Source organism: Panicum virgatum, chromosome 8K, assembly GCF_016808335.1.
Source record: "Panicum virgatum strain AP13 chromosome 8K, P.virgatum_v5, whole genome shotgun sequence".
Taxonomy (NCBI): domain Eukaryota; kingdom Viridiplantae; phylum Streptophyta; class Magnoliopsida; order Poales; family Poaceae; genus Panicum; species Panicum virgatum.
Window position 1 is genome coordinate 12349083 of NC_053143.1, and position 60948 is coordinate 12410030.

The following is a 60948-nucleotide window of genomic DNA, read 5'->3' on the forward strand; positions in this document are numbered from 1 at the left end:
ATCTTTGTCAATCAAATCCTGCTCCATCTTCTCCCATTTTGGTTTTGCCATCTTGTACCCACCTTGCCCTAAAGTGTGATGATATACTTTCTTCGAGGCATTTTCCTTGGCCTTTTCCACGTTTCGAATTCCAAGCTCTGAAGACTTGTATGCCACAAAGGCATTCCAGTGGTCCTTCTGCTTTGCAAGGTCTCCAGTGAACTCTGGCGTTTTCCCTTTCTTGATATAATTCTTCGTCAGATTCTTCTTAAATGTCTGAAGTTGTTCGGCCATCTTGCTCAGGGTCTAGTGCTTAGCTGCTTCTTCTGATTCAGCCGAAACCGTGAAGTTCTTCTTCAGCTCCCGCCAGAGCCACTCCTTTTCTCTTTCAGGCACCGCATCCCTTTGCTCGCTTGGATTGTTAGCTTTCCATAACCTAAAGCTGATAGGGATGTGGTCCCGGACAAGACAACCACATTGCCTAACGTATTTCTTTGCGGCTGCTTCTGGAGCGATTGGTTCGCCATCTGGAGCCACTTTTGTTATGATAAATCACCCTTCCAATTTGTTGGTTGGGCCTCGCTTCGTTTTTTTGGTATGCTGACTTGATGATCTAGATGTCTTCAAAAAAAATATATATATTCATGGTTATGACTCATTGTAAGTACGACTTAGAACACAAGAATCGATGTTCAGGTATATACATTTGCTTCCTGGCAGCAGCAGCAGCAGCAGTATTTTGATCAATTTCCTCGCCACCGGACATATTGAGGTATATGTTGGTATTGGCGGTGTCATCGGCATGAGGAGCCGCGACCGCACTACCTGATGCAATCACGTCCATTAAGAATTGCTCATCATCCATCTCGTCACGTCGCAAGTCCATCTCAACTAACTATTGAATATACAAATTGTTTTGATCAAGTTAAAGTAAGTATTCAACTAAATTTCCATCTAAATTTAAACTAAAATTCCAATACATTTCAAACTAAATTATAAACTAAATTTCAATCTAAATTTCTGAAGTAAATTTGTATACTAATTTCCAAGGATAAAAAATTCCAAGGATCAAAATTTCCTTCTAAATTTCCATCTAAATTTTGAATTAATTTTCCAAACTAAATTTCCATCTAAATTTCCAAAGTAAATTTGCATACTAATTTCTAAGGATCCAAAATTCCTAGGATAAAAAATTCCATGTAAATTTCTATCTAAATTTCCAACTAATTTTCCAAACTAAATTTCCGGCTAAATTTGCAAAGTAAATTTCCATTCTAATTTGTAAGGATTGTTGACGCTCACGAATAACCATTTCCAGGCGTCAACTTGATCAGAAAATCAAGAGAGTTTGCATTTCTTACAGGATCCTTATCCAATAAAGTCCATAAACCACACTTTACCTTTTAGAATATGCAAGTTGTGTTTTCAAGCTAATATACAGGTTACAAGCACACTTTGGCCCGACATAAAATAACAAAAATTATCAGAGCACCGATTCAGGCTCAATTGGACCAAGTGTAGCCCAAGAATCACACCAAAAAACGTCAAGACCAAGCAAACCCCAGCATTCAGACAAGAGGAGGCCCAAGACAGCCCGTTGGAAGAAGATGGTGGCGGTTGGTGGCCCGGGTAGGCCGACCGACCTACCTGGTCGGCCGACCTGGCCCATGGGCCCTACCACCTCAACTTCGCCACGTGTCATCTCCTCACTGGCTGCTGATGGCGGTTCTGCAAGCTTCACCCCGTGGCTCACTGCTATAAATACAAGGGCGGGTTGGAGAATAGGACACACACACCACACACCTCTCACCTCTCCTCTATTGCATTTCTTGCATAGTCTTTAGGCTTAGTGGAGTTTAGGAGAAGTCTAGGAGTCATCGAGTCGCTGGTGTTGCTCGAGAGTCTGGTATGGGTTCATCTCTAGCTCTCTCTTGTAATATTTAGTTGTTTGTAATAGAATTAGACTATGGTTACCGATATCTACTTGAAGTATGTTCTGAGTTATCGGATATATGCTTCTTGATATGGTTGCGTTATCATTCCGTGCTTGCATTGTATGATCGCCTTGTGCTGGAGATGGTTAGTCTTTTATTCTTAGAACTCTATCAACTGCTCCAGTATTCGTATGATTGCTCTAGTGTGATGTCTGTCCATCCGAAGGGTGGGGGCTCCGCGCGGGACACTAGAGTATCCCTTACTAGTGTAGACATGGTGTCTAGATTAGTTAAGTGTTGCTGGATGTCAACTATACCCACGGTTTGTAGAGGTAGCCGGCAGGTGGTGACAGCCCTGTCCGAGCCTTTTACTAATCCTCCACATTCGGTATGGGGGGTACACTAGTACAAATGTGATTTTCTATGACGATTTGATAGTGATGTTTCTGCAATTCGTCATTGAACATTATTTTTAATGATGAAATTTATTACTTCGTCACAGATGACGAGTGACGCAGCCAACCCGCTTGAAAATAATGACGAAATGAAGACGAGCGTCATAGAAGGCACAAACGATTCGTCATAGATGCACCGTGGTCCCGCCTGACAGAATCGGCGGGTCCCATCTTGTCCACGTGGCGACGTGGGTCCCACTTGACAGAACCGGTGGGTCCCGTGTCCATGCAGGCCCTCTACTCCGGCACGGTCCCACGACCAGGTGGCTCTCCACGTCAACGTCGGCCCCTACGATCCCTCTGGGCCTTTGCGTATCTATTGGGCCGGCTGTCTTCGGATCTCCGGCAATCATCTTTTTTTCCTTCGCGGCCCAGCAACAACAGCGGGCCATGGAACAGTCCCAAGTTTAATCGGCAAAAAACCTGCACCTGCGTTTCCCAGGATTCGAACCGCATACCGGACGGAAGCCAAGAGAAAGTGTTACCATTGCGCCATTGAACGTTCTTGTGAAAGGAGACTTATATTTTTTATTTGTTTAATTAGCGAATGGTTTCCATATGTTCTCCACTGCGCCATCGAACCCTACAGACACAAATCGAATCTTGCGGCGCCGGCGTGTCAAGTCGGGCGTACAGCGGCGGCGTCCACGGCGCACGGTGACGGATCCGCGGCGTTTTCCCCGGCGCACGTGCGTTGTCCCCAGCGAACAGCGGCGGGACCGCGGTAGTGCCGCCGGCGCACGGCGGATGGAGCATAGCGGCATCCCCGGCGGGCGCACATCGGCGGCAGCGCGGCAGTGTCCCCGCGGCGGCTTCCCCGGTTGACGGCGGCGGCAAGGTGACTTCATTGACCAAATATCTCCAGCTTTTTCCTTTTCTCGTTGTGCTGGTAGTGTATGCTGTTACTGTGCTGTTTCAAGATTCTAGGGTTCGGTAGATTGGACTAGTGTCACTTCTGGTAATGATTTGCATTCATGCAGTAAGGATTTAGGGGCCCAAATGATATGACCAGTTACTACTTTTTCAGTATGTTAATTAATAAATCATTTTTCTGTTAAGTTGTATTTGAGGTTCCATTATAGTATTTTGCCTCTGATTTTGCACATGTATGCTAAAACAGATGGATTGAAGTTGGATTCATGGGAGACATTTCACACCTGCCTACATGGACGGAGTGGAACAGTTCATGGAATTTGTTAGAGGGCAGTTCCCTACAGACAGCGAGATACATTGTCCCTGCCGCAGATGTCTTAATCAAACTTTACGGCCTCAGCATGAAGTGAATGACCATATACACATCTTTGGAATGTCACTTTTGTACACTCATTGGGTTCATCATGGAGAGTCTCCAGATGGCCAGGTTGCTGAGTTCAGAGAGGAGGAGGTGCAGCCTGATGAATATGATGATGGTGGAGGGATACATTTGGGTGAGGATGACCAAGATCATGACCAAGCTGATGACCAAGATGATGATCACGGAGTCACGGAGATGATATTAGATTTGTACACAGCAGTAGAGGAAGATGGAGGGACTCCAAGTTTTGCCAAAGTTCTTGCCAATGGCAAGCGGTCACTTTGCCCGGGATCAGCGCATTCTAGATTCTCCTTTCTAGTGAGACTTCTCTATATGAAGTCTCGCTATCGACTTGGCAATAACTTTTTTACTGCATTCTTGAAGTTATTGTCCGATGCATTCCCTCAGTGTCAGTTTCCAAAGTCGTATGATGAGGCGAAGAAGTATCTTCGTGAATTGGGCATTGCATATGAATCAATCCATGTGTGCAAGAACAATTGTGTTTTGTTTCGTAAGTCTGAGGTGTTTGACACGGATTATGTCAACCTAGAAGCATGCCCAGTTTGTGATGAATCTAGATGGGAAGGTGGTGAGAGTGGCAGGCGGGTTCGTCATAAGGTCTTGAGGCACTTTCCACTTATACCAAGGCTGAAGAGGATGTTTGCCATGAAACGAACTGCTGAGGAGGCCCAGTGGCACAAGGTGGGTAGGAAGCCAGTCGCCAATGAAATGAGCCATCCAGCTGATGGGGAGGCATGGAAGGACTTTGATAGGAAGTATCAATCTTTTGCAGTGGATGCAAGGAACTTGAGGCTTTCCCTAGCTACAGATGGTTTCAACCCTTTTGGCAACATGAGCACTCAATATAGCATGTGGCTAGTGCTTGTGACACCTCTGAACCTACCACCATGGGAATGTGTCAATTCAGCCAACTGTTTTATGTCTTTGCTCATCCCGGGTCCATCATCTCCTGGAAAGATTTTGACTTGTTTCTCGAGCCTCTAATTGAAGAATTGCATGCTCTTTGGAAAGGAGTGTCCACTTATGATGCTGTTAGCGGTAAAAAGTTTGATCTTCGTGCCGCTGTGTTGTGGTGCATACATGATTATCCAGCCTTGAGCACCTTGTCGGGGCGAACCACAAAAGGTTATTATGCATGTATCCACTGTGACAAAAATACTTTGTCACGGGCACTGAGGGGTAAGATTGCTTACATTGGCCATCGTCGTTTTCTTCCAAAGGATCATAAGTGGCGGAAAAGCTTGGCTTTTGATGGCTGCCGTGAAACCAGGGATGCGCCGGGCAAATTTAGTAGTAAAGAGGTTCAAGCGGAACTAGAGAAGGTGAAAGATGTGAGGCTAGGAAAGCATCCCGCACCCGCACCCAGGAAAAGGAAGCATGGGGAGAAAAGCAGCCCCAAAATTTGGAGTCGCAAAGTTGGGTTGTGGAAGCTACCATATTGGAAGGACTTGTTGCTGCCACACAATCTCGATGTTATGCACATAGAGAAGAACATTTGTGATGCCCTCCTAGGCATATTACTCAAAATTGAGGGCAAGAACAAGGACACCGAAAATGCAAGGTTGGATTTGTATGATATGGGCATTAGACACGAATTTCACTTGCGAGAGGATGGAGATGGTTGTAGGATGCCAGAGGCTTTCTATGTATTGAACAAGGAAAATAGAACTAGATTCTGCAAGTTCCTCAAAGGTGTGAAGTTTCCACATGGTTATGCCGCCAACCTAGGCAGATTCATAAGTGCAGATGGTACCAAGTTGCAGGGGCGGCTGAAAAACTCATTGTTGCCATGTACTACTGCAAAAGATCATGCCTGCTGGATTAAGAGGATTGGTGAGGCAAGATGTGTATGAAGCAATTGCGGAGCTTGGGGACTTTTTCAGAGAATTGTGTAGTAGAAATCTGAAGATAGATGTTGTGAAAGGACTAAAGGAGAAAATCCCAGTTATCCTTTGCAAGCTTGAGAAAATTTTCCCTCCAGCCTTTTTTGATGTCATGGTGCACCTAGCTGTGCATCTACCTGATGAGGCATTGCTTAGAGGCCCTGTTCAGTATGGAAGGATGTACCCAATAGAGAGGAGATTGGGTACTTTGAAGAATTTTGTGAGTAACAGGGCGAGGCCTGAAGGATCAATTGCGGAGGCCTATGGCGCAAGTGACACCTTGACATTTTGTTCGAGGTATATGGCGGATGTCGACACCAAATTCAACAGTAATGATGCCATCAATGTAGATGAACCATTAGATAGTGACCCTGAAATTTTTAAGCATGGTGTCAAACTCGTAGGAGCCGACAGGAGGACATACATCGATGATAAGATGTATTTCAGACTAGTTTGGTATGTTCTAAACAATTGTACAGAAGCTGAGCCATATGTGGAGTAAGTATCGTTTTTATTTATTTGCAAAATTGTCTTATCCTGAATTGCAAGTGAAGCTTTGCTGATGGTTATACTTTTTCAGACAGCATCTACAGGGCAGAGTTATTGCAAGAAGGGCCACATGATGTTGAAAAAAGGCTTGAAAATGGTTTTCCTAAATGGTTTAGGAGCCATGTAAGTGTCCTGCAGTACTAGTATTCTTTGTTTCAGCATCTCACTGCTAGTATTCTTTGTTTGAGCATCAATTTCCACATCTCACTCTTGTATTCTTTGTTTGAACCCAGATCGCCAAGAAGCGTACAGATCGTCCAGAAGAGGTTACTGATGGATTGTATGCTTTGTCTTGTTTTCCTGATCTTCGAGTGGGGTTTTGGTCTGCTTGCATTGTCAATGGAGTCAGGTATAACACAGTGCACCGTGAGAAATACTTGCAGACTCAGAACAGTGGTGTAATGACTCCAGGTACTCATGGTGATGCTGAAATTGATTTTTATGGTGTCCTTAATGAGATTATTGAGCTGCAGTATAACGCCACTGCACCAGCCACTCGGTCTGTGGTTCTCTTTGGATGTGATTGGTACAATCAAGTAGTAGGCAAGACAACAGGCATCAGAGATGATGGACATTTCAAATCCATTAACATTCAGTCATTGTGGTACAAGTCTGACCCTTACATTTTGGCAACTCAATCCAAAAAGGTATTCTACATGGAAGACACAGCTTTGGGAAAGAATTGGCGAGTAGTGCAGAAATTTGAGCATAGGGACGTGTATAATGTGGCTGAAAAAAGTGACCTCGTTTACCAAGAAGACTGCTGTTCTCATACAGTGCAGCAAGGTGAGGGTGATGGCGAAGTGCAACAAGGTGATGGTGATGAGGTTGAAGTCAATAATCAAGATGGCAAATATACTAGAATTGATGGTCGTTTACATGAACTTATAAGAAACAAGAAGCGAGCCAACATTTCTGTAGATGCAGAGGAGGAGGAAGATGACACTGTGATGGAATATTTTAGTGATAATGGCAATGAAAACGCTGAAGATGAAGATGAGGAGGTAGATGGAGATGATCCCTGAAATTGCTAGAACTAACAAAAGGTGAGGAACACTTCACAGCTGTGTTGTGCCTAGCTGTTTAGTATGTAAATGTTTGCACTGAACATGCTATTTCTATGTAAATGCTGTGATCTGATTTTTTCCCATACAGTTCAAGCACTTGCCATAACTTTAGGTATAATTACCGATTCACAATCCTATCGTTGTTTTGGAATATGTGCAGTTTGCTAGTTATAAGCATATTTACTTACATCTGCACTGCTGATTTAGTTACATCAGATTTTGACCATGATTTAGTTAGCAGTGGCTTTTCCATTCTTGATGCATTGATCTACTTTTGCCACCAGTTCCAGAGGTTCTTGTTTCAGTCTCAAGCTGAAACAAAGAGCATGGAGGAACCAACTCCCAAGCTGCTGATGATTATGCTGTTGGGAGTGCACTTGCAGAGGAATCAACTGCTGCTGGTGATTACGCTATTGGTTGTGCACCGGAAGAGGAACCAACTGCTGCAGCTGATTGTAATGAGGTAACATCAGCTGCTGGCTCATACTATTTGCCAGAAGATTCATCAAATATTATAGTAAAAATTGTAGAATCTGCCAAGGCTCATTTGGTGCCAGTAAAAGATCAAATCTGACGGCGGTGTAACTTAGTCTTCAATGATAGAATAGTATTGCACGTCAAAATATGCTTTACTTCTAGTAGGTTTGGCCAATTGTATCAGTTGGGTTTACTGAAAGAAATGCTTGAATAACTTAGTATCTGAATAGATACAAAAAACTGTAGACTTGGATAGGGCATCGTCCTAGATGTTCATTAACACAAGTTTAAGGATCCGAGATTTTTGGAATTTCAAACTCAAGTATGCATCTTGTTTTTTTTTAAAATCAGATATTTAATCCTTACATATTAACAGTACAACTGAAAACCATCAATATATAAAGGTTTTAACTATTTGACTCATGTTTAGGTTGAGAAGCCTGAAGTGTGCTCTGCTAAGCCTGTGACCGCTACTGAGATAGAGGGGCAACAACCATATGGTGTGCGTGCTGAAAATGCTGTGTACACAATCTCAGCAGCTGAAAGGAAGCTTGATCGCAGCAAAACAAGGGTAGTCACCCCTGAAGATGTTGTTGTTGGCCGATCAACAGAAAAACAAAAAGTTATTGATTTAGTTGGTCACCCAAACGACAGCCACAGCTTCAAGGTGATATCTGTTTGGGGGATGGGTGGTATTGGGAAAACTACGCTTGTCAGAAGCGTCTACTGAAGCCAACAGCTTGGTGGCTGGAAGCGTGCTTGGGCCACTGCCCTGCGCCCGTTCAACCGGGAGGCACTTCTTCGAAATCTGGCCTTGCAGCTTCAAATAAATAGTCAAGAAGATTCAGGTGGTGCTGGAGACACACAAAATATTGAACAGAGGAAGTAGAATATTGGAGGAATGAAATATGATGAGGTGGCTAGTGAATTATCTAGATATGCATCTGGGGTTCAATACTGGAAGGTGGAAGAGTCACCAGACCTGGAGGAGGGAGAGCTGAGTGATAGCTGCTAATGTGCCTCGGTTTGTCTTAGGTGTGAGCTAGTTTGGTAGAGTGAGTTCTGACGCTGTCATTGTCGCATTGCATTTTTTTAAACTGTGGCCTTCATGTCCTGATTTTTCTTTGGACAGTTTCATGTCCTGGTTGCTTGAGCTAGCGAGTGGTAACTGTGTCTGAGAAAACATTTTACCATGGACATGATTGCTGTGAACCCGAGACAGCAAAAATGAGAAAATCAGTTCTTTTGGACAGTTTTATCTTTACTGAGAATCCCTGATGGCTGGTTCCATGTGATTAGTAGTATAATAATGCATTTTTGGTTCCCTGCTAACTGCTAGTCAAATGAGGAAGAATAGGAGCCACCATCAGCCTGTAACAAAAACATTTTACTGCAACAACCTTTATTTGGTAATAATTAACCATGCCCCAAACCTGCATGCCACAAAACGACAAGACCTTTGTTTGAAGCTATCTAGCTCTAATTTCAAAATTGGGGCCACCTGCCAGTGAGCCATCTCCCTCTCGGCGGCAAGCCAAATATCCTCCCACCCTCTCCCGCTGCTAACCTCCCGCTCTAATTTCATTTTTTTTATCTCTCCCGCTCTAATTTCATTACTAGGGCCACCTGCCAGTCGCACGACGCCCACTATGAGAATCTAACGGTCACTGATTGGCACTGTCTTCTTAAGAAAAAAAACTGATTATACCAATTTTGGGGGACTAAGTAATTTCAAACGAAAAAGTGATGAATAACAAGATTGTATAACTCATCGAGACCGACAAACTTTATTTAGGTCATTTGTTCATTTGAATTAGTTTCGACGGGTTGACTTTTGAATTTTTGAATGTTACATATTCAAACAAAATTTTGGGGGACTAAGTAATTTCAAATGAAAAAGTCATGAATAACAAGATTGTATAACTCATCGAGACCGACAAACTTTATTTAGGTCATTTGTTCATCCGACGAAGTAATACTAAAGTTGTTCACAAATCCTACACATCACCCTCATAGTGTAAGGAGCTATTTTAGGGGTTTGTCATATTTGTACTGCATATTGTAACCACTTTCTCAAATGAAAAAATGATCTCCCTCTCGGCGGCAAGCCAAATATCCTCCTACCCTCTCCCGCTGCTAACCTCCCGCTCTAATTTCATTTTTTTATCTCTCCCGCTCTAATTTCATTACTGGGGCCACCTGCCAGTCGAGCAACGCCGGCTCCAGATAAATCTCCCTCTCGAAACCTCTCTCCCTCATTTCGTCCCTCCCTCTCTCCCTCTCCCCCTCTAAACCCTAGCCGCCGCCGCGGCTGTCTCTTCATCGACACCCACCGCGCCGGCCGGTTCCGCACTCGACGACGCCTGACGCGCCGGCCGGGTCCGCACCTCGCCGATGCGCGACGCCCCGGCCGATCCGCACCTCGACGACGACGACACACGACGCCCACCGGAAGCGGCTCTGCTTCCTCTCCGTCGCCGACTTGGTCTGCTACCTCACCTCACCACCGGAAGCGGCTCTGCTTCCTCGCCTTCGCCGACCTGGTCTGCTACCTCACCTCGCCACCGGAACCTTGCGGATCTACTACGCCGACGCCGCCGCCGACCGGATCCCGTTAGCTCTTCGACGAAGTATGGTAAAGACTAGATGCAGTGCAGTAGCAGGTAAGCCAAATACCTACACCCTCGAAGATGGTTCCAGTTCTTAGGGTTTGGAGCTCGAGTTGGATTAGGGTTCGGAGATCGAGCTGGACGAGAATAAGTTGGATTAGGATTTGGATCTCGCGCGGGATTAGGATTTGGACCAATTCGTGAATGATGTTTCTGGGATTAGGGTTCGGATTTGTGAATGATGTTTCTGTATCTGTACCTCCGAAATTATACTACTACTGCCATGATGAAATGAATCAAATTAATCTAGATATGATTATCAGGTGATGGGTTAACTTTTGCATTACAAGATCTGTGTTTATATATGATTATCTACTGCTGTGTTTCTATGAATGCAACATCCTCACCTGTCGTCATGTTAAGTTCTCAGAATGCAAGTGGTCTGTAGGTTTGTTTTGTGTTTTGGTTATACACTTGTACCATAGCTTTTGTAGGAGATACTGATTGGTTTTTGTTTGGTTACAAGTACAAACTGAAGGCGGTAAAGGCTAACTCTATCTGCTAGAAAATTATGCATATGCTTGTATGAATTGCAAAAACTGATGTTACTGCCACTATGTACAGTTTGTCCTCAGAATTTTGCTTGCCATGCTATGTTTACATAACTATCCATTTGCAACATAACAATAACTCAAATCTTCTATCCCGCATATGCAAAAGTAGGTGGGAGTGACTAAAACCAAATGTGGTGTTTCAGAATATTATTAGGCATTAGTTCTGCTGGAGATACTTATTGGACTCTGATACATGATTAATCTCTGTACTTGCTGTAGAAAGCTAGAAACCAAGCATTAGGCAATTAGAATTGAGGTAGTCTATGTTATGAATAATTAGAATTTCTATGAATGCAACATCTTCACCTGTCGTATTATGTGTTTACGCGTGTAAGAAACTGCACAAACTGATTACGAGAGGCTGCGGGACAAGAACATAGCAGAGAATAATGCAAGATTTGAAGCACTTGGCCTCAACAAATTTTTAGCAATTGTAAATTCATTTGCAAATGCATCTGCAAGTTCAACGGGAATAAGGGAAGGGGAACAGGGTAGTCGTCCTGGAGACACATATGATTCGGATTATCTCCCTGAAACTGCGGAGCAGGTTCAGGGAGACACCGATGATGATACGTCATTAGACGAGGAGCTAGTCGACCAGCCTGTTCCTCTAATGATTATTGAGGTACCTGGGGATGTGATGAACACTTGCATTTCTTACTTCTGGCAGCAGTTCATTACTTGACTTGTTTTTCTAATTCATTCACGTGCTAACAAGATCTTTTTCTCTCCTACTATAGCCTCCTAAACGTTTTCGAAAGAAAAGCAGTGCAAGGCGCCAAAAAGGAACTATAGAAATGCCACCTGGAGGTGCAAGAAAAAGTAAGCGAGTGAGGTCTCAAGCTCCAGATGAGCGACCTGCTGAAGCTGAAGATGTAGTTGTTCAAGGAGGAACCCAGGGTAAGAGAATCAGGCCAAGTCCTTCCAATGAGAGGCCTCCAGGTGTGGCAACAAGGTCCTCCTCCACAAGGCAACAGCCAACTCAACCAAGGGATGAAGATCAGCAAGGGCGCCAATAGCCAACACAACCAAGTGATGAAGATCAACAAGGGTTACCTCCAATGTCAGAAGATCATGGTGTTGACTGGTCCTACCATGGGGCTTATGAGAATGATGGTTTTGGTGGTGAAGGAGAGCAGCCTGAGGGAGAAGAAGAGGTGCACCCTGAAGAAACGACGCAAGCAGGAGCTAAAGGCAAGTAGCATTTGCTAACACTGCCTCTTTTTTTACTATTGCTGCTATGTCACATGTTGCTGATGCTGCTATGTTACTGCTGCTACCTCTTTTGTTGTTGCTGCTGCTATATTACATGTTACATGTTGCTGATGGCACTTTTTTGTGAATGATGATGTTTGTGGAAGGGAAATAGAGATAATAATGTAGATGGTTTACGTCCTGGGCATAAACTAGTTGGATTAGATGTTGTATTAACTTGTGCATTACAAGATCTGTGTTAACTACTGTTGTTTATCATTTATGTGTCACATGTTGTTGCTGCTGCTATGTTACATCTTGTCATTTTATTAGTACTAACATTCTCAATTGATTGGTCTTTTGTAGAGCCTGCCCCAAGAAAGGCTAGGACACGAACAAAAGGGATATTGCTTGACAAGATGACACGATCGATGAAGAGCAAGTTGCCTATAACTGTTGCAGATGGATTCAAAAGACCCCATGACCCGGTTCAAGCGGCGAAATTTGCTTCCGAAGCTGGTGTCGTTGTTAGAGATCATGTTCCTGTCTTCAACCATTGGAAACATTACAAGGAAAAGGAGAGTAAACCCATTTTTGATAACTTCATAGGAAAGCTAGGAGTAAGTTTCTTTATACTCAGTACATGTTGCATTTGACTATAACAGTGTTCATCTTTTGCTGCTAATGACAAATCTCTCTCAAAATGTTTCAGTTAAGGCTACGTGTGGACACCAGAGAAAAGGCAGTTGAGGAGGCTTGCACCATTGTGTTCCAATCTGCTATAAGACAGAAGCGCTACAGGCTGAAGAAAAAATACTTCACTGGGATTCCAATTGATCAGATCAGAAGAACATCACCTGTCTCCTACATGACTGATGAAATGTGGAACAAACTGGTTGAAAAGTGGATGAATCCCAAAAACTTGGTATGTTATCTTAGTGCAATTCTTTAGTTCTCGTGTACATGTTCTTGCAGCTATGTTGGATGAATTATAAATTTATTCTTTCATATGTAACATGTTGCAGCAAACAGCAGAGAAGAACACGCAAAACCGTGGCGAAGTCAAGTTCCACCAGACAACGGGTTCTCGCTCCTATGTTGCACAGCTGCATGAATATGTATGAGGGTCACTTTTTTTTACTGCTGCTGCTATGTTAGATGTTGCTGCCGCTGTTATGTTATTACTGCTTCATTTCCATTCATGTGTCACACATGTTGCTGCTGGTACTATGTTACATGTTGCTGCTGCTGCTATGTTACTACTGATACTATTTCGTTCTTGTGTCGCTGCTGCTGGTGCTATGTTACTTCTTAACTCCACTGCCTCTGTGCTACTCATTTTAACTACTCCGTGCATTCCATGCCGAACAGACACAAAAGAAAATGGCTGCGGCACGTGCAAATCAAGAAGATGCTATTGGAGAACTTGAAGACCCTGCTGATGGGGACCAAGAAGATGCCGCTGATCAAGAACTTGATGTAGTGGAGGTCTTCAAAGAATGCCATACCAGCCGCAAGAAAGGACTGAGTGAAACTGCAAAAGAAGCAGTAGTAAGTATAATATGACTATATACTCATAAGGCTACTTGGCTTATCGGTCCGGGCTTGTATTGCATTTAGCCAACTTGGTATGGTTGTTTTCCTTGTGTTCATCTAAGTTTGGCCAGATGCAGTAATGTTTATCTAAATTCCTTGTTATTAATGAAACCATAAGTTGACTGTCTATTTGTGGAATCAGTGGTCACTTTGAGGTGCATGACTCTGCATGCACATATGCATATGCTGTTAGTAGGCATGAATTCTTCATCTTCAACTGTTAACACATAAATTTGCAGCAGGCCAGTGTAGTTGAGGCTTTGCCATGCTTGTAGATTGCATTTTCTGACTGTTTGCAAGAACACAGGGGAGAAATATCTCATAGTGCTGCATTTGGTAAATCTGTGAGTCTTTTTAGGCTAGCACAGTCGTTTGCTAGGCAAATGGACTATTTTATGGTTGTAGCATAATCTGATTTGTTGTTACTATTTCCTTCAGTTCTGTATGCCACTGCTCCTGCTACTACGTTACTTATGATTTGTTGGCATTGGTGCATTTTAACTATTCGTTCCTGCATTGAATAGCAGCCAGCTAATTGACATTTGGTTTTGGATTATGTCAGGCTGACATGGAAGCCCTTAAGGCCATGCCTCCTGCCGAAGGCAATGCAGTAGTCTCAAGTGCAGAGGTCGTCTCCAAGGTGCTCCCCAAGAATAGCAGCAACATCTTCCTGAAGAACATTGGTGTGCAGCCCATAAGCCCGACAAAAGCACCCACAGCCAAAGAAAGGGTGCTCGAGGCACAGCTATCAGCTGAAAGACAAGGTTCTGCACTTCTCCAAGAGGAAGTGATTGTGCTGAAGCAAAAATCTCAGAGCATGGACGAAGCGCTTGAGAAGACCCGAAGAGAGTTGGAAGAATACAAGCGGCAAGAGGAAGAGAACAAGAAGGCGACGGAGGAAACTAATGCGCTGATGCGCCGGTTTTTTATGATCAATAGTGGTGCCAACAGCGGTCCTTCAGTTTGATGAACTGCAGCCTAGTGGGTTGGATTTTGTCTGGTGAACTTCTCTGGTGATGGGTGTATGGTGAACTTGTGTCTGGTGGGTGCTGGGTCACGTTCGGTGGGTTCTGGGTGAAGCACTTGGTGCTGGTTAAACACTTTGATGCCTGTGTGAACTTTGTGATGAATAGTGTTTGAACTCTGTGATGAATAGTGTCTGTGTGATGAACCAGACATGATCATCTGCTATTCTGTGCTATATTTTAGTGTCTGTTATTCTATACATCTTTATGAATTGCCTCTGTGTGGTGCGTGTGGTGCGATCAGAAGTACACACGTGTTGCAACAGGAAGCATCCAAATGGAGCAACCAAAAGTAGACATGTGGCTAGACCAGAATAGAACACGTGGCTCGACCTGAAGTAGACACATGGCGCCACCGGAACCCGACATGTGGCGCGACCAAAAGACGACACGTGGCGCCGCTGGAATCAGACACATGGCATCCTGGGAAGGCGACACGTGGCTCTGCCAGCGTGGCAGCTCGTGACGTCAGCTGCCAGCGTGGCACGGTGCCACGTCAGCTGCCCGCATGGCACGACGCCACGTCAGCTGCCAGCGTGGCGCGTGCCACATGGCTGCATCTTCCATGACGAAATTTAATGACGATTTGCATTAGTCATAGAAGGAAAGCAGTTTCATGACGAATAACCTGTTCGTCACTGGAAAAAACAGTTCTATGACGAATTTGGTCGATTCGTCACGGAAAATCAGATGTGACGCTCCCACAGTGACGATTTCAAATTCGTCATTAATTCGTCACAAAACACTTTCTGTGACGAAAACAGTGTTATCCATGATGAAAACTGTTTGTCATAGAAAAGAGGTTCTGTACTAGTGGTAGGAGATACATAAAGTCACCGAGGTGTACGGGCTCCTCCCGTCGCTTCGATAGCGATCTCCCTGTTGTGTAGTTTAATCTCTGACGAGCTAACCAATGAGAAAGTGTAGATATAGCTAGCCTAGCACAGCTGACTCGAGCTCTGACTTTTACCTTGCTCCCGGCCTAAAGCATCTTTTATCTTTCTTTTATCTTTCTTTTATTTATTTATTCAAGAGGGTAGTTTGTGTGTGTGTCACACTACCTCCTACCATGTTATTATCTTACTCTTGTTTATGCATGAGAATATCCAATCCAGATAGACTTCACTCACTAATCTATATATTCTCTCACTCACCGCCTTCCCTGCGGAAATATAAACGACACCCGGTATACTCCCGGGTAAAATGCTACAGCGGTATTCCGTGCGCTTGCGGATTCATTCGTGGTTCATGAAATACTGCCAACCCAAATTGGCGTCTGCGGGCGTCATCGCTGGTGACGTTGCTAGGCACCAACAAGCATTTTTGGTGCCGTTGCCAGGGAAGGCACTGAGTGAAATATATAGATAAAGTTGTGAACAAAATCGAAATTGGTATTCGCTTGCTAAACAGGCTAACTTGGCTTTCTTTTCCTGTCTTTGTTGATATGAAAACAGGGTAGTGTATAACCGGTTTCGATCTGCCACAAAACTTTCATTCCGATCTAGTGTCACTTTTGAGGAGGACGCGAGCTCATCTCGTTTCACCTCGGAGATCACTCTCGGCAGTCGATCTAGTCATCGCATCGTCGTCAGCTCCTAGAGCTATGGCCCAGAAGACACTCCGTGATTACTCTGCTCCATCTGCTAACCAGGTCCCCACCGGGCCCGAGGTTAACACTGGAGGAGAAAATTTCAAGATCAAGACGGGTCTCATTACGATGGTGCAGACCAGCCCATTTTGTGGCAAGGCCAATGAGTATGCCAGTGCTCATCTCCAGCAGTTCCTAGAGCTCTGCAATACTTTTATTATCAAGGGTGTATCGCAAGATGCTATGTGGCTCCGTCTGTTTCCGTTCTCTCTCTTGGGGAGGGCGAAGCAATGGTTTGATGCTAACAAGGCTGCTGTGGATACTTGGGACAAATGTACCAAGGCGTTCCTCTCGAAGTTCTTCCCGACGGGCAAAACCAATGCTCTTCGTGGTCGGATTTCGAACTTCTGGTAGGCATCAAATGAGTCAATTCCGGAGGCTTGGGAGAGGCTTCAGGAGTACATTCTGGCGTGTACGCACCACGGAATGGATAATTGGCTCATTCTACAGAACTTCTACAACGGGCTGACAGAGTCATCCCGTGATCATGTGGATGCCGCTGCGGGTGAGCTTTCTTCTCGCCAACCATTGAAAGAGCTACATCATTGATCGAGAAGATGGTTTCCAACCAAGGTTGGAGCAATGATCGCCTCCAACCGCGCCAGCGAGGTATGCACTCTGTTAAGGAGGCCGACATGCTCGCTATGAAGTTTGATCTCCTTCAAGAAATTTGAGGATTATTCCCAAGATAAGGCTCAATTGCAAACACTTCAAGCCTTGGAAACTCGCATGACGTGCGAGGTCTGCGGGAATGTTGGACATTCGGGTGATAATTGCCCAAAAACCCAAGAAGAAGCTCTATTCCTCAATGGCAACAATGGGTTTCGTCCACAAGGAGGTCAGGGGTGGAATCAACCACTCCCATACTACCAAGGAGGTAATGGAAATTCGAATTCTTTCGGTCCTAACCAGTCTACCTTGAGAGATCTTGTCTACAGCCAAACGAAGATCAATGAATCCCTTCAGAAGAAGTTGGCCGTTATAGACAAATCTATGGAGACCATCCATGCCAAGATGGATGGATTCTCCACGGCTATGAAGAACCAGCTGAGTTTCAATAAGGCGCTAGAAACTCAATTGGCTCAATTAGCTGCTGCTACACCTACTGCTGAACTAGGGAAGCTTCCTAGGCAACCTGAATCAACTCTAGAGAGCGTAAATGTCATCAATGCTATGTGGAAAGAGCCACTTAGCAGGACACCCCTCAGCTACGCAGAGAGGCTCACACGCCCAAGAAGAGGTGCGTGGGGCGAGTTAGCAGTCACAATAAGAGAAGATCCCGGAACCCCAGTGATCAGTTGCTCAATCTTTGATTATGAATTTGATCACGCCCTTTGTGACCTTGGATCCAGCGTCAACATCATGGGTTCAGCTGGCGGATTCCACAATAAGTTAGCCTATCCATCAATTTCCCCTACCACTATGTGTGTTCAGCTGGCGGATTCCACGATAAGATATCCAGAAGGAGTTGTGGAAAGGTTAATGGTAAAGGTTAAGAATACCTACATATTGGTGGACTTTGTAGTCCTTGATATGGAAGGAGATCTTGGAATTCCGCTCATACTTGGGCGACCATTCCTCAAGGATACAAACACCAGAATTGATGTGGGGACAGGAAGAATCAGCCTCCGTATCATGGGAAAGACCATGAAATTCAAATTCCAACATAAGAGGGAGGTATTTCTGATTCATGAGGATAGTGAGAAACAAGGGCTATGGGTAGAGCTAGGTTGGGATGATCAAGATTATCATTCTCCTTCCAAGCCAGCTTGGGAGGATTGAGAAATTCATACTCCACCAACCGAGCTAGTGAAAGACGACCAGAAGATCCCTGATTTCATCACCAACACGTTATGGAAAGATCTGGAAATTATCTATCCTACATCCGAGGATCCTGTTTCTGCGCCATCTATGCCACCAAAGAAGACCAAAAAGGTGTGGCACAAGAAGAACAAGACGTCATCGACCGCTACTACTTCTCCAGGTATGGACGAAACGACCTCAACCTGATCAGGTATGGAGAAAAGGTCCTACTTTTTGGACCCTAAACCAAGAGCTAGCTTGGGGGAGGTTCCCTCCCCTAAGTCAACTGTATCCCTTTATTTGCTTTCAATAAAATTTGATAAAAAAACTTTCAAAAACAAAATAAAATTTATTGCTTTATTTCCCTTTTTCATGATGCGCGGTAAGAATGTTTTAACACCTTTTGATAAGTTAAAAGGATGAGTTTTGCTTTGCTCTATCATGTCAGTTGTGCTTAGTTTGAAAATGAGAGTTCTCTTGAGTTTAAATCTGCTGGTTATGCAAATATCTTGTCAATAAACCTGAAAGTTCCATGGGTTGCATATGCTTGATTCAAGTCTAAGTTGTTGCGAGTTCATATATGGTAAATAAGGTTGTGCAAGCTTGTTCTAGTGATTCTTGAAGTCTGGAGTTGTTTTCAAAAAATTTAAAAAGGCAAGTCCCCCAGCGATATGCAAAGTCCTACCAGAGCCATATGTCATATTCTATGAAAAACCTCTACACATATGCTGCTTGATATTCTGTTGAGTTTTGTCAAATTGTGTGACCCTTGTGAGATGCTTTTCATGCTTTCTCGAACATAAGCACATACACGTCCCATCCAATTGCTACATTCCTACACTGAGAATTGGCACAACCACCCATTCATTCCACATAATAAATGCTCCATGTCTTGGTGATCTCTCTCGTAGAACATCCCTGAAATAAAATAAAGTTAGATTATGGTTACCCCAAAAAGAGAAAAGATGGCATGCCAAAGAAGCATGACCCAAAAAAAAGAAAGAGAGAAAGAAAAAGGGGTAACCATGTCTCAAAAAAAAGAGACATAGGGATGATACAAGAGAGAGAAGCCATTACCTCAAGGAGTAAGTCATATCCATCCATCCATCCATCCACTCATACACTTGCACCTTTTGATCGAGATTGCATAACTTGTTTCTCCATGGATCCTCTCTTTGACTTTACAATAAATAGAATGCAAGTGTGCCCTGTTCTTATCCTACCTTGAGCTCCACAAAGGCTTGTAGTAGTAGGGAAGATCAAAGGCAGATACTGCCCTGGTAAGGAAATACAAGATGAGTGCCTCGAGAGAGTTATCCTTGGAGCTTTGCCATGTTTTCAAAATTCTTTCAAAAAGTATCTCTAGATGGATTGCGATCTATGAACAAGTAAGTATCACTCTATGCACCGTTCTGACTCTCAACAGCCCAAGACAAGGAGATAGCTAAAAAGCCCCATGAAGGAGTAAGGTAATTGAGCAAAGGTATGCTAACCAACTTATTTAAGCTTATAGATGAATCTCTTTGCTTCAGACTATGACTTGATAGGTAAGGTACGAGTCAAAGTGATTTTCTGATCAATAACCTGATTTGTCCTACTTTGCTCGAGATGAGAAAAGGACAGCTTGAGGGATCTTTGTTGATGCTCACTAACGATCATTTCCAGGCGTCAACTTGATCAGAAAATCAGGAGAGTTTGCATTTCTTACACGCATCCTTATCCAATAAAGTCTCTAAACCACACTTTACCTTTTAGAATATGCAAGTTGTGTTTTCAAGCTAATATGCATGTTACAAGCACACTTTGGCCCGACATAAAATCACAAAAATTATCAGAGTACCGATTCAGGCTCAATTGGACCAAGTGTAGCCCAAGAACCACACCAAAACATGTCAAGACCAGGCAAACCCCAGCATTCAGACAAAAGGAGGCCCAAGACAGCCCGTTGGAAGAAGATGGGGGCGGTTGGTGGCCCGGGCAGGCCAACCGACCTACCTGGTCGGCCGACCTGGCCCATGGGCCCCACCGCAATCAACTTCGCCACATGTCATCTCCTCACTGGCTGCTGATGGCGGTCCTGCAAGCTTCACCCCATCGCTCCCTGCTATAAATACAAGGGGGGTGGAGAATAGGACACACACACACACCACACACCTCTCACCTCTCCTCTCTTTAATTCCTTGCATAGTCTTTAGGCTTAGTGGAGTTTAGGAGAAATCTAGGAGTCATCGAGTCGCCGGTGTTGCTCGAGAGTCTGGTATGAGTTCATTTCTAGCTCTCTCTTGTAATATTCGGTTGTTTGTAATAGAATTAGACTATGGTTACCGATATCTGCTTGAAGTATGTTCTGAGTTATCGGATATATGCTTCTTGATATGGTTGTGTTATCATTCCATGCTTGCATTGTATGATCGCCCTGTGCTTTAGATGGTTAGTCTTTTGTTCTTAGAACTCTATCAACTGCTCCAGTATTCGTATGATTGCTCTAGTGTGATGTCTGTCCATCCGAAGGGTGGGGGCTCCGCGCGGGATACTAGAGTATCCCTTACTAGTGTAGACATGGTGTCTAGATTAGTTAAGTGTTGCTGGATGTCAACTATACCCACGGTTTGTAGAGGTAACCGGTGGGTGGTGACAGCCCTGTCCGAGCCTTTTAGTAATCCTCCACGTTCGGTATGGGGGGTAGGAGGCACATAAAGTCGCCGGGTTGTATGGGCTCCTCCTGTCGCTTCGATAGCGATCTCCCTGTTGTGTAGTTTAATCACTGACGAGCTAACCAATGAGAAGTGTAGATATAGCTAGCCTAGCACAGCTGACTCGAGCTCTGACTTTTACCTTGCTCCCGGCCTAAAGCATCTTTTATCTTTCTTTTATTTATTTATCCAAAAGGGTAGTTTGTGTGTGTGTCATACTACCTCCTACCATGTTATTATCTTACCCCTGTTTATGCATGAGAATATCCAATCTAGATAGAGTTCACTCACTAATCTATATATTCTCTCACTCACCGCCTTCCCTGCGGAAATATAAATGACACCCCGATATACTCCCGGGTAAAATGCTACAGCGGTTTTCCGTGTGCTTGCGGATTCATTCGTGGTTCATGAAACACTGCCACCCCAAATTGGCGTCTGCGGGCGTCATCCCTGGTGACGTTGGTAGGCGCCAACAAGGATCCAAAATTCCAAGGATAAAAAATTCCATGTAAGTTTCTATCTAAATTTCCAACTAATTTTCCAAACTAAATTTCCGGCTAAAGTCAGTATACATTTATCCATAAAGTCATTATATACAATTACAAGTCCATTTATCCATTTAAATATTGACAAGTCCATAAAGTCAGTATACATTTATCCATAAATTCATTATATACAATTACAAGTCCATTTATCCATTTAAACATTGACAAGTCCATAAAGTCAGTACACATTTATCCATAAAGTCAGTATATATATACAATTATCCATTTATCCCGGACAAGACATCCACAAGAAATTTGAACCTAAACTAAATGTATTTGAACCTAATTAAACTAAACTTATTTGAACCTAATTAAACTAAATGAACTAAATTCACTAAACCCTAACAAAATTCACTAAACCCTAATTAAATTCACTAATTTCAACCCTAACTAAATCACAATCAAACAAAAAAACAAAGGGCCGGCCGCCGGCCTCTGCTTGCCGGCGTCGGCCGCAATGCGGGAAGGGGGCGGGTCGGGGATGCGGATAACAGCTACTGCAGGGACGCGGGTCTCGGGGCTGGCGGATCGACAACGAGATGCGGGCACTTGTGGACGAGGGGCGATGGCGGCGGTCGGAGCGCTCGTAGACGAGGACGACGGTGGCGCTCGCTGATGATGGCAGTGGTCGGGGCACGCAACTCCAGGGGGCGGGGCCGGCGGCGAACCCTTGGCGGCGCGTCTCGGTGAGGGCCGGAGGGCGGCACGCACGTGCTCGGCGAGGAGGAGCTGCGGCGGCGGCGCGTGATCGGCGTGGAGGAACGACGACGGCGTGGGGCGAGCGGGCACGATGACAGCGAGTCGGAGCTGCGGCGGTGGCAGGTGAGATCGACGAGAAAAACGCCCAAGTGTTGGAGCAGAGGAGGAGGAGAGGGGGCACCGGGATATATAGGAGAGGGGCCTTTGGTCCCGGGTGGAGCCACGACCCGGGACAAAAGGGTCTTCGAAATAAAATGAGTTTCCTCAACACATTAACGTTAAAGAAGTGATTTTCACGTATAACTTAATCAATTCATGTTATTAGTCAATGTGTTGTTTTGCGAGCAGTTTGTGGGTGTCAATGTGCGAGGAGAAATTGATGCCATACATATATAAATCAAAATTTTCAAATTCCCCATCACATGTTTATGAAATATTACATAAAAAGTTTCTAATACATCAAGGATCAGCAGGTACTGGTACGGTAACAGACTTCCTCTTCACAAATGTCCCTTGATTATGGTCACGGCGCAAGTATGAAGCATCCTCATTGGCCAGCAGGATGCATGGATCAGCACTGACTGTGAAAGGTGGAATGTCAGCAAAGTTATTATAGTCCTCTGACAAGTCTGTCCTGTCCTCGACTCCAACGATATTTCTTTTACCTGAAAAGACTATGTGTCGCTTTGGCTCATCGGTTTGTTTGTTGATCCCCTTCTTTGGCTTGCTAGACATGTCCTTAACGTAGAAAACCTGAGAAGCATCCTGGGCTAGGACGAATGGCTCGTCTTCGTACCCAAGATTGTTAAGATCAACTATTGTCATACCGTACTAATCCACAACAAGGATAGAACAAAATCGATCGTCGGTTTGTGTCTGAAAGTGATCGGGTGCTCTAGCCTAAGAGGGGGAGGGGGTGAATTAGGCACTAATAAAAACTTAGACCTATTGCTCCAACTAGTTTGCACAAAACTTAAACTAAAACATGCTATCAAAATGTGCAACTAGGTTGTTCTAGTGTAAAACCCCTATCCCAAAAGAGTTTAGCAACCTATAGCCTTTCCTATCAAGAAACTATTCTATGAAAGTAAAGGCATACAAATTACTAGAATGAAATGCGGAAGCTTAAAGAGCGGGATAGGAGATAGCAAACTCTTGACGCGGGTGTTTATCCCGTGGTTCGGTTAGCCACAAAGGCACACCTACATCCACGTTGTTGTAGCACTCACTAAGAGTATTGCTACTCGGCCACCAAGTCTCTTCCGTGAACACAATCACGGTCACCTTGGCCCCGGGTTCCACTAAGGAGCTTCTCCACAATGGATGGGGGTCTCCACGTCCCCCGCACAAAGGTGTCGTCGCCGCTCCACACCAAGTCGGAGGGTCGATGACGTTGCCGGCGAGCTCCACGCTCCAAGGTGCCGGCGCACCAAGCTCTTGTTTTGGTTCACTAATGAACCACAGCACAAAGGCTCTAAGCCTTGCAAACTCACTCACTAAGAGCTAATCCTTTACACAACACTCTCAAAGTGTGCTAAGGGCTAAGGATATGATCTTGATGCTTTTGTATGGCTTGGAGATGTTCTTGGGTGTGTGTGGGATGTCCAGCAACTCCAGCAATCTTCAAATGGCCGGGGTGAGGCGTATATATAGGCCACCAAGTCTTGTAGCCGTTGCTCCAACGGTTAGCTGAAAATCTGCGTACCACTGGAAGAACCGATGCCTCTTGGCAGGGTAGCGTCGGTTCATCCGGTCACTCATAACACGAAGTAGCCGTTGGACTCCTGATGGCTGACGCAGAGACCACCGGTTGAACCGATGCTTTGCACCGATGCCTCACCGGTTCAACCGGTGCTGAAGGAATCTTCTCCTGGACGCTGACGTCATTACACCGGTGGTATGCACCGATGCACCGTCGGTTGAACCGGTGCTGAAGAAACTTCTTCTGGGCACTTGACATCGTCTCTGGTACAAAGGACGGCCATTGCACCGATGCCCTATTTTAGACCGTCGGTTCAACCGGTGCCTATAGGCTGACTTGGCTTCGATTCCCTTCTGCACCAAAGTATCAAGGCGTCGGTTCTTCCGACTACCATCGGATGCTCCGATGCCCTGGCGTCGGTTCTTCCGGTGCTCCTGAATCGAAGAGCTTTCAGGGCGCTGCCCTTCGGGCCTTGCTACGCCTATTTTCTCTTTCTCTTTGTCATCACTTGAACCTAAAAGCCTGAGAATGATCATCTTAACAATCATATTAGTCCAAGTGTTGTGTTGTCATTCGATCACCAAAATCACTCGAAATGGCATAAATGGTGCCATGTTCGTTACAATCTCCCCATTTTTGGTGATTGATGACAACACAATCAAAGCAAGCATAGATTTGCAAAAATTGACAAATTTAACCACTAGATATCAATTGAAATCAATTGAGAACCGCTTACGCTTGCTTGGATGTTTACCATCATCCAATAATGACTTGGCCTCCCCCTAAAACCATGATTCCCCCTTTGAACCTCCCCTTATGTTGCTACTTCTCCCTAATGACTTGATTCACTTAGATATTTCTCCCCCTTTGGGATATGCTTCTCCTCCTTGAGAAAATACCTTGCTTTGATCCACATTTCTCCCCCTTTGGAATCAAATCACCTAAAAAGGTCTTATTCCTAAAAACAAGGTCTTGCAAAACAATATAGCTCAAGAGAAGATTAGTAGCCTAGGGAGTTAGTTCCATGACTCATGATCCAAAAGTATGATATCAATGAAGATACCAATTGAAAATTTACTATGGTGGATCACAAAATCACGAAACTAGCATGACATGAGCTAAGCTTTCCATAAGTGTGTGCACAAAATGATAATGTGAAAATCAAGTGCACAACTAGAAGTAATAATTAGAAAGCTTAGATCATATCATGCACGGAGGTAGCTCTAAAGTAAATAGGATATGACAAAGATACCAATTTAATTAGTTTAGAACCTTACATACCTCCGGGGGTAACTTTGTTTACCTTGTATGTACCAATTGAAAGTGATTTGCACAAGATACCACTTGTAAGTTTTTTTTGAAGAAAAGCACTTGGTACACCAAGGTTGAGCAAATGTATGAGCACATAGCCTATGAACTTAGATATGATCATTTAAGTTCAATAGAGCATGGCTCAATATGCATGAAAGCACAATTTATTTAACCACTCTTAGAGAGTTATTTGTTCACATTGATCGTGAGAAACATTCTCTTAGAGTGTTAACTCCATGTGAGACTACAAAAGATAAACTTGAAAACATGTTAGTCTCAAAATCACAAGCCATAGGATGAACTCCCCCTAAATGTGTGCAATTAGTGTTTGAATCACCAAGCAAATGTATGTACATTAATTTTGACACAATTAGGAAGTTTACCCTAGAGCTTGTGTTCATGGTACACATATGAAATACATACCTCATGAAGTCCATGTACCATGAAGGGTGACTTTGTGTAGCTTTCTACACACTTATCAAACCATGTAGGTTGCTCATGGGTTAGAGTCATGACATAAGCAACCCACCATATATAACACTAGGTGATGCAATGCAAATAACCTAGCAAGAGCAATGGAGCTACATGATGCTTGAATTGAAACTTTTAGCTACCATTACCTTATGGGGGACTTGGGCAATCAAATGTCCAAGTTGTGAGCTTAGCTTCTTTGGTTTGAACCTTCACTTCAACTTGTGAGCTAAGCCTCCAAATCCCCCGAAGCCATTCTTGGACTTCAAGTCTCCTTTGGAACCCACACCATTTGAGGCCCCTTCATATTGATGATGACGTCCTTGGGCACCCAAATGGGATGGTTCCAACTCCTTTCTTGCTTCCCAACCTTGTGAGCAACCACCTTGCCATTTATTTTCTTCTTGATCACATAGGAGGTGCTTTTGCTTTTGTTCCTCCGGTTGGGCTTGGTGTAGATGAGAGAACTCTTGATTGTTAGCTTCTTCTTGTTCTTCTCATCCGAAAGCTTCTTTCTTGGTTGAGGACACTTGTTGGACTTGTGGCCTTCTTTGTGGCACTTAGAGCAAGTCACGGTGGACCCCTTCTCAAGCTTCTTCACCATGTCCTCACGGTTATCTTGACAAGGTTGGACATTGCTCTCCATGCTTCTGCCCTTCAATCTATACAAGTCCTTCATGAGCCTTTCCACTTCTTGCTTGAGCTCATCATTCTCCTTGGCAATGAGATCATCACATGATTCTACAACAACATTCTCATTGCATCTTTCATTGCAAGGGTTAGAGCAAGAATCATCAATTAAATCAATGCAAGAAGTTGAAGCATCTACCCTAGAGATAGGAATTGCACAAGGGATAGTTTGTTTCATTTCCAAAGAGTCATTAGTATCATTAATGCTCTCAAATTTTAGTTTGAGCTCTTCATGCTCCTTGCTAAGCAAATTGAATTTGCACCTCAAATTTTCAAAGTTTGTAGCAAGAGAAGCATTTAGATCTTTGAGAGCACTAAGGTTTTTAATTTCTTTTGATTGTTTCTTAATCACTTTTTGATGCTCATGAACAAGGTCAAGAAGTTCATCAATTGAAGGAGAATCGGAGTCATCATCACTTACATCGCTATTCATACCTTTGGCCATAAGGCAAGTGTTTGATGATGATCCGAAGTTGGTGCGGGTGATGAATGTCTTGCTTGATTCATCGCTTGAGCTAGCACTTGATTCTTCACCACCGCTTACCCATTCACCAAATACGGCATATGATTCATGCTTGGGCTTCTTCTCCTTCTTTTGCTTGTTCATCTTGAACTTCCTCTCAACCTTCATTAGTTGATGGTGATGCCCATCTTTGAGGAAGACCATATACCCCATTGAGTTGATTTTCTTTAAGCACTTGTTCATCTTCTTTACATGCTTGTAGAGGTTGGGGTGCATTGGCTCTTGATCATCACTTGAGGAACTTCTTGCTTCCTCTTCTTCCTCATCACTTGAGCTACCTTTGATGGCCATCTTCTTCAACTTTTGGACTTGCTTGCATGCAAGTGCACTTTGTGTTGGTGAAGAAGGTGGCGCTTTTGGCTTGATATCATGGCGTAGCTCATGGGCGATCACCTTGTTTAGGACTTTGTTTGGTGTCATTGTGATGAGATCTTTCTCATAAAGAATTGTTGTCACCAAATCATAGTCCGGCCTTCTAAGTGAGTGAAGGATCTTGCGAATGAGTTCCAAATCTTCAATTTTCTTCACATCTAAAGAATTAATCTCATTCACAAGAATATTCAACCGTGAGTACATAGTTTCGGCATTTTCATGATCAAGTTGCTTGAAACTATTAAGTTTATCAATGAGAACATGATATTTTTCATTTGCAACATCTTTTGTGCCTTCATGGTTCTCACTAATAGTTTTCCATAAATCATTTGCATTTTCACAAGCAAATACACGGTTGAACATATTTTCACCAAGAGAGGTTAAAATAGCACACTTGGCTATAGCATCATATTGCCTCTCTTGTTGATTATTGCTTTTAGTTCCTTCACTAGTAACTCTCCAAACATTTAGGCCCTTTGCTTGGAGGTGTGATTGCATTAGAATTTTCCATCGTTGGAAGCCCGTGCCATCGAAACGTGGAGGAGGTCCTAGAGAATCCATCCTTTCCCCTAAGAGAGCTAACTCACTAGGCGGTGAAGCCTACCGATCTAATGAGCCGGTAAACACAAATTTGCCAATAGAATTGGCTTTGTTTGTGAGACAAGTGAGTCCCGGCTCTGATACCAAATGAAAGTGATCGGGTGCTCTAGCCTAAGAGGGGGAGGGGGTGAATTAGGCACTAATAAAAACTTAGACCTATTGCTCCAACTAGTTTGCACAAAACTTAAACTAAAACATGCTATCAAAATGTGCAACTAGGTTGTTCTAGTGTAAAACCCCTATCCCAAAAGAGTTTAGCAACCTATAGCCTTTCCTATCAAGAAACTATTCTATGAAAGTAAAGGCATACAAATTACTAGAATGAAATGCGGAAGCTTAAAGAGCGGGATAGGAGATAGCAAACTCTTGACGCGGGTGTTTATCCCGTGGTTCGGTTAGCCACAAAGGCACACCTACATCCACGTTGTTGTAGCACTCACTAAGAGTATTGCTACTCGGCCACCAAGTCTCTTCCGTGAACACAATCACGGTCACCTTGGCCCCGGGTTCCACTAAGGAGCTTCTCCACAATGGATGGGGGTCTCCACGTCCCCCGCACAAAGGTGTCGTCGCCGCTCCACACCAAGTCGGAGGGTCGATGACGTTGCCGGCGAGCTCCACGCTCCAAGGTGCCGGCGCACCAAGCTCTTGTTTTGGTTCACTAATGAACCACAGCACAAAGGCTCTAAGCCTTGCAAACTCACTCACTAAGAGCTAATCCTTTACACAACACTCTCAAAGTGTGCTAAGGGCTAAGGATATGATCTTGATGCTTTTGTATGGCTTGGAGATGTTCTTGGGTGTGTGTGGGATGTCCAGCAACTCCAGCAATCTTCAAATGGCCGGGGTGAGGCGTATATATAGGCCACCAAGTCTTGTAGCCGTTGCTCCAACGGTTAGCTGAAAATCTGCGTACCACTGGAAGAACCGATGCCTCTTGGCAGGGTAGCGTCGGTTCATCCGGTCACTCATAACACGAAGTAGCCGTTGGACTCCTGATGGCTGACGCAGAGACCACCGGTTGAACCGATGCTTTGCACCGATGCCTCACCGGTTCAACCGGTGCTGAAGGAATCTTCTCCTGGACGCTGACGTCATTACACCGGTGGTATGCACCGATGCACCGTCGGTTGAACCGGTGCTGAAGAAACTTCTTCTGGGCACTTGACATCATCTCTGGTACAAAGGACGGCCATTGCACCGATGCCCTATTTTAGACCGTCGGTTCAACCGGTGCCTATAGGCTGACTTGGCTTCGATTCCCTTCTGCACCAAAGTATCAAGGCGTCGGTTCTTCCGACTACCATCGGATGCTCCGATGCCCTGGCGTCGGTTCTTCCGGTGCTCCTGAATCGAAGAGCTTTCAGGGCGCTGCCCTTCGGGCCTTGCTACGCCTATTTTCTCTTTCTCTTTGTCATCACTTGAACCTAAAAGCCTGAGAATGATCATCTTAACAATCATATTAGTCCAAGTGTTGTGTTGTCATTCGATCACCAAAATCACTCGAAATGGCATAAATGGTGCCATGTTCGTTACAATCTCCCCCTTTTTGGTGATTGATGACAACACAATCAAAGCAAGCATAGATTTGCAAAAATTGACAAATTTAACCACTAGATATCAATTGAAATCAATTGAGAACCGCTTACGCTTGCTTGGATGTTTACCATCATCCAATAATGACTTGGCCTCCCCCTAAAACCATGATTCCCCCTTTGAACCTCCCCTTATGTTGCTACTTCTCCCTAATGACTTGATTCACTTAGATATTTCTCCCCCTTTGGGATATGCTTCTCCTCCTTGAGAAAATACCTTGCTTTGATCCACATTTCTCCCCCTTTGGAATCAAATCACCTAAAAAGGTCTTGTTCCTAAAAACAAGGTCTTGCAAAATAATATAGCTCAAGAGAAGATTAGTAGCCTAGGGAGTTAGTTCCATGACTCATGATCCAAAAGTATGATATCAATGAAGATACCAATTGAAAATTTACTATGGTGGATCACAAAATCACGAAACTAGCATGACATGAGCTAAGCTTTCCATAAGTGTGTGCACAAAATGATAATGTGAAAATCAAGTGCACAACTAGAAGTAATAATTAGAAAGCTTAGATCATATCATGCACGGAGGTAGCTCTAAAAGATCATATCATGCACGGAGGTAGCTCTAAAGTAAATAGGATATGACAAAGATACCAATTTAATTAGTTTAGAACCTTACATACCTCCGGGGGTAACTTTGTTTACCTTGTATGTACCAATTGAAAGTGATTTGCACAAGATACCACTTGTAAGTTTTTTTTGAAGAAAAGCACTTGGTACACCAAGGTTGAGCAAATGTATGAGCACATAGCCTATGAACTTAGATATGATCATTTAAGTTCAATAGAGCATGGCTCAATATGCATGAAAGCGGAACCCCCGTTGGGGCTGCCCTTCGGGCCTTGCTACGCCTATTTTCTCTTTCTCTTTGTCATCACTTGAACCTAAAAGCCTGAGAATGATCATCTTAACAATCATATTAGTCCAAGTGTTGTGTTGTCATTCGATCACCAAAATCACTCGAAATGGCATAAATGGTGCCATGTTCGTTACAGTGTCGCCACCGAACAACATACTCGCCGAGTAAACCGAGACCATTGCACCCTGCATCACCTCTCGTAGCTACGCCGCCCGCTGCTGCCCTCCATCTGAGTGACCCAGCGGAATGGGGACTAAAGGTGGCGAGGGGCGCGCAAGCCAGAGCTCACCGAAAACGATGATCTCCCATGAAGCTGATGGAGACACCGACAGCACATCCGAGCTCCACGTACCTTCATCCAACGCCGTCCAAGGAGAGGAATCCTTGAAGGGGAATGACGGAAGCGGTGGAAACATCACCCGGCATTTGATTTACTGCCACCATCAACCGGAGCGTGTCGACAAAGCAGAGGCGCCGGGGGAGAACACGCACTGAACCACGACAACAGCCAACCACCAGAGTAGGGAGGAAGAAGAAGGCATGAAGCAGCAGTGCACGCAGCCTGCAAACATCCATAGACGACGCCTACAGGTAGGATGCGACACCAGAGATGCCGTCGCCGTCCGTCCGGTAGAACCGGAGCAGGGTTTTCATCCGGAGGTCCCCAGGGGGTGAGGGGAGTGGAGGAGCATGACGATGCCTCCAGAGAGGAAAGCTCTCCAGCCCCGTCACACTGCGAGCACTAGGCGTTGTTGCATTCTGGCAGCCGGAGCAGCCAGTCACAACATCGAGCTGCCGGTCACCGCCACCCTCGGGCAGCAGGCGCAGCCAGCCGAGTTGCCGGCCGCCGCCACCCTCGGGCAGTAGCAGCCAGCCGAGCTGTCGGCCGCCGCCACCCTCGGGCAGTAGGAGCAGCCGGTCACAACAGCGAGCCACCGGCCGCCGCCACTCTTGAAACCCATCGCAGATCCCCTCAGGATACCAGCCAGCCGGCCGCGAGGGGGCGGGATCCGGGCACCGTGGCCGCGGATCCGTGGCCGCCGGACCTCAGGGCTGCCTGGCAAGGCCGGGCCCAACGAACCATGGCCACCACGCCCAGACCACCGAGCCGCCCGCCAGGACCAGCCTTGTGTGAATCGGCTGGGGGAGGCGCCGGATCCGACCTCCGTGGTGGCAGATCCGGGGTCCACCGGTCCCCATGGCCCGAAGGCCGGCTCTACAAATGGCACGGATGCCGATGCCCCTGGAAGCTTGAACGAGAGGAGGGAGGAGCTCAACAAACGGAGGTCAAGTGCCCCGCCGCCGCTGTCATCGCAGCCATCCGGACTTCCGAGCGCGTGCTCCGGCGGCGGCCGGACGGCAAAGGCACGGGAGGGGGCTGGCGGCGCATACGTTTCTAATGTTCATGATAAGGTTTAACTAGGACTGATACTACTACTTTGCTCTTTTCAGCTGGAAAAGTCTAGGTAAGATTACTTGAAAATGAAACGTCGTGCATCACATGAGGCGACTGAATCAACCAGTAATCGCGTTTTGTGTGCCTTTAACTCAGATGATCATAAGTAAGTCTATCTCTCCAGGTCACGGAGCAATCCTGAAGCACCGACATATGTTTGTGTAACCAGCACTTGACAAAGGTTTAATTTCCTTAATCTGCAAGCAATAATGAGAGGTCCTTACTAGCTTGACAACATGCACGTATACACGTTCACCCTTAAAAGCTATGTACACTTTAGCTTATGAACACCTCCTAGAGATTGGATCCTCCTCCGCGACCGGGTCATTCCCATCGCGCGATCTGCGGAGCGAGATACGTTGAGACCTCTCGTACAGGCAGGGCATGCCCTTACCCTATGGTCTATCACACCGTAGAAGGTGTTCTCTTCGCCCGGTCATCTGCTCCACTGTAGCTGCGTCAGTGCACGTCCCATCGCCCGGTCATCTGCTCCCTCCTTGATCAGCGGATGGCGCGGGATGCTGTGGGCCCCTTTCAGAGGTCGGGCGTGGGGCTGCTCCCCTAGCAAGGTTGGGGCGCACGGCTGCATTCCCCAACAAGAGTTGGGCGAATCAGAACCCCTCACGGGGGTCAGACTAGGTGGAACTCTCCTTCGAGGGGTTGGGCGAGGCAATGCCGCCCCTCAAGGGTCGGACAGAATATATGTGGCGCACTAGTGTCCCGAGCTAATCGGAACACATGGCCATTTATTCTTGGGTTATCCCTAATATTGATACCCGACATTGTTGGATCGCCACTGATGTTTTTTCCTATTTTACCGACCCTAGAAGATTTAGTTAGGCTCTCCGAGATGCTCACTTGATCCAAACATGACCTTAGCTAGATTTCCGCATCCAAACGAAGGCCCTGTTTAGTTTTCATAAGTCAGATGACTTGTAAGTTAGGTGACTAAAAACTAGTGACTCGTGCCCGTTTGGTTGTAGGTGACTTATAAGTTCATTAAAGACTTTGCTTTACCCCACCTCGTATCCTTCCCTTATGACTTCAAGTGTGGGTCCCATGCAAAAAAAGTGAAAAAGAGAGTGACTTATAAGTTTTAAGTAAAGGTGTACCAACTTATGACTTATAAGTCTCATGACTTAATAAGTTAGTGTTGTTTGGCAAAATAAGTCACTTATTTCACTTTTCAGCTTATAAGTAGGTGACTTAAGAGAAACCAAACATGGCCTAATTAGCTGAAGATTGGCTAGATGCAAGTCGTATGGTCATGAATTGGAAGACCGACCTATGATTCTTTAATTTCGATACTTAGAAAACGCGCTATCAGAAGTTGGACTTAACTTTCGTTCATGGAATATATACCAATCGAATCAACGCGTTTCACGCTGAACATTGTCGTCATATAAAAATACCGCTGAACCATTCGTGTACTACTTTTAGATTTAGCACCTTATTCTCCAAATTCGAAGTGCGTGTGCTCATGTGAATAACTAACTCTCCCCCTCCACTCTTTAAAAGGCACCCAGCACTCCAGTCTCTAGCTAGTTCTAGCTAGTGTCCAGTCACCTCCTCCTACGTAAGGCACAGGCTTCTCCGAGCACTAAGCAGAGCACGGCGAGCTAGCAGCAATGGCTCGTGTCGTCGGCACGGCAGCTGTGTTGCTTCTCCTCCTGCAGCTGTCCTCGTCGTACGACGCCATCGTGGCCCAAGCAGACCCTGCCGCGCTTGGCCGGAAGGTCGGCGTCGCCGAGGAGCCAGCGGCCGGGAAGAACGCGCCGGCTGGGCCCGGGAGGTACGCCGTCATCTTCGACGCCGGCAGCACGGGGAGCCGGCTGCACGTCTTCAGGTTCGACAGGCGGATGGACCTCGTCGGGATCGGCGACGACATCGAGCTCTTCGCCAAGGTGCGTACGATTATATAAGAACATGGTATGTGATTCTTCGCCATGTGTTTGTGGCACACTTCTGATTGCTCATTGTTGTTGGTTGTTGGTTCAGGTGAAGCCCGGCCTGAGCTCGTATGCCGGACGACCTCAAGAGGCTGCCAACTCCATACTACCTCTTCTTGACAAGGCCAAAAGCGTCGTCCCTTCACGTCTTATGAAAACAACCCCTCTTAAGCTAGGAGTAAGCAAACAAAGTTTGCTACCATAAGAGTGTGCACACTTTTTTACTGAGTTTGTTTACTAACACTAAATTTTGCTACCAAACTATCGGTCATAAAAGGTTAAAAAAACAAAATTGTCAGGAAAGATAGCATATCTTGTAGTGACTCTTGGACGTCAGCTAGGTTTGTATGCTCCTGTTTATTGGCGCCCCCAGGATGGCAGGATGTTAAGTGATTTGGCACAAAAACACACAATATATTTGGTTGCATATTTAGTGTTAGTAAAGAAAAGTAGCCTTAGGAAGTAAATTGGTCTGAATTTCTACTATGCAACATCTAAAAATTTAAATTATTGTTTTTATCTTACTGATCGATCAAACTTGCAGGCAACTGCTGGACTGAGACTTATTGGAGAAGAGAAGGCAGAGGAAATTCTTGAAGCGGTAAGTTACATATGCTACTCTCAAGTTTTGATTTGGCATGACGTGTCATTTATGTCATGCATGAATTGGACAGGTCTCAAAAATCACTCGTTGTTGATTTTCAATACAGGTTAGGGATCTTGTTCACACAAAAAGCAAATTTCAGTACAACCCCGACTGGATCAACGTTCTAGAGGGATCTCAAGAAGGACACTACTTATGGGTATGATACTACTATGGAAATTATTTTTTTTGACACTTGTTCTAAATTTCTAAGGGACGGACATCGTTCATCATTACCGACCGGTACTAGAAATCTTAGGAGGTATACGGTAGCTGAAAACGGCAAGTAGAAATGGTTTCCAATATACTCATGTTTAACTTTTCTTGTATACCTCATATGCTCAAGCAAGTACTCTTTCATTATAACAACACTATTCTGGATGCCATGAGATGTAGGTTGCGCTGAACTATCTGTTGGATAGATTGGGAGGAGACTACTCGCAGACGGTAGGTGTTATTGATTTGGGTGGTGGATCAGTGCAAATGGCCTATGCTATATCTGCATGTGCTGCTGCAAGTGACCCTGCTGTACCTTATGGAGAAGATCCCTATGTTACAAAAGAGTATCTTAAAGGAAAAGATTACAATGTCTATGTTCACAGGTCGAATATATTGTATTAGCTTGGTAATGTCTGCTTATTAGCACTAAAAATGATCAGCCAAACACACTTCCTGTTGCAGTTTCTTGCGCTTTGGTGCTTTCGCTGCACGTGCAGAGATTTTGAAGGCAAAGAATGGGCCATTCAGTTCCTGCATTCTGCGTGGATTTAGTGGTACTTATGTTGCCAACTTTTCATTTTTTAAATGTGCTTGAATATTTTCTTGTCAAATAACAGTGCCAACCATAACTAGTTGCTTTCTGCAAAAAAAAAAAGTGAAGGTACATACACCTACAATGGGGAGCAATATGATGCAACTGCTTCACCAAACGGCGCAGATTATGACAAGTGCAGGAAAGAGATAACCAAGGCACTGAACCTAAACGCGCCATGCAAGACAAAGAACTGCACCTTCGATGGTGTGTGGAATGGAGGAGGCGGAGCAGGGCGAAATAACCTCTACGTCGCTTCGAGCTTCCACTATCTTGCCTCACATGTAGGAATGACGACCAATGTCTCAACCTATTTGTACCTTAAATTCTTGCAACCACGCATATGCTACGAGAACTGAATCTCTTCTCTCTTCGAGGTTGGATTCATCGACAGCAATGCCCCAAGTGCAAAGGCCGCTCCCGCCGCATTCAGAACCGCTGCAAGGAAGGCTTGCCGATTGGGTGTTAAGAAAGTAAAAGTTGTGTTCCCGAAGATTGAAGACGCCAATGTGCCATACTTGTGCCTGGATCTTACTTACCAGCACACACTTCTTGTTGATGGCTTCGGTGAGTAGCTAGCATTATCATCAATTAACGTACATGCAAAGAAATTTCTCTGCCGATTAATATTAAAAAAAAACTAGACCAGGGGGAGAGATGTCCCCTCTGATTTTCATCTTAAGAAGATTGTGCCGTGACTCGAACCCAGGCTGGCTCAGCAAACCGCTTCTTTGGCGTGTTCAGCTAACCAGTTGCACCATGAGAGTGTTGGCTCTGCTGATTAATATTACTGTTGTCCTTAACAATGTAAAGTTCAAGATGACACATGGTTCTATGCTGTGCTGCAGGCCTGCACCCAGCAAAGAAGATCACATTTGTATCTAAGGTGAAGCATGGCGAGTACTACATTGAAGCAGCATGGCCTCTGGGAACTGCTATTGAAGCCCTGTCACCCAAAAAGCAGATCGGAAATAATTAAATGATATAGTTTCTGGTTGTTAATAAGTGTATATCAGTACGTGGCACTTTAGTTGTGGTTTGTGATTATTGATATGTATCACGCTATGGGGTTAGCATTCATATCCAATAACTTCTTACTTTCAAATAATTTATGCACAATGGCTTGGCTATAATTTTTCAAAGAACTTCGTTCAAATATTGAATATTTTGATTTAAATGTTATTTAACTTTGGTGTACAAACAGTTTCAGTATGGAACTCCTGTTGACAATTATTCCAAATTGACTAAATTTATTTTTGAACAGAAACGACTAAATTATTACAATAATTCAGTCAGCATGGCATTCTCATATTGTGGTAAATTTCAGCATTCGGTTCAATAGTAGAGAATAGTATTATTTGTAACTTAAATTAAAAGTTTCTCTGGAGTAAAATATGATGTGCCAAGCATGGCACTGTAGTGCAGATATGGATTTTGCAGGACTTTAGATCTGATAGGGTCACAAAAGTTTATATGGAAAATGGTAATAAACAAGCATAATTGCAACACGCACTTCCTTTTCCATATATTCATATATACATATCACCTGGTAGTTTTCCTTGTTGTCTCTCATACATAAATAGATAACCATTAGTTACAAGTCAACTTAAAATTTGCAGGAAGTATAGTTATTGACACTATTTCTGCTATTTAGATCCATGATACATAGCACTGGAAGAAACGGCTCCAAATAGCCAATAGGTTTTCCACACCTGCTCAGGAGGAAGGCGCATCTGGTTGACTCTCCGGCAATGCAGCTAGGAATGCAGGATGTTCCATATAGGCTTCATGGAGCCTTGCCAGGACAGGGTAATTTGACTGCAAGGCAGAAAATGACCCTTTTTATAGTTAAATCGAAACGGAAAGCTGTTTGGAGAACGTATTCCAAATTCTGATTCAACTGCAAGATTACAACCCACTGCTAGAAAAAAAAAAACACTAGTACCGGTCAGCAACCCCCCTCTAGTAGCGGGCGGCTGACCATACATCAACCATACACATGAGAAGTTCTCTATGTTTGATTTAAGGAAACAGAATAAAGAAGGTATTGTTCCGTTTAACCACCGTAACATTGTGCTTTGCAAGCAGTAAGCCTGTAATTCTGTTCATCCCGTGTTGAGGTTGTAAATAAAAAAATAAAGATGTAACTCGCATGCACATTGGTACTTACCATATCAATTCCAAAGCGCTTGATACCACCATATATCTGGGGTTCAAGAAATACATCTGCCTGTATCGTTAAATAAAGGGAAAAAACCAGTTTACACTCTCAAACTATCACAAAAGTTTGATTTTCAACCTTCAACTGCAGAATAACCGGATAACAAGGGTCATTCAACTTTTAAAATCGGGAAAATGTAGCCCCTTGAGTGGTTTCAAAGGTGGTTTTTTATTTTATAAAAAATAAAAATGTTCAAGTTTGAACTAGAAAACATATAAGTAAATTATTTTATATCAGAAAAATACAAAATAGGTGACAACTTTTTACTAAAAATATGACCAATCGATTAGCACTCTACTTGTAAGTTATTTGAATCCAATTTTTTTATGTTCTTAGTATTTATTTATTGTACTTATGCCTATTATTTTTAATGAATAAAATTCAAATAGAGCACCAACACATAGGTTACAATTTTAGAATTTTTTGTACCATTTTCAAAATTTTAATTTAAAATTAATTATTTTAGATTTTTCTAGAACTAACCAGAATTTTTTATATTTTAAAAAAATATAAAATCACCTTTGAAGCCATCCAAAGGACCAAATTTATCCAGTTTCGATAGTTGGATAGCCTCCGTTATCCGATTTTACAGTTGAAGGTTGAAAATCGAACTATTGTGCTAGTTCGAGGATGGAAATTGAAATTTTCCCTTAAGTAAATATAGCTATCTCAGATAAAACAGAGTGAACTGCCACAAATATTGTGAGCTAAGTTTTGTAGCATCAAACTCGAGAGGTGCTTCATTGTAGGAACTTTGGTTTGGTAGTTTGGTGCTGCTCATGTGCTCAGCTAGAGATTTTTGTTGGAGAACATAAGCATATGTCGGGTTTTCAACATCAATCCATGTTTCCATATCATTAAATTTATACCTTATTAAACAAAAATTTACAATTAAATTTGAAATGAGGTACAAACCAGCTGGATTTCATTTCCTGTGGCATATGTAGTATTGCATCCTTTCAACAGCTTCTCAAGAGCTGAAAATACATCATAAATAGAGAATTTAAAACTAACGAAATAAGATTTAAGATATCACAATTTATGTTTGATGTGATGAGAGAGTACCGAAACTGTGAAGCCCCTATTGATGTGATGCTGGGTCCACTTAATTGCCTCATTTGAGTCCAACTTCTCCTCTATGAAATTCTGCAATCAAGATACAGAAGAAAACATACATTTTGTTACAAAGAAAGGAGCAATAAAGAGTGCATCTATTGCAAATAGAAAGAATAGGTTCTGCGAAGGAACTCACAAGAACAGGATAGTTTTGGAGCGGTTGAATGCTTGAACCGACTATGCTTGCAATCTGCAATTCAGAAACCATGACCATTTAACTAAGATGGGCAATAAAATGCCCCTGATGTCAGTATGGTTTTTCAGATAAGGGATTAAACCGGCCTCTATATCCGTCTTGTAGCCCAAGCGTTATCAAAGTTCTTAGACTCTAAACGACAAATGAGAGGTTTCATAAATACAAGAAAAAAAGCTATAGAACAAAGAAAGAAAGTTAGAAGACTAGATTTCAATCTTCTTCTTCGTTCCTACTCCAACTCTGCAATGTCTTCACACAACGTCAATCCATCATATCTCTCGTCTGCTTAGAAACTTGATGTCTAGATTGTCTACTGCTTGCCGAATCTTTATTAACTCTAAACCCGATCTCAGGTGCTGTGCATGTTTTTTTTTGTTTGATTGCACATCTCTGGAGTTAGGTGTGTCTTCAGCCGAACATTATTTTGGTAAAAAAATATTCTTCAGATGATATGTTGAAATGATTTTTCCCCATAAACTCAGTTATGCTATTCCAGTGAAAGAGTACACGGAGAAATTGTTGTGTTGGTTTTATTTTTTAAAAAAAGAAATGGTTGTGTTGGCGCAAAAAGAAGAACGAACCTGGATATTCAGGGCCCTCTTTTGGGGATCTTGCGGTAGCAGAGGATGCTGGGGGTACACATCCTCAAGGTACTAGTACACCAAAAGCAATATAAACTTCATGACCATGGCAATTGGCAACTCAAAAACTGCTTTCTCAAATTCTGCACCTGCATATCTGGTGCCTTACTTACCATTAAGATTGCAAAGGAATCTGCGATGACCGTGTCGTCGTCCACCAGTGCCGGAACATACTTTATTGGGTTCAACCTCTCAAATTCTGCATCCAAAGAAGTACAAAGAACAGTTGACAGTTTCGGATGAACATTTATGCACCTGGATTATCTGAAGGACACACTAGTTTCAGAAGGACCTCTGAACTTCTGTATCCCAAAGTGGAAGTACCTGAGTCTGACTGCTCGTTTGCGAGGAGATTCACCGGCTTATACTCGTACTCCAGTCCTAGCGTGCCCAGCCCGTCAGATTGTGTTTCAGCAATCAGAATGTTCATGTTCAGCTCACACTTCTGAAGCTGGTGCTCATGCAGGTTGCAGGTCTGACAGAGTCATGCGGAATGGTGGGATACCTTTGAGGTTGAGGGCGATGCGGACGCGCTGCGAGCACGAGCTTCGCCAGGAGTAGAGCTTCAGCTTCACCGGCGCCTCCGGCACGGCCCCTGCTCCGGCGATCGCCTGATTGGAATAATCGGATCAGAGAAGAGGCCGGCGGCCGTAATCCGCTGTCAAAAGGTGCCAGCAAGGTGCGTACCTGTGGTGCGTTGGATGAACAGCCGGACGCCATTAGGTGATCGAGGCGACCGGCGGCGGTGTCTGTCGATAGTGGTCAACGGATTTTGTGTTCTTGGTTTTGGAGGTCGCCAGCAAGGAGTAGGACAAATTGCCGCCCACTGGGGTTTGAGAACAATTCGGCTCTCATGGAAGGGAATCACGCAGGAGCACAGGTGACCGGTCGCCGTCGAGGCAGTCCGAGCAGCGTGAATGTGATAATTTTGTTAGCATTAACAGCAACTCCAGCAATAGCCTCTAAATCAGATACTCTAAATATCTAAATATCAAATGAGAGTTGTCTCTACTTTGTAGAGGTTTCTAAATTTGCATCAACTCGAGAAATAGCACTCAATTCCAATTTATAGCAGAGGGCTCCCTGTAGACCCCCTAGAATTATAGGGTGGAGGAGCGGTTTGGGAGACCTCCTCAAAATAGAGGGTCTAGTAGAGTCTGGTGGATTTTATTTTTTAGCTGAGCCCTCTAGATTTGGGATAGGGGTTTGTTTAGAGCATCTCAAGCAGATTACTTATGTCTCTTACCCTATATATTTTTTTATCTTCATCACCAATAATAATTTTTACATTTATGGTAGCTAGTGTTGTAGCAGACTACTCAAAATATAGGGTTGGGGGAGAAATCCCCTACATTTAAGAAAGAAGGACGTAAGTTTTGGTGATCACTAAAAAAATTTAGGTAGTGACGACGAAATTGGTAATGTGCTGAAGCAACTCCTATTACCAAAATGACAAATTTTTTAAAAGAGGGAGTCCGCTTGAGTTGCTCTAATAAAGTGATACTCCCCCTCCGTTCTAAAATGCAGATCATTTGGATCTTTTAGATTTATAATATTTACTATGTAACTAGATATAATATATATTTAGATGCATAGCAAAATTTAGGAACGTAGAAAAGCAAGACAACTAATATTTTAGAATGGAGGAGTATTAGTTACAATTCTTAAAGCTAGTAAAATCTAAGGAGATACAGGTTAAGATCATAAAAGACGGACTAAAATCTGCCCTGTCTAAATCGGCTAGAGCTTTTAGAAACCTTAACTTTTTTTTAAACTAAAATTGTGGGGAGATCCCTACGGCACTCCATTTCAAAACTTATATGTACAAAAAACACAGTTAGGAAAACTTACAAAAGGGAAAGAAAAGCAAGGAAAATTACAAGATCCTGTCTAGCCATTGAATAACTGTTGGTCTAAAAACTTCCCTAACTCTATAAAGATGTCGGGTGATCGGTTGTTCATTGAACTTCAAGGTTTAGAAACCTTAACTCACAAAAAGTCTAGCTGATCTAGAAAGAACCACAAAGAAAAGCCTCCCTGAAAGAAGTTTTATTTAAAAAGTACAGGAAAAAAGCCACGCCCCACGGGCCCATTCAGACCAGATCTCATGGAGTAATCGAAATATCGAATTCGTGTTCAATCTTGTGCTCCGGCGTTTTTCTTTTTCCACTATTTTCGGATATTTTTCATGCGATTTTCGATTCAGGAGTTATATTCGATCTTTTCACAAACTTATTTTTGGATATTAATTTTTGAGTTTGCGCATTCATGGTTCAAGTTTTATTTAGTTTCATTGTGATTTGAGTGACTATTTTGTGTTTCAATTTTCGGGCTTATTCTTGGCATTACCTTTTCTTGCTTCTTCTCTGGTTCTTTTCGTTCCGCGAGCATGTGTGGCGCCACGGTGTGCAGTGTGCGCGTGTTCTTTTCGTTCCGCGAGCACGTGTGGCTCCATGGTGTGCAGTGCACGCGCGGCGACACGTGGAAGATCGGCGAGCAGCTTCGCTTGTTCGACATCTGCCGGCGACGGTGGTCGGCGGATCACTGCGCCCCCCAGCGCTCGTGCAGTCGTGCGGGGCGAGCAGCCCGTCGAGGAACGTGGCCATCACCAGCCCATGCGGCGACGGGCTTCGCGTCGCGGCCCAGAGAGGTGCCAGGTGTGGCAGAGGGGCTGTGGCGCAGGAGCAGCACCGAGGCGGGCCCAAAAGGAGCAAGCTCGTGCCTGCCTTTTTTATTTTTATATTTTAAAAAAATAAAATTTCAAAAATATATGCCGAATAGGGAAATTTTCAAAAAATGGGTGCCTGTCGCTCCCGGTTGGCGACAGGACCTAAATATAAAAAAATTACATTTAGGTCCTGGCGCCTAGGGCGCATTAAATAGTGAACTTGTAAAATTGATATAAAATCATAGAAAAATCATAAAAATACAAACTCAACTGTTCTAGATTCTATGAAATAATATCTACAACTTTTGTTACATAAAGTTTTTCATTTGATCAATGTATCTAAATCAAAAAAATAGTTCTTGTACCTAGAAAAATCTGAAATAATTCATTTGGTCTAGTTGTGCTTATCTAAAATTTATCAAACTTTTTTTTATAGCTCTTAGGAAATAAAATAATGGTACTGTAGAAGTTATGGCTTCTAATACTCAGTATAGTAGCATGGATAAATAACTCATTTAAACTAGACATATTGTAAGATCTAATTTAAGAACTTATTCTAGAAATGTTTTTTGGGCCTACCAATTTTGTACAAGCCTATGCTAACCATATGCAACACTCTGGCCAAAGATGACATGCATCCAAAGGATGGATCTTGAGATTTAAATAAAAGTGCATTAAACTAGTATTTAAAATAGAGCAAGATACATTGATCAAATGAAAAACTTTATGTAACAAAAGTTGTAGATCTTGTTTCATAGAATCCAGAACAGTTGAGTTTGTATTTGTTTTATTTTTCTACAATTTTATATTGATTTTACAAATTCACTGTTTAATGCGCCCTAGGCGCCAGGACCTAAATGTAATTTTTTTACATTTAGGTCCTGTCGCCAACTGGATGGGCGACAGGGCGACAGGCACCCATTTTTGAAAATTTCCCTATTCGACATATATTTTTGAAATTTTGTTTTTTTATATATAAAAATGAAAAAAGCGCCTCGTGCCTTACCCTAGGCCCGGCAGCAGCCCACGTGGGGTGCTAGGAGTCGGCCCACCTCTCACCAGGGTTTCATTTACCGACTGGACCGGCCAAACCACCGGGGTCCGGTACCGGTATACCGGTCCGGTTTGGCCGGAAACCGGTCGGTACCAGTCAAATTCGAATTTGAATTCAAAAAACTCAGTTCAACCAGTTCGTACCAGTATATCGGCCGGTTAGACCGGTTTACCGGCCGATTTGACCGGTTTGAATTCAAATCCAAATTTAAAATCGCATGTGTAACCGGTTTGGAACGGTATACTGGCCGGTTTGACCGGTTTACCAAGTGGGTCTTAATGAGCCGTCTCATTTTTTTTCTTTTCTTTTTTGGTTTAACTTTAAATGCCCGAAAAGTATGATAAACGAACGAATTTTTGAGAAACTTTGACACCATTAGATTCGTCGCACCTTGAAGTATTTTTAGGAATTTTTTGGGAATTTTTCATTTTTTTGAATTCAAATTTGAATTTTGAATTTGGGCCGATTTGGTACCGGCCCAAACCGGAACCAGACCGGACCGGTTTGACCGGTAACCGGTCAAACCCGACCAGTTCCGAATGGTTTTGTAAACCCTGCCTCTCACTAAATCAGCCCAGGAGCACAGTGAGCAAGTTTCTTTTCTCGTTTATTCTCCGCACATGTCTTGGCTCATTGATTTCACTAGTAGGATGTAGGATGCACGTGCGGCATCGAACGTGTCTAAAGAATAATGTTGCGAAAAAAAATAATCACACTAAATTTTAGTTGCAACAAGTATTTTTGAGAAACTATATATGGTGAAAACAAGTAGCGAGGTCTCAATTGTCGCGAAAATAGACAAAATATTCGAAACATGGAAATAGTATATAACTATAAAAATAGGTAAATGGTATGTATAAGATAGTGTATAATAGAATGTATAAGTATAAAATTATGTTCGAAACATGATACCGCTATGAACACGGCTGCTTTTTCAATAATGCATTGCGTTCTATTCGTTACAAACGAACTGAATAACGCTCCAAATAGCTTGTGTTCTTCCCTAGGACCTTAGCACATCAGTACTAATCAATAAGATGTTACTGTGATAGCCAGGTAACTGATCAATAAAAAAACATGGCATTCATAGTTGCTCAATGACCAAAAACTTGTTTTGGATGCTGACCAAATTGGAAGTGTCTCGGTGCAAACATGCTGATGTTGAACAAATTGAACAAAAAATCTAGTTTGAATTTGCTAGAGAAAGTTCATTTCAGACCTGTCAAAATGTTATTCTATTCAAAACAGGGGTAAAACCACCAAATTCAAATAATAGTAGGGGTAAATCCACAAGGGCAAATTGATCTTTTCAAAGCAATTTTAACACCGTTAACTGTTTTTCATGGAATAGAGGCCAATCCTACCTTCGTTTTCAAAAAGCAGGGGTAAATTCGCAAAGTTCAAAAAATAGGGCAAAATCACCATTTCACTTCAAAAAGGGGCCAGAACGCCAAAGCCTCATTTATATTTAGTCATTCAGCAAGATCAACAATCACACAAATAAATACTGCAAGCTTATAGTAGGAACTTACTTTCAGAATATATTATTTGATGAAGAATCTTAAAGCTAACTTGCAAATATTTAACTTTCCTATCTCTGCACATAGCCGTGGGCACATCATTTGATTCAAGTAAAACAGCTTGTGCTTCTACAGGCTCATCAGACGTGAGTAGTTATCCTAAAGTTATAAAGTGCTTCCTAAAAAATAAAATACTAACTTCAGGTGTGGAACAATCAGACAATTACACAATCCAAACTTTCTTTGAGCACACATCTTCTTAAAAGGATGTAGCATATTACTCGATTAACATTATTCTAATTCTTTCCTGTAAGCATGTGATATGTCTTCTGGTGAGATTGGGATAAAATTGCCCACTAAAAAAAGGAAAAATGATTAGTTAGTAAAATATAAAATATGACCTATAAATTTGGATAAAATTGCCCACTTTCTCACATCAAGATCTTGTTTAGTAAAAATTCTCAAAGGATAAAAACAATCATCACAAAAAGGCAAGGATATTAAATGGGAGAAGGGGGGAAGGATCTAACTTATGGAACGATTCATCTATGCCGGTGACCTCCTGGTGCATCAACCCAGGGGCAGCATCGCTTCTCCAACCAGATCAGGAGGCCAACATGATTACAGCAACACATGACACAAAAGTATGAATCAATCAATAAACTTGAAACTTACTTTCTTATTACCCCCATGTCATGCATTGAACACGTATATTGTTGTACGGTGAAGACATCTGCAACAGCGGTAAAGCATCCAACTTCTAGAGCTTAGGGCACCTTTATTTTGCTTCTGAAGGATTAAGTAAATAAACAGGCACACAACGATGGCATGACTCTCCGCTGCAGAGTAATTGGACTCCAGGATAGGGAATGGGCACTTCAACAATCTTATAGTTATACTTCGGAGTTCGGACTGATTCTCTAGGGAGTCCAATGCCAATCCATCTATATGTTTCCCTCCTCGACACATCAATGACCAATTTACTCGGCCTGGCTCCAACTGGCCCTTCTGAAACATTGACTCGCATGATGCGATCCGTGATAACAATTCTGTTGGATCTCTTGTGTGTACCTTGTCAGCCAGCATCTAATGGATCTCTTGTGTGTACCTTGTCAGCCAGCATCTGATGCAGCACCCTGACAACCTGTGTGTCTGCTAACGGCCCAATAAACTGCACCGGGTTCTGCTCGCTCCACACCGGATAGTGCCCTGCGCCCAATTAGAATAGCGATTTTAGAACTGAGCCCCAAAGAAATTCGTGAAATGTCATGCCAATGTATTCTGGCGTTTAGAATATCTACCTGTGTAATAGATTCTCCTAAACCATGTGTGTCCGCTAGCCCGCCATAGTCCCATGAGGTAGTAGAATAGCTTGTGCGCCCTGCAGCCCCAGCAACGATCAAATCATCATGAGCAACATAATTTAGTAAGGTGATTAAATAAGTTAAAGCGGCAGGGAACAACTGCCAAACAGGAATATTTAGCAGATTTAGTTCCTAGTCATTATAACAAAGAGAATAATGAAAGAATGGGAAACCTGCAAGAGTTTCTAAGGATTCCATCGCTGAAGTTTATGCCTTCAGAAATCTTACCACCAATGACGGCTAATAAAAGTGCCCCATTGACGCCTGTGTCTTGGGAATTTTTACTACATGATTGAATTGTCTGCTTGTATTTGTTGAGGACAGCCTCAACGTCAACACTGTTCCTTGGTTCTCTGAAAACATGTTTCTTTTTTACAAATCTTGGAAATTGTTCCTGCAGTAGTCCATGCATCATATACACATGTTTCATAATGTCAGGAGTACTAACACCACGCAAGCTGTAGCTATGAGAGATCGGAGGCCGGGGGGAAGGATCCCGGCAGCGGCGCTGCCTCGACGCCGTCCTGACCTCAGCGTCAAGGAGGATGCAAGGCGAGAGCGAGGAGTGTACTCAGGGCAGAAGCCACGAGATCTGATGAGGACATGACACCTTCGGATAAGACCATTGATTACTTGATGAGCTCGTTTCGACATTTGCATAGTAACTTTTGGTATAACTCACTTGGTTCCATATGTACATGTCTCTATTTGATTGAAGGTACAATTGTCTTCAAAGTTATCAAAGTCCAACATTTGGTTCGGCAGCCCAACATTGCTTCTTCACCCTTGGGACCCCGGCCCAAGTAGGAGCATGCCTCAAGAATATGGACAACACCTTCGGGATGGCCCAAGACATCCTCCACCTTGGCCACCACCTTAGAAGACTAGCAAGGGCGCCCCAACCAAGGTGGAGGCCCAAACCGATTCAACTTCGTTTCAGTTTTGGACTCCAGGAACATCCCGCACTAAAACGGACGCCCAGGTTGCATACGGAGTCAGATTTGAACATTCTTTATATGTTGGAAAGATAATTTCAAGACGCTTTCAATGGAACAAGTTGCAGGCCCAAATTCATCCGGATTCGACAGGAATCATCCCAACAAATTGACGTCCAGAATCTGATCCGGCGCTGCGACGTCGTCTTTCGGTCTTTGGGCCTTGTATCGTGTTGAAGCCCATTAGGGGTGCGTCCAAGGGGTCTTGCATGACCCTAGAGTCTTCATAAATAGCAGCCTACGCTCCATTAGGGTTTGGGTTTTGCTTAAGTTATTCTGTCAAGAAAAGTCGTCGCTAGATCGGTTTGTGCGACCCCAACTTATGAGATTAATTATTCATCTGCAGAGTCACTTCAATTGAGCTGCGTTCTTTTGAGTTTTTGCTTGTGTTCTTCATTGCGCTTGCAGGGATTAGCCTTCGTGGCGAGGTCAACCGGGTTGTGACATGGTTGATAATCAGAGGAGTTGTGGTGCTAAGATTGCAGGGTCAGATCTTGTTGATCTGAAGCCGGATCGGTGTGTCGCTCTCCGAACACAATGATAGTTATTCAGAACCTGAAGGAAGATTGGGAACCCACGTCCCCATCAAGTGGTATCAGAGCATACAATATCTTAGTATACAAATAGGACTCTTGAGGAACCACCTAATACACGATCTATCTGCTAACCGGCGAGGAATGTCCATCGCGTATGTATGCCGAACTCCCTAGCCATGCGCCCTTCTCCTTCTCTTGTACACTTGGCTGGTCATAACATCTCTCCTGACCTCCGGAAACAGCTCGTCCTCAAGTTGGAACTCGGGGTATGCAGCTTTGAAGTTAGGAACAGGCTCCCACGTTGCTTCTGATGTAGGGAAACTAGACCAGTGGACAAGGACGTGCCAAATGCCTCGACGAAGCTGCGACTTGATCACTTTCTCTAGCTGTTGGAGTGGCCGGCCATGCTGGAGAGGAGGTAGCACTAGAGTAGTTGCTGGTGGCGTGCCATGGAAGGGTTTGAGCATGCCCACATGGAAAACATCATGAATTCTGGCACCTGGAGGCAAGCGGAGACAATATGCAACTTCACCAATCCGTTCAGTGACTTGGAACAGTCCAGCATACTTGGGACCGAGTTTTCCTCATGTGCCAGGCTCCAAAGTTCTTGTATGTCGATTCAGCAAGCGAAGCCATACACAGTCATTGACGTTGAACTGCAGTGGTCGATGGTGGACATCATAGTGGCGCTTGGCATGTTCCTGAGCTTGAAGAAGTCGTTCTTTGACATCGGCTATGAACGAGTCACGTTCTTGGAGAAGTGTGTCCATCGTTGTTGTGCTTGCTGATGCTGGACTGTATGAAACCAGTGATGGAGGATGGCGCCCGTAGACCACATGGAACGGAGTTGTACGCAAAGAAGAGTGGTAAGCTATGTTGTAGACGTATTCTGCCCATGGCAACCAGTCCAACCAAACCCTCAGTCGATCACCAGTAATGCAACGCAAATACATTGCGATTGTTTTGTTCACTGCTTCGGATTGGCCATTCATTTGTGGATGAAATGATGTACTCATGCAAAGCTTAACACCTGCTCTTTTGAATAGATCCCGCTACACATGTCCTGTAAAAACTGGGTCACGATCACTGACTTTGGACTGAGGAAATCCATGGAGGCGCACAATATCATTGAAGAATGCCCTGGCGACTAAAGCAGCAGTGTAGGGATGAGCAAGCGGTATGAAGTGAGCAAACTTGGAAAATCTGTCAACCACTGTAATAATAACACTCTTCCTGTTCACTTTCAGAAGTCCTTCAATGAAATCAAGTGACATATCTGACCAAATCTGGTCGGGAACTGCGAGTGGTTGGAGCAAACCAGCCGGGTGAAGAGCTTCTGTTTTGTTACGTTGATAGGTGGAGCAGGAGCGAACAAAGTCACGTACAATGGCACGATCAGAGTCAATGATGAAGTCACGACGAAGGCACTGCAAGGTTTTCTGGATCCCTTCATGAGCAGCCGTGTGTGACATTTGCAGGATATCTTGTAGAGTGGTTGACTGTGGAGGGATGTAAATTCTATTGCCTTTCAGGATCAAACCGTGCTCAGTTCGCCAAGGTTCGCCACGGCTCATGGAGACAGTGTCTCTTAGGTGTTGAAGATCCTCATTGTTGTTAATTTCATGGCGGATGTCATCCAGCAGCTGAAATGATGGTGAAGACAAGGTGGACAACTGGTGTTTATGTTGTTCACGTTGAGAGAGAGCATCGGCAACTGTATTGAGCCATCCTAGCTTGTATTCGACGGAGAAGTCAAACCCAAACAATTTGCTTACCCACTGATGTTAAGGCACCGTTGAGAGGCGTTGGTCGAGCATGAATTTCAGAGCATAATGATAATGTGAACTATGAACTGCCGGCCCCAAAGATAGGGGCGCCAATGACGGATAGCTTGTACAAGGCCTATTAGTTCGCGTTCATAAGCTGCAAGATTCAAGTGACGAGCTGCAAACGGTCTGCTGAAAAAGGCCAGTGGCCCTTCTCCTTGGTGAAGAACAGCCCCAAATCCTGTGCCTAAAGCATCGCAATCAACTATGAAAGGTTGAGAAAACTTTGGGAGATGCAGGACTGGTGCAGTGGACAGAGCAAGTTTGAGGGACTGAAAAGAAGAATCTACTGCATCCGACCACTGAAAGCTGTCTTTCTTGAGGAGCTTTGTGAGTGGAGCTGCCAGCAAACCGTAGTTTTTGATGAAGCATCGATAATAGCCGGCAAGGCCTAGGAAACCACACAATGCTTGGGCAGAATTGGGTTGAGGCCATGACTGAATTGCCTGAACTTTGTCCATGTCCATTGCCACCCCAGAGGCTGAAATCTCATGACCGAGATAATGCACTGAAGTGGTTCCAAAAGAGCATTTGGAACGCTTGACTTGCAACTTATGAGAACGAAGGACAGAGAGAACAGCTCTCAAGTGCTACAGGTGTTCAGTCCAAGAACTGCTATAGATTAAGATGTCATCAAAAAATATGAGCACACACTTGCGGAGGAACTGCTGTAACACTGAATTCATAAGGCTTTGGAACATGGCTGGTGCGTTAGTGAGACCGAAAGGCATTACCAGGAACTCAAAGTGGCCATGATGAGTTCGAAATGCCGTTTTGGCAATGTCATCAGGGTGTACTCTCACTTGATGGTAACTAGCTCTTAAATCCAATTTGGTGAAGAATTTTGCCCCATGTAGTTCATCAATCAACTCTTCCACAATGGGGATTAGAAACTTATCTTTGACTGTTTGCTGGTTTAGAGCCCTGTAATCCACGCAGAAACGCCATGTGCCATCTTGTTTCTTGACTAAAAGCACCGGAGCAGAGAATGGCGAAGTACTAGGATGAATTATTCCTTGTTCCAACATAGTTGTGCACTGATTCTCGAGCTCATCTTTTTGGAGATGGGGGTACCTGTATGGGCGGACAGCCACAGGGGTAGTGTTTGGCAGCAGATGTATATGATGATCACAGTCTCTAGGCGGAGGTAACCCTGCTGGTGGCTCAAACACATCTTGGAATTCATCAAGTAGATCATCAAGGAGTGGAGTAGCCTCAGTCCGCATGGTGTGCAGATGGCTAGTAGACTGAATGTCCCAACGCTAAGAGCCAATGCCTTTCCATAGAACATGGTGGTCGTTGCGTGTGAATGCCATGCAAAGATCATCGAAGTCCCATAAAATTGGACCCAATGTTCTGAGAAAGGAGATGCCAAGTACCATGTCATAGCAGTCGAGGGGAATGGCATAGCAGTCAATCTCAAAGAATTCTTCACCAATGCACGTGGCGACATTGCGAGATAAACCCCAGCATGCCACGCAGTCACCATTGGCAACAGTGACACTAGCAGCTGGGCTATCATTGAAGTGTAAACCGACTTTTTGTGTTGCTGCCCTGCTTATAAAAATTGGTGCTGGGCCCTGAATCAAGCAAAGCCGTGAGCTCAAACCTGCCAATGGTGATATGTACTTTCATAGTATCATTTTTCTAAATTCCTGTGATGGCATGAAGCGAGATCAGTGGAGGCTGCTCTGCAGGTTGTTGGTCGTTGTCAGGATCCTCCACATTGTCATCATCAGAATCAATCACCTCTAAGTAAAACAGTCGTGGGCATTTATGTCCATGAGTATATTGTTCATCACAATTATAGCAAAGTCCTTGGTGGCGTCGTTCAGCCATCTCGCTTGGGCTGAGACGACGCAATAGCCGTGGAGGAGGTGGAGCTGTTGCAATGTTGCCAGCAGGTGGAGTTGCAGTTGTCAGCGGTGTGGTTGTTGCTGGTGCAGGAAGTGCTGGTCGTGTCGAGACCGCCTTGTGGTAACACAACGAGGCCGGAACGGCTGGTGTCGCGGCGCGGCGTTCAAATGCTCTAGCCAGGGACATGGCCTTTTGAAGGTCCATGGGAGCTTGGAGCTCCACATCAGTGCGCAATGGCTCGGGCACGCCCCCCCTGAACAGCTGAACTTGCTGTAGGGGTGAGAGTAGGTCGGCGTGTGCCATGCACGCCTGGAAAGCTTCCTGGTAGAGTTCCACTGACCCAGGATATGGAAGACGAGCAATGGCAGCAAGATGGTTAGTGCCCAACAATGGACCAAAGCGCTGCTAGCATAATGTCTTGAATGTTGACCACGAAATGCCGCCGGCATAGCTTGGATCACGCTCCAACATATAGTACCAGTGCTGGGCAACACTGGTCATGTCGAACGAGGCGAAGTCAGACATCTGGCGCTGCAGACCGTAGATCGCCGATGTCAGGGTGTCGAGCACAGCAACTGGATTAGTTGATGCTGCGGTTGGTGTGGTGGCTGGAAGGTCGGGGATGGGCGGTGCGGCGGTGGACGGAGCGGTGGCGGTGGTGGTGGCGGCGGCGGAAGCATGGACGGAAGGGGTGTTGGAGGTCCAGATTGTCAGGAGCACTAACACCACGCAAGTTGTAGCTATGAGAGGTCGGAGGCTGGGGAGAAGGATCCCGGCGGCAGCGCTGGCTCGATGCCGTCCTGATGCCGGCATCGAGGAGGATGCAAGGCGAGAGCGAGGTGAGTACGCAGGGCAGAAGCCACGAGATATATTAGTCTCCAACTTGACTGTTTACACAATATCTTAGCATATAAATAGGACTCTTGAGGAACCACCTAATACACGATCTATCTGCTAACCGGCGAGGAGCATCTGTCGCGTCTGTACGCCAAACTCCCTAGCCACGCGCCCTTCTCCTTCTCTCGTACACTTGGCCGGTCATAACACATAATCATAAGAAGAAAAATAACATAACTCCCTCAGGCACAACTGTTACAATATTGCAGATGAAATGTAGAAAGTCAACCAATGCCAAAAAACATGCTATACTGCTTTCTTCATCATGTTCCTGCTGGAGATAAAACTAATTTACACCATCTTGGATGCTAGCTGTCCTATTGGCATATCCACTAACCTGAGAAAACAACAATCAGATGACAAGAGCATTGGGCAATTGAATGGGTACATTGGGGTAGAATTCTTCACCTTGTGAACTATATTGCTTTCTTTTACATACTGACAGAGTTTCACTATATTTATGTTATTGATGTCAAGGGAAAACAAAAATTGGTTTATGGTCATAGAAGACATAGTGGTGGCACTTATTGATCAAAACTCATTGGAAAGACCTTGTTAAAACTGTCAAGGTCTGGATTTATTGCTGATTCCTAGCTCCCAAAACATTGTGAAATCTATTAAGGTATTCATCCAGGTGGGAAAGAACTGTCTTCAACTACAATCCAAAAGGAAATTAATATCAGGAAACAAAAGTTTGGAAAGAAAGAATCAGATGGTGAAGTTTGTTTTTTGAACAACACTATTTTCATACTTGGAAGCAGCATATTACTGAAGGAATATTTTTTTATTTTTAACTTATTTTTTAATTTTATTTTAAAAATAACCCGCCATAAATATTTGCAGATCTAACTCTTTTGGTCGCGCCACATGCATTGGTGTGACAAGGTGTGCCATGTTGACTCGCTTCGGAGCGCTCGGAAGAGGCCTGCCAGCGCATATTCCACGTGTCAAGTTTGTCACACCATCCCACTGGCGCGACAAGGTTCGACCTTAGAAAAATCAAATCTTTTTCACACAAACTTGGATAGAGATGATTTTTATATGAAAATTATAGCTCTCAACGAGATCTACAACTTTGTAGTTTTGATTTTTTTTTTTCATTTGAAGTCATTAATATTCTTGAATAATTGATTTAAGCTTTTGACAGCATATTAAGCACTTGTACGTTATCAGGTCATCTCTAACTTGACATGTTTATTATGGTTGTACAAATTAAATTCTATATAATGTTTGATATAATAAAAAAAGATGGATTTACACTGTTGGATTTTATGAAAATATAACGGTCTAAACTGACTCAAAGAATCTATATCAAATATGATTAAAAAAATCTAATTTTGGAATTAGAAAATTAAAAAAATAGAATATAATCAAAGAGTCCATGCCGAATACAAAAATTAGTCAGACTTACACACCCAACCAAGACCACGCCTTAGGACACGGCTAATGGGGATCAAAACAGGTTGATTCTGATAGATGGAATTAAAATGATGGCTCAAAGCAAGAAGATAGCATACGGACCTACCAACCAATCCATGACCGTGCCCCAGCCAATGCAATTCAACTAGGCCATGGCCATGCCATGGGGCACGATGACACAATTATTGATTGTTTTGTATGCTCGTCGCTATCTTGTTTTCCCTTGACATCAATAGCTCTACTGTCATGCGATATACGTCACAAAAGATATAGTGGTGGCACCATCTTATGGCCATCGCATGTATGCTCGTCGCATGTCATAGAAAAGGGTATTCAATTCACTTTTTGTGACGTATATCGCATGACAGCAGAGCTATTCGTCGCTATGGCAGTTTGATTTGTGACATTTTGTATTGATCACTATAGTTTAGTGACGAAAATGAGGTGCTCGTCGCTAACACGAACTGCAAATCGTCACAAATGAATCAAGGTCCATATCTTGATGAATTTTATTGTGTCATAATGGATAACCAACAAATGTCACAAATCTATGACAAATTTGTATTGCCAATTCGTCATAAAAAATTTTCAAACACTATAAAAAACTCTTTGTTTTACGTTACCATCAAGTATTGGGTGTATATAAGAAAATTATTTTGCAAGTTACTTCACAAGGGTGTCTTAATTAGTTTTTTAAAAAATAGAAAAATGTCATGTCCCAATGCGTCAATGGGCTTAAACTTATGTTAATAGATAAGCTAGGTACAGAGCCCAATACATGGGCTGCTTCCTCGAACCACAGCGTGGGCGAGCACAATCTCAAAAAAAAAACTAGCGAGCACAGCAGTAGCCAGGCCGGCCAGTTGCTTGCGCGCGGCATGCTGCTGCCAGCTGCGGGCCACCAGGTGCTAATGCCCCCCGTTGGCCCAATGAAGCCCGTCAAAGCACCAAGTGGCCGAGCAAAAAAAAAAAAAAAACAAGTGCTTCTTGCAAGACTCGAACCTGAGACCTTTGAGCCAACAAAAGGTGGGCACGAACCACATCTTTTGTTTCTTATTAGAAGAAATATATATACACATACCCTTTTCTAAATTCCACAGAAAAATTATTTAGTTCATAATAAATGGTAAAACACATCAAAAAAATTGTGAAACTTTTCCCATAAGCATATTGTTCTAAGTAGAACATAAAAAATATCAAAATCACATTGCAGTGTATATTATTAATGAAGTGTTGAAACCACAATGAGTACCTAAGTCACACTGCTATCTCATACAAGATACAACTCAGCTATCAGCTTATCACTACAATGTTGGTCTAGAATCTGAAAAATGATATTATATTTGCCTTCTTATTTAATACTGTGCACTAAATAGCTATCAGCCTATCACTGCGCTCTCCCTCTCCTCTCCTGCCTCTCCTTGCCTCTCCTCAGGCTGAGGATCATGTATTTGACATTTTTGATAATGTGCTCTTTTCAGGTTGAGGATCATATGCAAGGAACAAAGATAATCTTTTACTATTATAAGATTTTCGGCTAGATTAAAACTTAAGTTAGACTATCATTTCACGCTGAGTTTTACTTGTGCTATTGTATATATATGCTGATATGGATCAAAACTTATTTCATGTAATGAAATGTTTAAAATGTTGTGTTTACATGGGTTGTGTACATGGGCAGTTTTATATTTATGGGCTGAAATGTGTATGGAATGAAATTTTGGGCCAAAAAGTAGCTTACTTCTAAATTGGCACAATTAATAAATGTGCCATGAGTGAAAAGTCAACCTCCATGTTAGCAGACACGTCATCATGAGTGCCATGTCATTATCCATGTCATCATCCACGTTGGCATCCACGTCACCATCCATGTTGACGGACTATTCAATCCGTGATGAATTTTGTGATGTTTATTTTTGTCACAAACACTGGGCCTGGATTGGGCTAAGCGGGCTCAATGCCAATCTATGACGTTTTTTGGAGTTGGTAATGACGAAAAGCAACCATCACAAATTAGTGATACCGTAATGATCGTCATAAAATTTGTGACAAAAAAATACATTTTCATCACAGTATACATTTTATGACCCACATTAGACAACAAACGTATTTTCGTCACCTGAGCGTCACAAAATGCAAAACATAACAAAAATGACCATTTTTGTGACATAAATAGAACGTCATCTAAATTCAAATCTCTTGTAGTGTGTATATGGGCTTCCAAGCCAGGAACTGTAAGAAATTCGGCACAACAATAGTAGAGAAATCTTCATGCCGGCGGTGGTGGCAAAATTTTCCTCCATGAGTTAAGAATCTTCGAGTTTTTCTCATGTAGTTACGAGCACATGATGTTGATTAGATGTTGTACATATGCACATGTAGTTTCGGAGTTAATTCGTATGAAATAGATATAATGTTTATGAACAAAATTTGATAGGCAATGTGAAAATATGTACAATAAGACTTAGTGATGTATAGTGGTTGAGGAACAAAGTCAAGAGGAACAAACAAAATAGACTGCTACAACAAAGCATTTATAATAAAAAAGATAAAATGTAGAGCACGGGCCAACTCGCTAGTTAAAGATAATTAATAATATCTAGTGTTATATTATATTCCATATACAATGATGATATAGTTTGATTTCTCATTGTATTTCTTATCAAATTATTATTATTTAGTCCATATTATTTCATATATCAAATTTTATATAGAACTTAATTTGTACAACTATAATAAACATGTCAAGTTAGAAACGATTCGATAGACGTACAAGTGCTTAATATGCTGTTAAAATATTAAATCAATTATTCAAGCATATTAATGAATTGAAATGAAAAAACTCAAAACTACAAAGTTGTAGATCTCGTTGAGGGCTACAATTTTCATATAAAAATCATCTCCATCCGAGTTTGTATGAAAAAGATATAATTTTTCTAAGGTCGACCTTGTCGCGCCGGCGGGGTGGCGTGACAAGGGTGTGCTGTCACGCCGGTGGAGTGGCGTGACAAGCTTACATGTGGAATATGCGCTGGCAGACTTCTTCCAAGCACTCCGAAGCGCGCCAACGTTGCACACCTTGTCACGCCAATGCATGTGGCGCGACAATGTGTTTTTGTCACACCACGCGAACCGGCATGACCAAAAGAGTTAGATCTGCAAATATTTATTCGGGCGGGTTATTTTTAAAATAAAATTGAAAAATAGGTTAAAAATAAAAAAAATATTCTTACTGAAGCAATGCTATAATCCCAATTTTAGGCCAAGAAAACACCAAAAAAGGCCAATTTAGAAGGAATGCTCAAGTCATGTACTGACTGAATTTTGCTTTCAACATTAAATTCTGAACATGAACCGGACAGAGACCATATTTAGAATCCTATTATGTGCCATAAAACCATGTAGGCAAGCCAAGGTAACACCACTAAAGGGCCCTCCTTGTTTAGGCCCCTTTAGCCTAATTCCTAAATTCCCCTTTTGAGTCTTGACAACAATACCAAAGTGCATCAGGATACAAAAGATGGATCTCAGGAAAGCAAGGCCTGTTCAATCTCCTAAAGAAAAGGCAGTGAAATACTTTAGAAACAATGTAAATGTTATGACTTATACTTACTGAATAGCAGCAGTCTTCTAGAAGAGCTGGAGATTCAGTTGCTCAGACACCCGACATGCTTGTATTGTTCCAATCGAATATATTTTGTACTTCTGCAAGACAAAAAAAAAAGAAGATATATACACATTAGTATTGAAAACAGGGGTAGGTTCGCAAGACATGCTACCTGGGGAAATACAGATACTTGAAAACACACTTTTGATCCTGAAATTTTGGTTCATGCTTCGAAATCAGTGGGCAAACATTGAAAGCAATTAGCCAATGGCAACAAAACATCCTCAGGACCTCAGGCCTATTGCTACTCTAGTTCATCAGACAAATCCATTCGAAATTGTTCTACAATATTTTTCACAATTTGAGCTTCGCAACAAAAAGACAATTGATCGGGAACAACCATTCACTCATCAACTAATCAAAAGACAAGAGCTCATGTTGCATCTTCAGCATCTCTGGAGCATATTCAGCATTCCCACCAGACCATTTCCACTTAAATATAATTATCAGACATCATTCCTCTACAACAATCCAATTCATTCCTTTCTGCTCTATGCATTCTGAAGTATTGTCTTCTAAAATTAGTATGTCAGGTAAACAGGTGGGTTTGGCATGCAAACCAAATTACTACTCTATGCAAATTCAGGCTAACATGAACTCAAAACATCAATGATTCTATGGTAACCATGTAAATCAGTCTAGAAGAATCTTTATGTGAAAACAATTTAGATGTCAAAGAAAATATAGTTATAAAAATCTAGTTCCAAGACAAATAGAGAACACATTATTGAGATAGATTTGTGCAATTTATTATTTGTGTATTTCACTTCATTAAGTCAAATTATCAGGCAGCAACCGGACCCAAAAGGATTCCCAAAAAAGACAGATGGAACATAGACATTGATCTCTCAACTTGTACAGAAGATACAATTGTTAGATTAATGAAATATTTTATGAAATGAACCATGTTTATACTCTGATCCTCTCTTCTACCAAATGTTTAGAGTAGAAGTTGATTCATAACCAGAAAATCGGAGAAAAGATTAGTGATAATAAAAGGGGCAACAGGGTCTGCTCAGCTCCTTTTACTTTCTTACATATATAAGAGGCCATCTAAATAGAGGATAATCGCATATCTTCACATTAAGTGCAGATAAACCCCAAGCTGCAATAGACACAGGCATGTGGCAATGCATAGGCAAGCAATTAACTGGTTCCACATTAAGCAATTTTCAGAATAAGTTGATGACCCATTTTAGAGATTAATAAGCAATTTTCAAGACTGATATTTATATCTGATCCATCCTCTCAATTGCAGGGGTTCAGATATACAACACCCTTAGCATATATTGCAGAGATTAATAAATACATTCCGATGCAACTATTTTTGATTTGACTACCATTCTCATCGCATACATCAACTTGCAGGAACACATGATATCATTCAAGTAAAGATTGCTGTAACAATTAACAAGCTCCTACTTACAGAAACATCCTGATCCTCCTAAACAGCTTGATAAAATCATATAATTTTCAACATAAATGCAAGGAAAATACATGCATGTAACCCTATGTAATTGCATTGTGCCTGAATTTCCTACATAATTGCAGCTAGTCTAGAGTTGCATACCATTTTCAGTGGCTGGTCTGCTTAAACTTGGAAAGAAATAGTATATGAATATTCAAATTTGCTTCTACCATTCGTTTCAGAAAAAAAATATGCTTCTACATTTGTTCAGAAAACAAGATTCTTTGCAATCCAATATTCTTTCAGGCCATTCTGGTTCAAAGTAAAAGAAAATGCTACCAAAATCTTATGGTTTCTCCAACGTGCTCTTCCACTTTAAGCAAACTAACAAGTGGATTTATACTTCTGAGAGAAAATCAACAATCATTGACCAAGAAAACAAGGAACAGTCAAGTAAGTATAGAGCCATCTTACCAGAAATTGACTGCGGTGCTGTCGAGGAGCCCGAGTGGGCTCCCTAGAGCCGCGGATGGCGGACGGGAGAAGAACAGAGGAAGAAGAAAGGATCCATGTGTCACTTACAAGTGGGCCCCACGGATCAGGAGGCCACATCAGCATCTAGCATGGCGAAACCGCTTTTCAAAACCACCCGAGGGGGTTAAGTGCACGGTATTTGATAGATTGGGGTGTCAGATAACCGGTTTTGTAGTTAGGGGGGTTAAGTGCTCCGACCTCGATAGTTTGGGGGGTTATGTAGACTTTTTCCCCTGTGTCGCTAACTCTTGATAATCTTTACATGCTTGGTTAGCTTGAATTAGTACTTGCTCGTACTAATGTCTTGTGAAAATTTGCATGTTTAATTGGCTTGTGTTAATTAGCTCTATTTGTTAGTCTTTGCATGCTTAATTAATCGGGTTGTGTGCTAATCATTATTGAATCGTTGAATGCTTTGTTAAATGGAACTAGATCTTCGCATGCTTTGTTAAGTGACGTTTTGGTGAAAGTTTTGCTCAAGCGAATCGCTTTATATTTGCTTCCGCTTTGCGTTGTGTTTGCTTTGCGTCGAGCTTTTTCTAACTGTTTCTAGAGTGAGCTCGTTACGAGTTGTCTTGTGTCACCTTGGCGGTTAGAAGAAAGGCACGTCGGGTTGTATTCGGGATATATGCCTTGTTCTCTCGGAGAATTTTTTTAAAGGCTCTCATTCACCCCTTCTCTGGTTGCCCATCCCGATCCTTCATTTTGACACTGTTCTGATTATGGCCGGTAATAGGGTGATGCCGTTCTGCGCGTTATGAAATGAATAGCAGTTTTTGATTACTAAGCATGTGTAGTTAACTTTATTTGTTCGTCTCTTGTTCTAGGATGCATGTATGTACCACGGATTGGTTTGGCTCATAATCATATGCTTGAATCACTTAATCTGATTGATCTGTATACCCTTTTTTTCTTTGCAGCCCCAACCATCTACTATCTGGAGTTGTAGCCCTTGCTTTTGATGAGAGCTCAATTCAACGGCCTTCATGACTTGATCTGTTATACAGTACGTCCTAAAAGCCATCAATCTCTCAGTTATTTGTCATGATAATATTTTTCGTCATTTTTGGCTCAACATTCTTACTGGAATGGGGGGAGTATTGGTAAACCCATTCATGCTCCTTACGAGCCTCCTGTGGTTGTGTTGGTTCCGTGCAATAAAAGTGGAAACAGTGGATTCATTGAATTTTAAGGCCGGTTGCATTCAGGCAAATTACCTCAATGGGGGAGTACGACTGTACAAGTTGATTGTGTGATTGGTAACTAACGGCTTTTTCAGCTACTCTTATGAGCAGCTATGCGAGGTCTTCACACTTGGTGGCACAACGACGCTCGGTGTAGAACCCTGTAATGATATATATACATTTTTTTATGGGTAAGTCAAATCCGATGGCAAAATTTACAATGTTTATTGCACGCCACGCCCAACTTTGCAAAAAACACAAGAAAAAGTATTGTCCTGAATATATAAGCATATCATTGTTTCAAATAAAAACCCAATGCTAGCTAGTTCCTTGACCCACTAGCTAACGCAAACCCCACCTGCCCCACTTTGTACGACCCAACAATCGTACAAGTTCTCCCCAAGCGGACCACATCCTTGCATTTGCGCGTCTTTGGGTCATACACCCTCAACACGCCGTCTGGAACTTGCACCCAGAAAGCGATGCACCCGTCATCTAGCACCATCAGCGGTTGCGCCAAGTTTTCTCGAGGGTGTCGCATCACCGGTATCAATGGAACCGGTTGGCTCTTGTCGGGCTCCTCCCATCCACGCAGAACCGATCCAAACTGAAGAGACTCGATCCTCAGCCACTTCTCCTTGGCCAGGTCCGCTAGCACCCACATGTTGATGCAGTAGGATAGGTAGTCATGGTACACAAACACCAGGCAGCCGTTCAGCTCGACCAGGCTCAGACTGGAGTGGCAGCAATTGCGGGCATTGGCGGTGA

The 60948-nt window shown here is 43.3% G+C and overlaps 2 protein-coding genes across 3 annotated transcripts; one reads left to right on the forward strand and one right to left on the reverse strand.

Annotated features, from left to right (window-relative positions):
- Window positions 1-33120: 33120 nt before the first annotated feature.
- LOC120643957 (probable apyrase 3) lies at window positions 33121-36215 on the forward strand. 2 transcript variants are annotated; one of them, XR_005663250.1, is made up of 9 exons: window positions 33121-33578; window positions 33673-33801; window positions 34168-34224; window positions 34334-34426; window positions 34663-34868; window positions 34948-35039; window positions 35147-35361; window positions 35472-35644; window positions 35926-36071. XR_005663250.1 is itself a non-coding variant. In XM_039920477.1 (9 exons), the coding sequence occupies exons 1-9, from the start codon at window positions 33303-33305 to the stop codon at window positions 36054-36056; spliced, it is 1389 nt and encodes a 462-aa protein (XP_039776411.1). In that variant the 5' UTR covers window positions 33125-33302; the 3' UTR covers window positions 36057-36215. The 2 variants fall into 2 exon arrangements, 1 of the variants encoding a protein (XP_039776411.1); XM_039920477.1 differs by having other exon boundaries at window positions 33125-33578; window positions 35455-35644; window positions 35926-36215.
- Window positions 36216-36629: 414 nt separating this feature from the next.
- On the reverse strand, window positions 36630-51884 carry LOC120645452 (glutathione S-transferase zeta class-like). The gene is made up of 12 exons (XM_039922235.1): window positions 51550-51884; window positions 45795-45874; window positions 45602-45702; window positions 39757-39862; window positions 39576-39632; window positions 39365-39450; window positions 39192-39263; window positions 38551-38604; window positions 38372-38444; window positions 38214-38278; window positions 37248-37307; window positions 36630-36895 (listed from the first exon to the last, which is right to left on the reverse strand). Exons 1-12 carry the CDS (start codon window positions 51882-51884, stop codon window positions 36794-36796), a joined length of 1191 nt encoding a protein of 396 aa, XP_039778169.1. The 3' UTR covers window positions 36630-36793.
- Window positions 51885-60948: the final 9064 nt, after the last annotated feature.

Bases quoted from the DNA above. Each gene is read 5' to 3' on its own strand.
- LOC120643957 (XM_039920477.1), top strand. From the start codon at position 33,303: ATGGCTCGTGTCGTCGGCACGGCAGCTGTGTTGCTTCTCCTCCTGCAG. The intron at 33,802-34,167 runs GTAAGCAAACAA...TCAAACTTGCAG, and splicing joins CAACCCCTCTTAAGCTAGGA to GCAACTGCTGGACTGAGACT. The intron at 35,040-35,146 runs GTACTTATGTTG...AAAAAAGTGAAG, and splicing joins CATTCTGCGTGGATTTAGTG to GTACATACACCTACAATGGG.
- LOC120645452 (XM_039922235.1), bottom strand. From the start codon at position 51,884: ATGCCGGCATCAGGACGGCATCGAGCCAGCGCTGCCGCCGGGATCCTT. The intron at 39,863-45,601 runs GTACACACAAGA...TATTCCAATCAG, and splicing joins ATCAGATGCTGGCTGACAAG to GCGATCGCCGGAGCAGGGGC. The intron at 38,605-39,191 runs GTTCGTTCTTCT...TCTGAATTGCAG, and splicing joins AGAGGGCCCTGAATATCCAG to ATTGCAAGCATAGTCGGTTC.